This window comes from Macrobrachium rosenbergii, chromosome 16 (genome assembly GCF_040412425.1).
Source record: "Macrobrachium rosenbergii isolate ZJJX-2024 chromosome 16, ASM4041242v1, whole genome shotgun sequence".
NCBI lineage: Eukaryota > Metazoa > Arthropoda > Malacostraca > Decapoda > Palaemonidae > Macrobrachium > Macrobrachium rosenbergii.
Window position 1 is genome coordinate 25,800,398 of NC_089756.1, and position 72,089 is coordinate 25,872,486.

The 72,089-nt window shown below is 36.3% G+C and overlaps 3 protein-coding genes across 5 annotated transcripts in view; 1 reads left to right on the top strand and 2 right to left on the bottom strand.

The window, feature by feature from the left end:
* Positions 1-1,426, bottom strand: part of LOC136847214 (4'-phosphopantetheine phosphatase) — a 45,618-nt gene extending 44,192 nt beyond the window's left edge. The window contains exon 1 of one of the 2 annotated variants that reach the window (XM_067118657.1): positions 970-1,426. In XM_067118657.1, the coding sequence (XP_066974758.1) occupies positions 970-1,066 (97 nt within the window). In that variant the 5' untranslated portion in view covers positions 1,067-1,426. Of the gene's footprint in view, positions 1-836 lie in introns of both variants that reach the window. The other variant, XM_067118660.1, reaches the window with a different exon arrangement.
* Positions 1,427-4,026: 2,600 nt separating this feature from the next.
* Positions 4,027-50,154, top strand: Arc42 (Activator-recruited cofactor subunit 42). 2 transcript variants are annotated; one of them, XM_067118679.1, is made up of 9 exons: positions 4,027-4,460; positions 7,142-7,320; positions 12,442-12,551; positions 28,030-28,181; positions 32,998-33,186; positions 35,814-35,957; positions 39,288-39,415; positions 41,553-41,648; positions 49,659-50,154. In XM_067118679.1, exons 1-9 carry the CDS (start codon positions 4,391-4,393, stop codon positions 49,869-49,871), a joined length of 1,281 nt encoding a protein of 426 aa, XP_066974780.1. In that variant the 5' UTR covers positions 4,027-4,390; the 3' UTR covers positions 49,872-50,154. The 2 variants fall into 2 exon arrangements, with proteins under 2 accessions (XP_066974780.1, XP_066974781.1); XM_067118680.1 differs by lacking the exon at positions 7,142-7,320 and having other exon boundaries at positions 4,343-4,460.
* Positions 50,155-51,121: 967 nt separating this feature from the next.
* LOC136847222 (carboxypeptidase D-like) overlaps positions 51,122-72,089 on the bottom strand; it is a 237,813-nt gene continuing 216,845 nt past the window's right edge. Inside the window, exons 9-15 of the mRNA XM_067118685.1 lie at positions 71,088-71,168; positions 66,484-66,660; positions 63,314-63,432; positions 62,599-62,775; positions 60,788-60,880; positions 57,523-57,582; positions 51,122-52,800 (exon numbers count right to left, since the gene is read on the bottom strand). Coding sequence (XP_066974786.1) covers positions 52,657-52,800; positions 57,523-57,582; positions 60,788-60,880; positions 62,599-62,775; positions 63,314-63,432; positions 66,484-66,660; positions 71,088-71,168 — 851 coding nt within the window. The 3' untranslated portion in view covers positions 51,122-52,656. The remainder of the gene's footprint in view (positions 52,801-57,522; positions 57,583-60,787; positions 60,881-62,598; positions 62,776-63,313; positions 63,433-66,483; positions 66,661-71,087; positions 71,169-72,089) is intronic.

Below are 72,089 nucleotides of genomic sequence, written 5' to 3' on the forward strand. Positions count from 1 at the left end.
CACTGTGAATCAACTGTTAGGAGAGGGTGGAGAATAGGATGGAAGAAAGAGAATATTAACGGAGGTATAGTGAAAGGAACGAAAGGGGTTTCAGCTAAGGGGCGAAGCCAAGACGCAAAGAACCTTAAGTGATGGCTAGTCAAAAAGAGGCCTCTCCCTCTTACAGTATAGCCTATAGGCTAAAGTACACATTATTATCATAATTAGCCTAAATCAGGTGTTACAAAATCTTGACTTATGCTGGTTACTAAGCTAGTTGACCATTTTCCTTCCTCATGATGATGGTTTTGCTCCCAACTCCCCAACTAGGATACCCTATGGCTAGTCAGGCTAGCCTATATTGTTTCTCCTGTTTAACTTGCACTGAATTAGCTTAACCAACTGCTAAACTTTTCTACTATGCCCCAAACCCTACATAGTCTCTACTGGGAATGGGTACATTTGTAAGGGTAGCCTAATCATTGTGACGCCAGGTTTAATAGACATAATCAATCAATCAATGACTAATCATTCTTTCATTTTAAAGGTAATTTAAAAAAAATAAAATATTCGAGTCCATGGTAATGGGCTCTATTGAGTCAACTTTTTTGCTAACGTTTTTGACTACCCATGTGGGTTTATCACCAATCTAGCCGAATCCGGCTGCCCATGTGGGTTTATCACCAATCTAGCCGAATTCGGCTACCCATGTGGGTTTACCACCAACCTAGCCGCATTCGGCTACCCATGAGGTTTTATCACCAACCCAGCCGAATTCGGCTACCCATGTGGGTTCATCAGTCATCACCAATCTAACTTAAATTGGGCCCTAGCTTGACCCACCAACCATAACCTACCCTAAGACAGCGGGTATTGGCTTAGGCTCCGGAATGCACCACCACCTTAGGAACGAAGACTCCACTCGAGCCGAAAGGAACAATCATAATTATCATCACAATAACACGACAGGCGCCCCTAGTGTGGACTCACCAATATCAATGGCAAATCTCTTGGCATTTTTGATGTTCCTGAAGACCACATCTGTGTCCGGAAGTAAAATACTCGCAGCGTATTTCTGCGCGTCCATGTCCCCGAAGGGCCTCCTCGGTCTCACTACTGTTGTTGGCCCCTACCTTGGTGGTCGCCCGTCATTTTCACTATCACTCGGGCCGCGACAGATGACACTCAGAGGTCAAAGGTCAGCCTGTCATCGGACGACTTGTTGTGTTTCAGGTGCTGTCTCCGTGCGCCGCAGCTGCTGCTGGGGGTGGGGGGCATGGTGGCGGGGTGCCTTTCTTCTGGCAGTTGCGTAAACAAAACGTGTTGCCAAATTCACAAGAATATGAAAAACTTGACGTATTTTCGTCGAAAGTTTTGGTGAGGTTTATCTTCACAAAATTTAAGACACTTCTGATTCTGACGATTACAGAATCATCTTCTCCATCCCGTGAGTGTACAACGGGCAAGAGGGGAACCCGTAGAAATATAGGAGTATAATCCTGGTGTGGCACTACTGCTTCAAAATATTTCTCTTTAGGGAAAGGCTCTCTGACAGTATTAATAATTAATTATAAAGCAAGTACGGTTGGATTTGGAGATGGGCACTAAGAATCTAATGATGATGTACTAAAGCACCTGCTGGGTGGCAGAGAAGGAATGCAGTTAGGGAAAATGGCCCAATAGTGCACTAATGCGTAGAACATAGCTTTAATATAAAGGAATGGTGTACCTGTAACAAGAATGGGCTTCGAGACTAACAAGAATAGAAGAGATAAATGAACAACGTGTCCTTTAAAATAATCGAATGAACAAATGAAATACACAGTTGACGAGAAAATGTTAGATGTAGAGATATTGCAGGCAATGGGGAGTGACAAGAGAAATTAAAAATTGGGGAGAATGAGGGTGACAATCCAATCTGTTTGCTGCATATGCAATACTGATCTTTGGTCTTGTATGTGGTACCTTGGCAACAGGAAAGTTTTTATAAAAAAGAGAAAATTAAATACATGTAATGATCTTTCATATATTCCTAAAATGTTAGTATTGCTTTAACTAAAGTGGCCAATATATTTATTTAATTCAGGAGCTTGAAGCGAAGAGACAGAGCTTCAGACTTTAAGGAACAAGGTGCGAGAGAAGCCTATATAAATTATCCTGGTAGCCATACTAGCACAAGACCATGCTTTCTGAGTGTCTCTCTCTGTATCTCGCTATCCTCGTTTGTGCAGATGTACTGTACAATGAGCGCGGCACACCCATGGTGCTTATCGCAACCTAGTAGCATTACATTTCTGGAGTTGTTCTCACCAGGTAGCTTCAAGACGGTTTGGAGGCCTTGATAGCTACCTGTAAGACCTCATCTCGCCGGTGCCATGCACCATCGTACAAGCTCGTGTTACTTTATTAGCAGTAACGGGCAAGCTGATGATCACGGCGCCGTCAACTCCAGATAAATGCAGCGTGAAGCTGCTATGTGGTATGGTGGGCAAACCCCTCACATACTCCCTGTGGCAGTACACTGCCCTACCCCTTTGGAAGTAGAAGTTGGGACGTAGCTGAACTAGGACATAAAAAAGCTTGTCTTTGAGGAAGTTCATACAGATGTGCCAGCTAGGTAGTGTACACAAACAATTGCGATGAGCCTTATGCAGGGACAGGCACACAGCACCCTCACACGGTTATCACCAAGTGAAAATTGGAAGAGGAGAGTCCCTCCCTAACCACCTTTGACACTCAGAATTCCACGAATAGTAACAGCTACAAAAGGCCTAACAAGGCAGAGTGAGGAAGAGGCATTTTGACATACTTTCTCCTCTTTCCTTTTTTTTCCACAAAACATTTTTTATTTTTCATTCCTTTGCTCCTCTTCATTTCAGTTCAGTTAACACTTTATCTTACATTATTTTATCCCATTCACCTTTATTACTTATTCCTCCCTCATATCGTTTACTTTCATCCATTCACCCAATCAACCATTCAGTCCTTTATTGTTTCTTTATTTCCTCTCTCTTTTCCATGGCCATTTTTCTCTCCCCTTTCCCTGCCTCTCCTTTGTTTCCTTCAGTAAGGATGTAAATTACAACTCATCTTGGTAATTACATTTATTAGCTACAGTGACAGAAATGTTTTAAATCTCATAAATATTTTTGTTGATCACTGCAATGTTTATGGACCAGGAGTCTGATATTCAGTGTTATCTATTATTATTTTAGCATAAGAGAATTTCTCAGCGAGATGGTGCCCCTACAATTAAGATACACCTCCTTTATTGGACAGCCTTACAAACGCACAACCATACCTTTGCCAAAGCAGAAACCTTATTCTTTGGGCAATGCGCAGTAGGCACAATTCTGATGGCTATAAATAGCATGCCTTAAAATTATGCATTTATTCTAGTAATATAATATATCGCAACTATGATGAAAACAAACAAAAATAATTTTACTTCTATTATAGTATTCTTTTATATCACATCAACGACGGGAAAAAATGTACTTCCAAACATTATCTAACCACAGAATCGACGCAATTATAGACAAGATTTACAACAGTTGAATTAGAATAAAATAACAAGTCATAAAAGTAAGGTTGCCATAAATGAACAGTCAAAATACACGCCCCCCCCCCGCTCCCTAGTTTAAAAAATCCAGTTTGTATGATCTATCACTGATGTGCACGCGTGTGTGTATGTGTGATAAAATAATAATAAAAAAAACTTACCTTAACATAAGGCTGATTATCTTGAATTTCTAATTAATCTTAATCTAATTACAGTCTCATTTGCTCATTATGTCTGTGGCTGCATATTGTGGCGCGTATGCCCATCCATATTTTTTAGAAGATCTGATACTTTTCAGGACCTTATGTAGTTGTAGAAGTCACTGCATGATGTCTCATGGAAGTTGTACTGTAATGTCAAGAGACCCTCTTCAACCTCGTTTCATGTACTAAGATATATATATATATATATATATATATATATATATATTATTCATTTTTATATATGTTTATTTGTTGTTGTTGTTGTCGTCGTCATTGTTGTTGTTTTTATTTTATTCAATTATTTTTTTTTTATTTGTATAAAAGCTGAAATTCCGGACATTTGCAGAAATTTAAAGATCCACCCCCGGACGAGGATTTTGGCACCCAAATGCAAGACATATCCGGGAAAATCCGAAAGCCTGTGATAAAAAAAAGTCCCTTGAAATACAACATTCTGAAGTAAAGAGATACATACTGTTCAACCAATAAACTTTCACGCGCATGTGTCTGATGAATTGTCAAGGTTAGGGATCTATGAGGTCGCAGTTTAATGTGGATTTAGGTCAGAGTCACATAGGTCTCTTAGTATTAGTCATCACTTACTTGGCAGCCTGCATTCAGTCGGCTGCTCAGTCTTCTTGCGAGGATGAAAACCTGCAATCAGCTGATGGGGGTTTGCTCCCGACTCTCGAGAATTGCGTCTTATGCCCCACTTGGTAACTATAGCTTTTTGTTTCGAGCGTGTTTGTAAATGGAGTTGATATGTTAAAAGGGTGGTATTTTTTACGCCATTAGACCCCGGCTCTTTGATAATACTGGTTGAGTTACCTAAGCCTGTCCCAGTTCAGGGGCCTAGGCCTATGGTGAGCACAGTCAGAGGTAGCCTGCACCAAATTTAGCATGTCAGGCTTACACATGCTTGTATTAGAACCTGCCATGGTAAAGTTTTATGCCTTCAGTAGGTTATTGCAGTTTAAAAAAAACATTTCGTAATAAGGGTAAGACATCTATTTTTTTTTTTATAATTGTTCCCTATCACAACTTTAGGCCTATGTTGGTGATAGATTTGGGGAGGGGCGAAGCCCCTTGTAAGCCAGCACTTTTCTTCAGCCTTTGTCAGGTCACTAGCGTATCCAGAAAAATTTCATGGGGGCCACTAATTTTCATATACATATATATATATATGTATATATATATGTATATATATATATATATATATATATATATTTTCTATAATAATTTATTGTTTATTTTTGTATTTCTCATTTATGTTATCTAAGTCTTATATATTATTTTGTCATTATTTTTCCTGGGGGATGGCAGTTTCCCCCCCCCCGATCTGCTAGTGTGTTGGGTAAGGGTGTGTGCCCCCCCTGCATGACTTTCAGTTGAAACTACTGTATATGGATGGTGTTTTGTTTGTATGTAGTGATGTAAACAAAGAAGTGTAATCTAGTTGTGTCAGGAAGGCAAGAGTTGAGCCCCACTCCCTTATTACCTCTGAATCTTTTTGGCTTCTTACCCCATGACTGCTCCCCCTCCTCCCCCCTCTCTCCTGTTTCCCACCAAGAAACTCAATGCTGTCTGACAACAAATGTTCAACCAGATTGCGATTACCTGTGACTCCATGGTTGTACATCACCTGGGAATGGTTCAAATTTTCAATCTCAGCTGATAGACTGCCCTAGACCCTTCCCACTAAGGAGGGATCTTATCATGCACCCTGGATGCATCACATTTCACCAGAACCTCCCCTTGCTTCAGCTGACCACATGGAGACACTCGATTGTCTCTTGCAAACGAGGTCTTCCCAAGGAGTGTAGAAGATCCGTCACTCCAGAAGACAGTCAACTAATACACTGCACAAGAGACGGTAGTTAGTCTCTAGAGCTTGGCACTGTTCCAAGATGATTTCCTGCACCCATACCTCTATAATAACGTAATGAAGTATTTTACTCTTTTACGCTACACTAAAAGTTTGTCTGTTCATGCAATTAATGGGTACTGTTTCATGTTAGCATCCATAGTAAGGCATTCTGGTCTAGGGGTCTCTGCTAATCTGAACATTAAGGAAGCCTTCAGTTCCTTAATCAGTGATTAAACCACTGGGCAGGGACTTGATGTAATTCTGAAGTATTTAAGTATGCTTCCGTTTAAGGGTTTGAATGGTACCCTTTGCAGTGAGCCACCAGCATCTTTCAGAGGTCCTAACAGCTGAATGAAATAGCTTTCTCTTGGAACAGTACCAGCAGATGGATTCTAATGATTAAGTAAGAAGTGTCGTATTTCTGGTGGAATTTTGTTGTTTCCTTTTGGGTTATAATTATTTGTTCTAGCACCTCTCTCCCACCTCTTCAGTGTGTGAATCAGCTATCATTATAGAGAGGTAAGATTCATTTCAGAAATGAAAATTTCTATCAGATTTATTTTTTAAATACTTACCTCTATTAAGTATCACCTCCCCACTTAGATGAACGGAGAAAAAACTGAATGGTAAACATTAAACGCTTGAATCACCCGAAAGGATGAGTCAGTAGACAGTTAAAACCGAACGATCCTGTAAATATTTTAGTTTTCACACACTATTGTCTTCCTTCCTGATGTGGGAATTACAGCTATCATAAAGGAAAGGTATTTAAAAAACTTATTTTATAAAAAATATCTATTCTACCTAAGCACAAAGGTAGACCATCATGCAAAGGTATATGTACAGGGAGATTGTCCATCTTTCTGTTAGTGTGCAAATGTGTCTTTTGTGCTTACTGTTTCATTGCAGCTCCTCCTACATAATTGAAGGTATTTCACTTAAATTTTATGCAAAAATAAACCACCATGAATAGATGTGCATGAAGAGAGCACATCTGTGTTTGTCCATCAGTATGCTGTCACACTTAGCTTTCCTTGTTATTCTAATTCCTCATACACTGTAGAGAACTTCAGTCACACTAGCACAAAGGTAGGCCATCTGTTAAATTTACCTTGTCATTCCTATATGTCTGTTGCATTTACCCTGTTGCAGTTCACATTACATAGTTTAAGAGATTTCAGTCATATTTGGTAGAAAGGTAGACCATGCTGCTTACAGTAGATTTGCATTAAAGGAGTTAGTCTATTCTTTATCTGCTTGTCTTTCCATATATGTATGCCACACTTTCCACAACATCATAACTTCTACATTGTTAAAGGAATTTCAGTCAAATTCATTACCTGAATAGATTATCATGCATAGTTGTGCGTGAAGTTAGGTAGGCCACCTGTCATCTATTGGACTTCATTATTTGGAATGTTTGTAGAAAAGAGAGCAAGTGGTTAGGGGTTGACAGGTAGCATATTGATCCAGGAATACTCTCAGGATGCTAGTTTGGTAACCAGTGTGACTTTTCTTGGAATTTTTCAGGCCGACGATTAACTGCTCCTTCTTTGGGGAACTTGGATTCACAAGTTCGCTATGCGTCCTTATCTTCACTTTCCGAAACTCATGATATGTTAAAAAAAACATGCAGGGACTTCGCTGAATCAGAGCTTGTGCCCAATGCTGGGAAATTCGATAAGGATGGGAAGTTTCCACTGGAAGTGGTAAGGATGATTTATCAAGAATGATGTATTAATCAGAACTGAAGGAGTTGAAATGTTTTACTTCATAACATATTTTATTGGGCTTCTGCATTTTACCCTGAGGGAAAGGGATTCAGTTGCAAAATTTATATATATCTGTTTAGGACTTGATTATAACCCCTGAGGGAAAGGGATTCACTTGCAAAATTTATATATATCTGTTTAGGACTTGATTATAACAACTTGGTTGCTCAGTAACAAGTTGTATAGGAAATAGTATGACAAATGAATCTCTTGCCAAATTTCTTGCCAGTAAGTAAATTGCTCATGCTTTATAGCTTTATCATCATTTAGAGGTGAATCCCCAGGTTTTGTGTTTTCCCTACCTACGTCTTGGCAGTTGTAGGTGAAGTATCCTCACAATGCAAGAGATTGGCTAAAAAAAAATAATCTTCTGTGTAATCGCAAAAAATCACAAGAAAACAAGATAAAAAGTATTAAAATGTTGCCGTGTAATTAGAGAGAAATCCCATCCTGACCATCATCCTAACATAACCAAGGGTGCCCTGCTGTGCCTGACAGTAGCTTTGGAGCGGAGCAACTGTACAACCTTAACTTTGCTTAATAATTATGCCAGTAATACTTAGAGAGAGAATTCCTAACATATACAGCCTAGCATTTCACCTGACCTTCGACCCCCTGAACCTTCCTTATTAATATTACCTGTGCAGTATTAACCTTTAGATGAGTACAGTATGATCATGTGTCCTTGGAAACCATGAATTGGATGCAGTTTTTTTATGTCGTTGGAAACCATGAATTGAATGCAGTTTTTTTATGTCGTTGGAAACCATGAATTGAATGCAGTTTTTTTGTCGTTGGAAACCATGAATTGAATGCAGTTTTTTATGTCCTTTGAAACCATGAATTGAATGCAGTTTATGTGACTGGGACAAGTTTTATAGAGGAGGCTATGTAATCAACATCACTTTATATTTTAATGAATTGTAGGTTTAAAAAATAATGGATCCATAATACCCATAATTCTAGATGTACAGTGATTTTCGCATACTTTGGAACAGTGAAATTGATGTTTACTGTATCCAGTGGAGGTTACATGTCACACTTGAAAGCCATTTGAAGGAAGATATTAACATATTAAACTTTCTAAACTTAATAGGCATTCAGCTTTCTGGGCCCAGTCATTACCATTACCTGCCCATTTTCATAAATTGCATTTTCCAAAAACTGGGTCAGTAATACACCAAAAAGTTCTGAAAGTGTTTTTACTTTTTTGAAACAGTGAGACCAAGGGTATTTTGCATCCAGTGGAAGTTGTATGTTTTAAGATAAAAGACATTTGAAGAAAAATGCTGAAATAGTAGTTATGAACATGAAAGTTAATTTTCACATTTAATCATTGACAAATGAAAGCCACTCTTGTAGTACTGCAACTATCTCGAAGAAAATGGTAGTAGTCTGAATGTATGAACTCTCTTGGAAGAGAAAAAATAGGTTTCATTGGTTGGAAACACTAATAAGCTATTATACAAGACTTGAAATAATACATTGGATGGAGAAGTAAGTGAGGAAAAGTGATTGCCCTAGCACTATATTTGCCTAAAAATTTAGCAAGACGATTCGAGAGGTGCCTGATAACATTGGAAAGACCAAGTAAGGAATTAGCAAATTTACAAAGTCAGCTTGCAGCAATCATTAATATCAAAGTTGTTACTACTTGCCCTTCATCCTCCATGAGAAAAAAAGCCTAAAATCCTCATCGTTTAACCATTATCACTATAAGATTTGGTCTTCTGAAAAATTAATTTGTCGTTTTGTGTATAGTAATACATTTATTATTGTATATTGCATATTCGAATTTTATGTTTTATATAAGTAACTCACCAAGTAATTGCATAGCTATTGTTTCCTAACCTACGGCAGCTTGAAAATTCAAAATTCACGCAGCGGCGCTTCTGTCGTTTTTGTGTAGGTGGCAAGGTCCTGCCCACTATCCGGGACTTAAAGGAACAACTTAGCAGAGAGCTCAATTCATTTCCTGCCAGCTTCTGATCAACATCAGGAGTTTTTCCGCAGCTGCTTCGTTGCTTTTATGGATATTTATTTGCCCAGTCTTGGTGAAGTATTCAGAATATGTTGTTGTGGCTTTCAATCATTAGTGGATTGTTTTTTGTGGTAAACTTTAGGAATTTCTTTGGTTAACATGTCGGATTCAAGCTCATCTAGTATTTGCTTCTGTTCTGAAGGTTGTAAAATTAGTTAACCAAGTTTTCTTATGATTCTTATACAAATGCACTAAATGTAAGAGCAAAGTACTGCAAGGATAATACTTGCCAGAAGTGTCAGGTTGGGAGGATAAAAAATGGAAGACCCTAAAATCTCATTTAGAGAAACTTGAAGGAAATAGGAGGAGGAAGGCAGCCCTTAAGGCTGAGAATAGGGCTAGTACAGAATCTACTCCTTTTCCTAGTGTAGTGGATGATAGAGCTGTTACTCCTCCAATTCCTCCTGTTTCTCCCATCCTAAGTCCTCCTACTTTACCACTTACTCCTGATCCAGGTTCCCATGATTCTGCTCTCCGCACCATTGCCAGCCTCGAATCAACGTTCGATCAGAAGTTTGGTTTGTTATCCAATACCATTATGAAATGGTGTCAGCTATTAGATCTCTAATGGAGAAAAATGTGCATAGTGATATTGCAGTGAGAAGTGACAGTGTTGTGATTATTGAGGAGGGGGCTGTCCATCCCACCAGTGCTCTTAGATGAAAGTCCCTGTCCCACTCCCCCGCATTGGGGAGAAGACATACAGTACTGGAGGTCCAAGGGAGGCTGGTAGGGTTTGCCCACGGGCTGTCCCCCCCCCCTCCCATTGAGCCTGTCGTTTGCTCCCAGGCTTCGACTAACGCCATTGAAAAGGTGTTTCAGTGCATCAGCTTTCCTCATATGCAGAAGCTTCCATCCTGGACAAGAAAGACCGGTATCGCTACCCTGCTTCGTCACACCCTCTCAAGAGACGTGGAGCTTGGCGATGCCTCTCCTCTGGCTGTTGAGAGGTACAGGGAGGTTAGCCCGCAACCTTCCTGCAGCTTTCAGGATCTGTCTGCTTCTCCACCTTGCCCTCGTCATTCATTGGGAGACAGTCCCGAGTGCTATAAGCACCCAAAGCGCCCGACTTCTGAGCGCCCGGCGCCTGCCGTCTTGTGCCAAACTTCCACTTTTGAGTGCTCAGTGCCAACGGCTGAGCCCCCAGCGACAGCTGCTGGACACCCAGCACCTTCCTCTCATCCACCACCGTCATCATCAGTTCAAGAGGATCAATCATTAGCCCCACTCCAGAGAAAGTTGATGGAGCGTATGGGGTTCTTGAAGAAAACTTCTACAGTTCCCGAAACCTAAGACAATTCTTTGTTGCCTATCTCTTCAGATGAGGAATAAGTTGTCCAGAAAATGGTCCCCTCTTCAGCATACTCGTCTCTTTTGAGATTTCTCCTGGATAGCTTTTCAGATGTCTTCGTTCCTGCTGCTCCAACTCCTCGAGCTTTTACCTTCCTCATGAGGAAGCAGTCTTCTGAGGGTACAGGCAGTCCCCGGTTATCGGCGGGGAATCTGATCTAATGGCGTGACGACAAGCGAAATCAGCAATTTTCAGCACTTATCGGCACTGATAGCCGGAGATTGGCACCTATGTTAGGTATGTATCGGCACCAATACCCGATTATCGGAGCTGATAAGCGGAAATCAGCACATGTCGGCACCGAAAATCGATGATTTTCATGGCTAGACAATCCCCGTAAAACCAAATCTCTGATAACCAAGCCCGCCTAACCGGGGACTGCCTGTACCAAGCTGTCTAAATTAGTTCTTTCCTCTTCCTTGAGGAAGGCTTTCCGAGAGGTACATGACTGGCTGGCCTCTAAGAGAGAACAGGGCAAAGCAACATTTGCTTTTCAGCCCAGCAAACTCATGAAGATGAGGTACTCGTTCTACGCCACCGGGGAAGCTCCTTCCTTGGGAGTCTCTGCCTCCTCCCAGGGGGACTTCTCTGGTCTGGTAAATTGGCTCGTGGAACAGCCTTTCTATGGCCAAGGTGATGTTTTCCTCCCCCGAGCTTGATCACCTTATCAAGAACATTTTTAAGGTTTTCGAGATTTTTAGCTTTCTTGATTGGGCTGTCGGGATTCTAGCGAGAAAGATTGAAGACTGTCCAGATTTCACTGAAGTCTTTGCCTCTGATTGGCTGTGGACTAGGGACCTCAGAAAAATGTTCTAAACCAGATTGATCTCTGAAGAAATAAAAATGCCATTGCTTCTGTTGGAGAGCCTGGTCAAGGAAACACAAACTAGTCTAGACCCCCCTGAAGATTAAGCATCAGGAGGTGAGAGCAGTGGCAACTACCGTCAATTTCCAGCCTTGAGTGTTATCAGTGCAGCCAAGTGGAGATGTATCCATATTTGCCATGCACTATTTACAAGATGTAGAGATTCAGTACAAATCATGAAGAGCTATTTTGCCTCTCGGTATAACAGTAACTCATGTCTTGAATGATTAGCCTTTACTATTCACTTTGGAAATTTTTTTTGTGTTTTACTCAGGTTATGATCTATGATGCAGTATCTTAGTTATGGGAGAACTATGAGTTTCAGAATTTTTTGGTAAGGTTCTTAAAGCAATTTGAAGTATAGTTCTAACTTCAGATCTTTACCTAATTTTAAATACTGATGGTTTCAGTCAGAAGAATATCACAACCTTAGAAGTTGAATGTCTCTGTATTTGCTGTTTGATGTATGTAACTATATTAAAAGTATTGTTTGTGACATAAAAAAAACTTTCAGCAACACAAGCATATTACTGGAGTGCTCTTTCCCTTTCCTTTGATGGGCATAGCCAAAGTAAAGATTTGAGAGCTCACCGATTAATACGTGTTTTGCTGAATACAAGTTCTGTACTGTTGTGGACTGGAATCAGCTGTGCAGTTGATAACATAAGTGTTAGTGAAGAGTATTAAGTTCATTTGTATGAAACAATTATTTTTTTTTTAAATTTTGAATCTCTGATATAGTTACTTGTAAATTAGGCAGTGCCACTTTACTGTTTATTTTATTATTGTATTGTTTTCCAGATAAAAAAAATGGGTGATCTAGGGTTGATGGGTCTGGTTGCTCCTGAAGAGTATGGTGGAACAGGCATGGACTACCTTGCTTATGCTATAGCCATGGAAGAGATCAGTCGGTAAGTTAGAATTGGTAGAAGATACATTTAAGATTATTTTTCAAAATGAACAGTACCTCTCCATTAAATAGCTTTTACTTCCACACCAGCAGGAGTTCAACAGATTGCAAAAGAAAAATGAGAACACTTGGTTTTATATAAGTAACTTACCAAGTAATTACAAAGCTATAGTTTCCTCTTGCACGGCACCTTAAATGCAAAAATTCACGGGTAATGCTTCAAAGTTCAGTGCAGACAATTGGGCCCGCCCACTAACGGGAACACCTAGAAGGACTTAGCAGATGACCTCATTTGGTTTCTGCTGTGCTCGAGTAAATACCAAGTGTCGATGGCAGCTTTGTTCTTAAATTTGCTGGTTGGAAACGGGATTTCGGTGAAGTAGTATCACTGATTTCAGTAGCCTTAAAGTCTACAGCTTTCGGGATCAGTATTTTTATTGTTTTGTTGTTAAGATCTGATTCAAGTTTATCATATTTCGCTACAGTAGCAATTTCGCAATCAAATTGTTTAACTCCGGTAGCGTAGCTACACCAGTACTGGTTAACGTAATAAACGTAAACATTGCGTTTGTTGCTGAACCAATATTTACAGTAATGAATTACTTATCTGCAAGTCTAGATTAGTGTTTGCTAGGATTTGAGATATGTCTATACAGTATGATGATAAGGTACTCTATCTTCAACTATTGTCGGTAAGGGTTAACTTTCCTTTTCCGAATAACGTAATGTGTTCGCTACCGGGCTGACTTTTTTTTTGGTAGTGAATACATATATTATCCGAAAGTCTCTTATTACGGGGGCCCTGAGGTAGAGGGTTGAAAATACAGATGGCTAAATGTTGGCTTCAGTGGTTATAGTGCTTTTGAATCTTGCCACAACTCAATGGGGCTTCCCCAATCCCAAACCACAACAACCCATAATGCACCAGTCATTAGATAGACCCGAGCTTCTACAGAGCTTCAACATGCCCTACATAATATGCAAGACTTAATACATAAGTCTCAATGTCTGATAGGATTTGAGTTATGTCTGTAAGACAGTACTCAGGGCCGGCCCTAGGAGAGCTGTTAATCAGCTCAGTGGTCTGGTAAAACTAAGGTATACTTTAGTGTGCTTCGAACTATGTCTGTAAAGGTTGACTTCTTTTTCTGGGTAGCATAAAAAACATTAGTATTGCGTTCGCTACCTTGTTTACTGTTTAGTGTAATATAATGTAAATTTTTTATTCTATTTTTTGTGATGAATACATATCTGCAGTCTTGAATTATGTTGGTTAGGATTTGAGATATGTTTGTATGATTTACTTCATAACATTTGTTCATATACAATTAACTGAACATCTTGTTATTACACTTTCCTTTGCAGAGAACTGAAAAGTGTAAGGGCAGGAATGCAATAGGAGAGAATTGTGCTTAACGTTTTGGTTACGATGAACTTTAGCAAAAGAAGACGTTCTCGACAGCCGAGAAACGTGCTCTGGTACTTGCTTCACCAGTACATATACTAAACAAGATGACACGAATTGTGAAGAGTTCCACATTTTTTATGTCATACTAAGTCCCCAGTAGTGCTTGCCAGCTCTCAAGCTACTAGCTTGCCTGGCTCCAACTGCAGAGCCTGGTGGCGCCAGTTACTGAGATCCTGGCACCAACTCTCCCCTACTGCTGGCCCTCCTGCCTTTTTTTTAACCTACTTGCTCCCGCGCTTCCTTCCCATGCCACTGCCAGCCTTGTCTAGGTTAACAGACATTAACCTTATAATAATAGTGAAGTATTGTGCAGTGGAGGAGGTGGCTACTCGTCCCTCGATGCTCCTAGACAAAGGGCACTGTCAGACTCCCATGCACCAATGAGGAGGCATACTGGAAGTCCAAGGGAAGTCGGGCGTTTACACATGGGTAGTCACCCCCTCAGTTGAGCCTGTTGCCAGTCCCAGGTATCGGCAGACACCCACTGGAAAGGCGTCTTACTGGATGTGTAGTGAAGGGGTAGCTATCCAGTCCCTCAGATCTCGTAAATCCAGTCCTTGTCAGACTCCCATGCACCAGGGAGGAGGCATACTGAAGTCCATGGGAGTCCAGAGGAGTTTGCCCGGGGGTAGTTGCCCCTCAGTCGAGCCTGCTGTCTGCAGGTGTCAACGGACAGCCACTGGAAAGGCATCCATACTTTTTGAAGTTTTGCTGGCCTTCAGTTAACTCCTCCTCAGCAAAATTCCAATTATACTTTGCTAGCCATCAGACTTCTCCTTCGCTGCAAAGCTACCACTTAAGTAGCAGACTCTCTTGGTTATACTGCCACATCACTACGTGTTAAGTGGAGCCCCAACCAGAGGCATGTGAAACACCAGTATTGGTGCCAAGCAGAACATAATCACCTGAGATGCTTAATAGCGCCAGAGCTCGTAGAGCTTCTAGCACTAGCTCTCATGCGTCTGGTGCCAGCCTACTAGTGGCTGACGCCAGTCTCACTTTAGCTCAGCGCCTGTCTCTTCTAAGAATATACTAATGTTCTTTTTTGAGCGCAATTTCCAATAGAACGCTTAGCTCCGGTCTTCAAGTGGCTGACTCTAGTCTCTGATCATCGGGTGTCCTCGAGTATCGGACTCCCTCCTTTGAGTACCATACAACCGCTCTCAGGCAGTTTTGTCTCTTCTCAGCCTGTTCCACCTTCACCTAGAGTTCCAAACGGGCTGAATTGCTCCCTTTAGTGACATCAGTTAGTGTCTCAAAGCACTGTCCCCTGCAGACAGGGACTTTTGTGTACTAGTTGGGAGTTTGACTTTGGTTTTTAAGGGAACAAGACAAGTGTGTTTTGTCCTTCCCTCGCTCTGATGCTTAGATGGAATTAGTCCTCCTGGTTGAAGTTCTTGTCAAGATTTTGGAGTAAGGGTCTTTCTTGACTGACATCAGGAGCAGGGACTAAAATGGTAGAAGTCTCCCAAGTATTACCAAGAGACACCACTTCACAGCTCAAACGGCATACAGTAAACCCTCCTTATTTGCAGTCTCACAATTCGCGGACTCAACTATTCGCGGATTTCTCTATGGAACATATATACACATTATTCACTGAAAATCTGCCCATGCACGGTATTTTTCACTGAGAAATATTTACTAATTACTGTATTTATATCTAATTTTCATGACTTAAGTGCACTTTTTGTGATAAAACTATTAAAATACTCGGGTAGTGCTTGAGTTATGATAGTTCACCTTGCGATAATTCGATTTTGCAATGGTGTAAGCAGTTAATACCCATATGACAGTATTTATAAAATATTTTAAAATTTCGTGCGAGCACAGGCAGCAGTGTACAATCAGGCAGGGAGAGAGATCAAATTACAGTAGACCAGCTTCTTTTCGTCCAACTCTTTAACCCATCTTCTAGTTAAAAAAATAGCAGAGAATGATAAAAGTGTTGTTAGTAACGTTATACTTTTGCATAAATGCGTAAAGCCATTAACAGCCGACCGAGAAACGTGTTTTGTTTATCACCGAATCGGATAACAACAGCCCTTTTGCTTGTATTTCAACCATTGTGCGGTAATACACAATCACTGTAGGTTATTGTAAAAATGACGTTAATTATAATAGGACTGATATATTTTTACATTATACCCTTATTCGGTATGGATAAAAGATCAGCAAGGAAATATACTGCTGAATTTATGCTGCAAGTTGTAGCTGAAGCTGAAAAAACAATGTTCAAGCTGCTAATGACTATAAATTATCGTGTATTCCCAGCATGGATGAAACTCGACTGTAATTAAAATTGGAGAAAAACTATTTTAATCAAAACTGCTGGGCATGGAAGAACACATTACTGCTATTTTTACACTGATAAACAATAAATACCTAAAGCTCATATTATGAAATCAAGTGAAAATAGCGAATGGAATCTTGATTTTTTTAGACTAAACAAATGCCCCCAAACGGCCAACGTCATCTATTAAAATAAAAAATAGCTAAATTAATTTCACAACAAGACTTATTTAAGTTATATTTTGACTTAACACTTCGTACAGTATAAAGAAAAATAACCTTGACCCATACATAAATAAAGTATCTAGGGATTCATTTACGCTAACTAGAAGCAAGAAAAGTACTCTGAGTTGAGTTAAATACGGCGAAATAAACACCACGTAAACGATTTCCAAACCAAAATGATCGCTATGATGGCAGTTTATAGTACAAAAGTGATATAAGAATATATACAATATTATTGGATACAGTGAATTAAGGCATAACATTTTAAAAGATCCATGGAAAAGATGCATATTTGTTATGTTGATGTTTGTATAATACGATGTGTTAACATAGAGTACAGTATAATATAGGCTACATTACCGTATATGTACAGTAAACCCCCTGTATTCTCGGGGTATGCGTACTGCACCCCCCTGCGAATAGCGAAAATCTGCAAATACATAAAACCCCTCTCAAAACACTTAGAACTGCCTATTTTGATAGTTTAAACACAAAAAAAGCCCTCCAAAAATGCTTATACCTGAATATTTTATTAGTTTTATCACAAAAAGAGCATTTAGTTATGAAAATGATAGGAAAATAAAGTAATTAGTGAATATTTCTCAGTGAATACTGCGAATGGGCGAATTTTCCGCGAATAATGGGTAGATACGTTCCACAGAGAAAACCGCGAATATGTGAGTTCGCGAATATTAAGACTGTGAATACGGGGGGTTTACTGTATACAGTATATTATACTATAGTGTAGGCTAAGCTAATTCTTGTTTGTTATTCAGTTTCTCTTTGTATTGAATTATCATAAGCCACTCTGCATGAACCTCCAGAATTGGCTGATATTAATACAGTAATTACTATACTGTACCGTGTATGTATAGAGTACAGTATACTTTATAGTGTAGGCTAGGCCACCATATATGTATACATGGTACTGAATACCCTAGTGTAGGCTAGGCTATATTCAAGATGTGTTTTTTCCAACAAGCAATGGGTTTTTTTTGGAACCTGACCCCATTGTGAGTAGGATAATACCTGTATAAGCATTTTTAGTTTTTTTTGTGTGTGTTTGAACTATCAAAATAGGAAGTTCTAAGTCTTTTTAGAAGGGTACTAAGTATTCGCAGGTTCTAGCTATTTGCGTGGGGGTGTGGTACACATCCCCCACAAATACGGGGGTTTACTGTATATCCTCGGTCCATTTTCCCTTTGGTACTCCGATATCTTCCTTCCTTAGCATTCTTTTATGGAAAACTTTTCTTGGGCTCCAGGCAGAAGCAAGCGCCGTGATTCCTCTCTCTAGTGGGGCTCCTTCCTGAGTGCCTGATCACCTTCAGAGCTCCTGACTCCAGCTTTATGGCGCCTGGCATTGAATCCTGAGCGCCTGACACCTGTTCCAGAGTGTTCAGCTCTTTCTAGCCATACTTGGTTCCCACGCCTGAATGCGTAGTTCCTTTTCACATTTTTTATTTTAATTTATTTATTTAATTTTTTTAGAGCAGTGTGTTGGACTGCAGCAGAAGTCGTCACTCCTGGTTTTGTTCAAGACTGTTGTTACCCATGGCCAGACTTTTGTGTATCTTATGGACTTTCAAGTTCCTATAAGTGTGTCTGTACGAGGTGTCATTGAGTCCAGGCAAGGCATTATCACGCTAAGAAGTCAATCCTGCCCTGATGGCCATGTGTCTGTGGCTGTCAAGTATCAACAGGGTCAGCAGCTAGTCCATTTAGTTGTCTACGAGTCTGCATGAGGTTCTACAGGTTTGTTTGCGTGCAGAGACCAACCGAACAGTCCTGTCGTCCATCCTCCAGGGCTATTGGGTGGAGTTCCTGGATATGTAGGATACAGTACTTCATTCCATGTCTACTGTACATACAAACTCCGAAAGATATCTCAGACCCGTTCTACGAGACAGGGCCTGCCAGTGCGATAATTTAGGCTTCGACATCTGTGTCATAAGACCTCTCTCGAGTCCTTGCTCTGCTTACTTTTTTCTTTCTTTCTGACCATGAACTTCAGCCCATCCCACAAGACCAATAGGAACAAAGAATCATAACCAGACTCCTCTGTTTTTTTTCCCAAAGACCTGGTTTTCATCGGACTGACGGTGGTATCTGTCTGAATTTAGACCTTCGGAAGAAGTCCCTCATCACGAGACTAGTCTTAAACTGCTTCTCACTCCTTGTTCTAGTAGAGGGAGCCCGCTCAGGGAACCGGGAAATTTGCGGGACGTGTCGCCGGGGGAATGAACCTTCACATGTATGCCAGAGAGCTGAGAGCCATTTGCTTAAGACTTCAGTTCTTCTCAACCCTCGCTTACTCCTAGACTGCGGTATTCCTTTAGACAAGATCACAGTCCTTACTTTTTTACATTAGCTCTTGCCAACAAGTGACAAGAGGTTTTTTTCTGCAGATGATAAATTGAGTTTTTTCTAGTCTAACTGGAACTTCTGGAGGGCCATTCATAACCTATAGTGTTCTGACAAGGACTCTTTTTTCACCCTCTAAGAACGCATTGATCTTCATATATGGACTTGGTGTATGAGACCATTCTTAGTTTCAGGAGAGCATTGGGCCTGCTTTTAAGTGAAAGCTAAGGACGTAGTACCTGGAGCACCCACCACTCTCAGTGGATGGGTCATGGTCTTTATTTCAGTGCAGGTGACAGTGTTATCTGGTTGTTTTATTGGGGTACTGTGCTCATGGCAAGGGCACTTTTTGAAGTTTTGCTAGTTTTCAGTTAACTCCTTCGCTGCAAAACTTCCAATTATGCTTTGCTAGCCATCAGACTTCTCCTCCACTGCAAAGCTCCCACTTAAGTAGCAGGCGCTCCTGGCTATATCGCCATGTACTACAGGTCAAGTCGAGCACCAACCAGGTGCAGTTTTCTACTATAGGCTCTCTTAACTAATAAGGAACAACAAGCATTGTTTTCAATGCTAGCAACTTTTTCTATTTCAAATTCATTAAATGTCTCAAGGTTTTGGAGTAGAGTATGTCCATGTATCCCATCTCTTGTCAATGTGGGAATCAGCTATGTAATTACTTGGTAAGTTACTTATATAAAAATGATATTTTTATGATAAAATAGTTTTATATATACTTACCAAGTAATTACATGATCAGAGCCCTCCTGCCTCCCCTCCGATGGACATATGGCATAAACAGAATGAGGTTGTCTGCTAAGTCGTACCTGGTATTCCGGTTAGTGGGCGGGACCAGTCGTCTGCACTAGACTTTGAAGCGTTACCTGCAAATTTTTTAATTTAAGCTGCTGTGCTATGTAATTACTTGGTAAGTATATATAAAACTTTATTTTATAAAAATGTCATTTTTTATGAATGTCCATTTTCTGTCCATCTACTTTCCCAACCCCCACCAGGTGACCGATAGGTACTAACACTCATTGCTGGTCAGACTGCTTCTGTCACCGGTTGCAATAGGAGGTTAACAGATTGTTAAATGTATGCAGTTTTCTGTTGGACTGTTTTTAGATTTTCTTTGATTTTATTTTAAATAATTGATCAGTAAGAACTTGCAAGGCAAGAATTGCCATAATAGGCATTATTCCAGTTTTATTGACCCTCATGAGATGTGTGTACTGCTGAGGGAAGGATTGTGATTGGAATAACCGATGTGAATCGTAGTTTAACGAAGTCGTGGAAATTAATCACGAGCAAAGAAAGCTTGTTGAATTGTAGAAACAACAAAAGAGGTTAGTTCCTGTAAGACTTGTGTTAAAGGGATGCATGTTTTGTCTGCTTCCCCTCATAGTAACTGGCTAGGTCCTCTGTTGCTTCTCCTTCAGGTAAATTTCCCATCGATCCAGGGCATTAGATTTGATAAGATTGAGTTATTTTTTATGTTCACATAGTGTAAATGTTGTGGGATGTTATTTTTTTTTTCCTCTTCTACCCTCCTGAGATTCTCATTAAATTCGGCATGGAGCAACAGGGAACTGGGGCATGTCAGAAAGTGTTGCGGATCCTGTTCAGTCTGGTGTCGGCAGCGCCAGTTCTGATGGTAGCGGCACCAGTTCCGGCATTAGCGGCGCCAAAACTCCAATAGGATCAATGAGAAAAGAAGAGTCGTCTAACATTATACCCTCTTGATTTTACCGCGTTAGATTGGCTTGATAGGACTGATGCTTCAATTCTTTCTGGTATATTTAAGTGAGGTTTGGTGCTCCCACTGGGTAATAAGCAATCGTCTAAAGCTACTTCATCGAGGAAAGTTTCTTTTTGGTTTTTAGGAGTTTCGCTTGAATCTTTAGCTAAGAATCCCTGGTGGCTTAAGACTAGTATTGAGTAACAGTTAGTTTCTAGTGAGAAGCCTAGACTGTCTTCAGCTTTCCCTTGTATAGTGGCTTTTGTTGGCCGGTGCGATTGTGCACCATGCAGTTTTGACACACTGGTTGCCTGCACCTAGTGCAATTTTGTGCATTTTGCTGCAATGCTGCTTCCCTGTGCACCTCTCTCCTGTGCTTTGTGCCTCTCAGGTTTTCTCTTCAGTCAGTAGGTTCCCCAGTTGCTGCTCTCATGCACCTTTGTGACTATAGCCTGTGTGACTTGCTTGCATGCCTGTCGCCTGTGCACTTATCACCTACACGCCTATCACCCTGTGCACCTATCGCCTGACCCCTTAGGTGTCCAGTAAGAACTTTAAGAATCTCTTGAATTGCACTAAAGTTATTAAAGCTGATGTGAAGGATCTGTGTATGGTGTTTGGAAGCCAGAGCCTCTGATGGGTAAGAATGTGATGTCCTTTTCATTAGGTCTTTGGTTAAGGACTCTCATGCTAAGCCACTTGACATGGGAGCATTGGCTACAGCTTTTATATTTGGTAAGAGCTTATCCTTGGATAAATTGAAGTCCTTCAGTGGCATGGTAATTCTATATTTGCTAAGATTTATCTTCATGGTAAGGAGATTAAGTATATTATGCTTACTGCTTTTTAAACCCAGTTGTGGCTTTTGGGAAGCTTGGAGTTGCTCAGTATTAAGTATTGGAAGTGTACCTTTTTGTATATAGGTACCTGTTAATTATCCATCATTGGTTCTGCAGGGTTTTGGCACAGTAACCCTACCCCTCCTGCTGAAGGGGCCACCCTCCGAAGAGACCTTAGGTATCTTCGTGATGAGAATGTCGTACCTGAGTGACAGTCCTCCTAAGGCGGCAATAATAGCAATGGATTGAATTCACTAGGTAAACAAACACTTCTTTTTTACTAATATTTTGTTACTAAGTAGCCTTTAAAGGGTTGGCTGATTTCCACTTTGCCCACGTTTTTCAGTCATAGGAATCAGCTGTATAATCGAGAGGTAAGGTTCATTTAAAAAATATATAATTTAGTATATATTTTTTAAATACTTATCTCTCCATTATACAATTTGCCTTCCCTACCTTCCCACATTCAAAGTGGATGGAAGTAGATTGACCTGCTACAAGTTTTTATACTTATTGGTCCCCTGGTCAGGGGAGGGGGGGGAGTAGATGAATAGAAAATAGATACTAAATTAAGTAGTTTATGATTTGTAATTTTTTGTTCAAATGGTAGTATCACCTGAATGTAATGGACAGTTTTGGTTTCTGATCTTCCAATAAGTTACAAAGCATAGTAAGTAACAATAATCCAGTAATGTAACCTGAATGACACGTAGAGCCAACTTGCAAAGTAATCACTGCAGTTCAAGTTAAATAGTAGTGTATCTTTATCATATTTTGTATTTATCAGTCAGTTTCAGAATTTTATCTACTTATCATTTATATCGGGAGATCTATCTGCAGAATGAGCTACTTTTAAAAATATACCGTGGTTTCTTTTCTCTTAGGAACCAGTGTTGAATGTATCGTGAAAGAGTAGCGGTCCAGTTCAACAATTTTGGGGAGTAAATCATACAATTGCTACTTAACCTAAGCGTATTTTCTAATAGTTTTATTTACAAGCAATCCACAACTAGCACAAGTTGCTTCTGTATTCCTGTGGACAATAATTTACTGGATCAATCCTTACATAACTACATACTAATCTACAATATACACCTTTTGCTTTTAACATGTAGATATGAAACATTCAGTTACAAGAAAAAAAAAAAAACCATCAATACACTTAAGTCAAACAAATCATTGGAATATTTACTCAGTTTAGCTTTTTCACACAAAGCTGTAAATTTTTTCCTACATACAAATGAGGCGACATAAAAGTCTTTTCTCTCTTTTCAAACTGGTTACCTCAAAATGTCACAGTATGGAAATTTGCCTCATAAAACATTTTTACAGTCCAACCTCTTAAATCCAGAAACCTTGGGACCAGGCCACCGCAGGACCAAAGAAAATCCCGGAATTTAGAATACATCCATAAAAAAATGAAGCCCCTATATAAACATAGTCTTGCGAGTTAATTCCACCTACAAATAGCCTAGTTGCCAACTTAGCTGACTACTTGGCTAAGTTCTGACACTGCTTTTATCATTTATTTCTCAAATATTTTCACTTTATCATTTTATAACTGCATACTGTATAATTTTCTTTAAAATAGTGTACTGTATTTTATTTAACACCCGTAAGTCAACTACTTAACTTTTCTCAGAATCTGCAGAATGTTATCAGGCACTTTTTTCTCCTAAATTTACTATCTTCATAAATATTGCTATTAGTTTCGTCATCATTTATTTTGATTATAGAGAAATTAAATTACAAAAATAACGAGTTTTGGCAATCGCTCAGTTCATTTTGACAATTTGCCATCAGATTGTAATCAAAGCACATCTCCAACTATTGAGGAAAAGGAACACTTAACATTAGCTAATAGGAGAAACATTTTCTAGCATAGATAAAAATTTATGCTTGCGCTTCAACAAACTAATGGCGGCTGATTCAAAATCGAGCCGAACCACAGAATGCCGGTTTTAAGAGGTTCGACTGTATTTCATACTGTACATGTTGTCTCACCCAATTGCAGGAATTATATTGCCCTCACACAAAATAAATTCACAATACAGATTATGAATTACATCTTTCCAGAACACCCGCTGTGCTATTGTAATTCATAAGACCTCCACTCACTCAGATCCAGAGGGCTCCAATCAAAATACACCCTCACAAGGGCAGACCTTTCCCCAACTATTCCTATGGATAAAGAGTTGTTAGCAATGGCTAACAACAACAATAAAAAACCAAACTAATGAACATATTTACAAAACAAACAAAGTTTGTTTTCATAGCTATTAACCATCTTATAACACTGCAATAATGTAGCTGATTCAGTTCTACCTACATATGCTGACAAGGAATGTAGAATACACAAAATTCATATGATACAAAAGATTTAATGTGTTACTTTTTTAACATACAAGTCTTGTAACACAGCGATCAATATGAAATATTGTTGAGAGAGGGAGAGAGAGTTTCATAGTTAAAGCATAAGTGTATAGATATGCAAAGATTAAAAAACAAAGAGAGAGAGAGAGAGAAATAGTGTTTCATGCCTAAATTTGATACATATGCACAGACTAAAAGAAACAAAGTGCAATACTGTATTAATGTGTTAAATGCATGCAAATAAAAGTACCAAAACTGTTTTAAATGTTGCACAGTAATTTGTATTTGTAATATTGCTATGATGACACCATGCTAGCAAGATAAACAAAAAAAGATGCAATCACTAAATAAGTAAAAAATTCTTCACATAATGGTTTTGATGTTTAACAATTATTACCTGTTCTGCAACACACACACAAATGCAATTACACTTGTTAACTACAAATCATGGAATTTCAGAGCAATTGCCCACAAGATGAGCGAAATAGGATGCAGTCACTTTTAAGGAAAAGTTCTTTTGACTTTATTAATTTTGGAGTCCAGTTAAGACTTAACATAGTGTGTACATATTCTCACAGTATGAACCAGGTATGGTGATTTCTCTTTAACAAAGATTATTTTTTAAGAGTACAGTAAATTTAACAAACTTATAAAATGACGAAAAATCACAACACACACAGTACTTGGAAAAGCGCAGACATAAAAGATCTTGTTTTGATGTTAAGCTCAGTTCTTTACAAGGCAAACAATACATGCCAGAGAACTTGGGCATGACGGGCATTTGGGGCATTTACCTTGGGACAAAGAACCCATGCTTGCAGGTTTAGACATGCAAGCTTAGTTCACATTTATACCATCATCCACTGTGTCAAGCTCACTTCCCTAATTGTCTTATTAGGTACAAAATATATTTTTTCCAGACTCAGACACCTAGGATAAGTAACAAATTTTGATATACTGTACATGTATAAGTCCATTGAGCTGACTTAGACTCAGACACCCCTGATGAGTAATGGAATCTGATAAGCTGACTTAAACTCAGACATCCCTGATAAATAATGAAATCTGGTAAGTCTATTGAGCTGAGGTTCAGTAGTGAACTGAATTATTAAAAAAATAGTGGTGCAGTATAAATAGGAAAATGCTGCTCCTTATGAAATCTAATGAAAGGTTACTTCATCACCATCATTAATGTTTCTACAGTACATCAGATTTTTACTCTACGAGGCTCAATGTGAAAACAGTTCTCTCTGTTGTCATATGATATGCTGCCTGTCTGAATTTCTATCTGGTTTAGGCCTTTGTGTATGCCTTTCTTCATAATTTTCAGGGCTATGTATTTGCCATGCATTCTTCTACTTTTATATTTACTACTTTCATGACTGACTAATCCTCACTTTGTCTTATCACATGCCTAAAATAATTCAACTGAAACGTGAACAGAAAACAGGACTGAAGTCTTCCTCATTAGGCCCGTTAATGAAAAGGTTTTAATATGGCTTTACAGCATGGGGCTAAAGAATTAATAGTTATGCTGACAGAGTGACGGTTATTGTTAAATATAGTCTACACTGTCTTTTATGAAACACTGTTAGTTAAGTATGAGTGTTTTGTCCATGATAGGTGGCCATTAAGGGTTTTGTTGAAACGTGTATCCTCTAAGTTTGTATCTTGTCCTTTCCAAAGCTTTAAAAAAAATTTCATGCACAATATTACACATGATTATAACCTGAGCACTTAATACTTGTTTTGGATAAAGTCAAACCACTGTTATCCATGTATATTAACCCCTTTCTTTTCAGGTTTTTTGCAAATATGTGCAAAAAATAAGGGGATTTATAGTTTCTTTTCCATATGACTTTTACTTGATAATATGCAGTGCATAGTTTTAAAAAAAAAATCATCTCTACCTTGAAATTGACATTTTTTTGTTCCCAAACTATATACCTCTGCAGTCATCTTCTGAACTGTAACTTTTGATTCATGTCTTACTTTTGAGAAACATTTAATGAAAGTTTCAACAAATAATGCATGGAGGTTAAGTATTGTTTGTAAGGCCTCATATATTTATAACAGTGATAAAATCAGTGCAACCTGTTTTAGGTCATTTGTCCCTCTTTTACTAGAATACTATTCTTCTGTGTGGAGATCTGCTTCTGCCAGAGCTTTATCTCTTTTAGATAGAGTGGTTCGTGGTGGTAGGTTTCTGTTTCCTAATAGTAGCAATCATGACTTGGACCATCAACGGATGGTCTCTTGTTTGTCAATTTTTCGTAATTTGTATTTTAGTAGAGATCTTCCACATTGACAATTGATCCCTAATCCCATTATCCTGTCGAGAGCAACCGGATTCGCTGAACAGCAGCACCAATGTGCAGTAAATGTGCCTCACTGTCGAACTTCTCAGTTGCAGAGGTCCTTTATTCCTCACACTGTTGGACTTTGGAACAGCCTCCCAGAGGATGTCATGCAATTGGAACTTCAGAAGTTCAAGCAAAGATGCAATGTATTACTCTCCTAATACTATTCTCTTTGCATTTTAATGCATTTTATCTATTTATTAATTTATTTTTTATTTTAATAAGTGAGATCTCTTCCATCCGTACTGCCTTTTACCTCCTCTTACTTCGTACTAATGAACACCATTTTCTTTGGAAGCTTGAATTTCAAGTCAGTGGCCCCCCTTGTTCCGTGTGAATATATTTAATTTTCTTATACAGTATTATTAATAATACGTTAATAGTATATGATCAGAGTCTGAATATGAATATTTGCTGTAACTGTATTTTCATTTCCTGGATTCTTTAGGGCTTCATAGTTATCACTACTAATTTCTTTGCCATTCATTTTGATTGTGGAGGATAATGAGATGGAAAAAGAAGTATGGATTATGGAAGGAGCTTGGGATATTTGACACTAGAAGCTCTCTCATAAAAGTAAACAAGACACACTTTTATCTGGTAAGGAAAATGCACATTAAAATCCTTTTAATGGAAGAGGAATGATAGACAGTGGGAATGCTTAAAAGAAAAAGTAAATTGAGGCTCATAACAACAGGTAGGGACATTTAAGGGTTACGAATGAGTGTTCTTGTGATTTTAAAAAAAAGTACATGTTCATGGTTCACAAGTATACTTGTGATAAAAATTTATTGATGACATGGAATGAATTATTCAACACCATGTTCCAGATCATCATAAGTACAGTATGTTGTTATTTTTTTTAGTGTAACCACATCAGCTATTCTTGCATTTTTCTCTTTTACCTTCATGGATTTTCATGTAATTCTGTCAAATAACTCGTACTGTCAGTTCTCCTTTACTGATTGTCACCACTTAATATCTGATGGCACAAGTACCTTAATTCTCTTTGAAGTCCCAAATGTATGAAATGATGATACTTATTACTACTTCTTATGAGCAACAAGTGAAATCAGTAGTCAGTTACCAGTTGGAATAAAAATTAACATTTGTATGGACATTTTTTCCTTAAGTCAAACAGCAGAGTTTTAGGTGTCATCTTTGACACCGCACCTAAACTGGAAGGTGCATATAACCTGTATAAGAGCCTAATACACAAATAGCTTGAATTTGATGAAGTTATCCCACTCACATGTTGGGAAGCTGGCAGACCAACTTGAACAGCCTCTTTCTTAATTGGTCTTGTAGATGTTTTTTTTTTTTTTTTTTTTTTTTTTTTTTTTTTGCACCTATGCCCTCCCTGACTCCAACCCTACCTATTCATGTGGGCCTGGGACTAGTACCTGTTTGGCAGGGTTACCCCTCCACTGACCTTAAGGCACAGGTGGTCAGATTAAACTACTAAATATAATAATAATAATAATAATTAATAATAATAATAATAATAATAATAATAATAATAATAATAATAATAATAATAATAATAATAATAAATTATAAGTGAGATGAACAAAGTGTACCTAATAAATCCTCTAATGTTAAGACCTCAGGTTTCTTAGCTATGAAAAATACAAATTAATTAAAAATTTATCATTTTTTATTGTCTCTTAACATGTCTGAAACCAATTAAGGCAGTAAAGAATGCAGTTAGACTTTAGTGACCTTATTTTATTTATATGCTTGTGTATGCTGGTGGAATGAATTAGTTTTCAATACTTCATAAGTTCTTACTGTGAGGTAAAAACATTTCTTCATTGCAGGGGATGTGCAACAGCTGGAGTAATTATGAGTGTCAATAATTCATTGTACTTTGGCCCATTGTTAGGATTTGCCAACGAAAAGCAAAAGGAACAGTGGATTGTTCCTTTTACCACTGGTGAACGTGTTGGATGTTTTGCCTTATCAGAGCCAGGTAAGACCAAAGTATGTACAGTATTTGAAAATAGTTGCAAAATAGTATAGCACTTCAGAAATAGTTTAGACAGATTGTTGAGATACTGTAGACTTGTTTATCTAGTGTAAAGGTTTTTTCTAACAAAGTTAAGCAAGACAGAACTATGAAGTTGGGTGTCCAGATGAGAGACTAATGGGAATGAATGAAAAGTAAAGTTAGAAAGCAAAGCAGTTAGGGGCTAACAGGATTCTGCACAGAACAAATAGTAATGCCCACAGTTTACTATGTAATTCACATATAGGTTTTACCACCTTTCAGTAACCTAACTGTAACTGCTATTTATTGGTTTAAACACAAAGGGTAATATCATAGTTGCTAATGCATACAATATATTCTCCTCTCACTCTACTGGTTAGTTATTCATGTATACTCTTGAATTTTGTTCATTGCAAGCCCTACAACATTTTAGATTAATAAAGGCTTGTAATTGCAAGCTAGCATGCACATTCGGTTTTAAGAAACTTTGAACTATCTTCTGTACCTATGTGAAATTTACAGTATTGGTAGTAAGATCGAAATTTCTGTTTGCTTATCTGTCAAGTCATTTTTAGCCCATATATAGTTGTCTTGGATGTGGACTCACCTGTATTGAAAATAAATTCATGAGGTTTGAGTTCTTTCGTTTTCTCTGGCTGACTGTCATTCTTTTAGCTGGAACTTGGAAATTCTATGTTAGTGTCAGTAAGTTCTACAGAGTTGCAGAACTCAAATGTAACTCAAAGATACTTCGATATTTTTTCACTGGAACTCATATTCACCGAGGCCATGTACTATCAGTGGGAAGTTTTCCATTTAATGATCAACATAGTTTCATTGTTCTTGATCCTCTTGGTACTGAGTCAGTGGTGTCTACAGATTCCATCACATGCTTGCCTAAGTTCTATATGCTCATGGCCCTCCAGATGCCTTTTAGAAGGTTACAGTTCTTTTGCCCATTGTCTTGAAACCTCCATCATTCCTGCCTTTTAAGGCCTGATAAGGAAGGTCTATATCGGGTATTTTTGCTGTTGAAAACACTTGTTTTTTCTTACAAACCAGTTAATCATAAAGAACATGACTGTGAAATGGACCTAGTGTTTTGTTCAGTTATTAGGGTGAGTCATTCATTTCTTTTCATTCTTTCATAAATAATTTTCATCACTGTAGGGTGTATGCTCAGCATTTAAAGAGCTTCTTCTATTTTAAACCCTTTTTACCTTTCAGTCGTCAACTCACTGCATTGCTGATGTGTTGTTGTGAGTACTTATCAGTTTTGAGTCATTTCTTAGTTCATGTACAGTAATTCCATTCATTATGTGATTCTCTCTTGGGTTTAAGATGAGCTGCATAGATTAACTGTTTGCCCTTTCTTGTTCCTTTGTATGGTTGGTGTTTATTCATTGTGTAAATATTTATCCTTTGCTCTAGTTACAGCAATGGTTATATTTGATTCTCTATTCGTCTCATTTGTGTATTACTGTTGATTTTACTTTTTGATTGGTTAATATTAGGTAATTTTTTAATATTTTTTAAGGAATAGTGTCTGGCATACTTGTGTGGGCAGAGTGGGTAAGTTCTGTTGTTCTTTTATGTCATCCTTGGACAAGTTTCTCTGCTGGGGATTGTGGAGTCCATTTGGAGATCACTTGCAAAGGGGTCTTCTTTGCTTCATATTCCAATCCACCCCCTCTCCAGAAGGTTTCTTCTCTTTATATGGTAGGGCAGTGTTCCACCGCTGGGTCCTTTGCTTCAATCTGTGTGTAGCTACTTAAGTCTTCACCAAAACTATAGCCTATGTGACCACTTGGGCCCATCATAAGGTTCTGTATCTTTAATATCTGGACCTCTGGCTGGTCTTTCCATCTTTCAGGTAGGAGTTGGTGGAGCACAGGCAGTGGATTATGTACTTGTGTTGGTCCTGGGGCCTGCAAGTCGGCTTTCAGAAGTCTGACCTGACCCCTTGCACGTATGTGATCTACTTGGAGATGCATATTGATACCATCTCATAGTTGGTCCACCCTTTCAGGGATAGGATCATTTCCTTCTGGAGAACATCTCGGAGTTCTTCATTACCCTTTCTCAGTCAGTGTGAGCGTAGGCAGTGTTACCATCATTTTCTTGAGTCTGTGCAACATTGCCAACCATTAGAGGGTGGATTTTTAAAAATTTTAAAAATTCATATGTATCATCTTTAGGGCCTGATTCCTGGTGTGTTGAATACTGTATTGCTGAGTTCCGGATAATTGAAGGGTTACTTGTTGAATAAAGCATCATTTGGATATACAACTTGTACATTTTTTGTAAATTATCAAAGGTGGGCTAAAATGGCAGCTTACCCTTATTTATAAATGCAGTAAATTTTAAATTAAGTCAAGGGGTGATTTCATCAATTCTGAACGTTGCTTTTGCTTATTCCAAAATGATTTGTACATCATTCATTTTTCTCAGCTACAGCTTATGTTTAGTGCTGTAATTTCTTAAGACCTTTATTGTTGCTTTGGAAGTCAAGATTGAGACTTAGCAAATTTTTAAGTCAATAACTATAATGCAACTCTTAATAAACATATGATAGTTATGGTAACTAACATCGACAAAATGCTGTTTCTCAGTTCAGGTGTTTTTATCAGTCCTTGCTGCTGTTTATGTCAGTGTTTTATATGACATAGTACACAAGTGGTTTTTAATTATATAAAAATAGTAATTAAATATTAGACAAGCCATAAGTTTAGCAAACCTGTTTAAATATACGACAGTTTGTATTTTGTCTACCGAACGTTTGCTTATAGGCTTATTAATTAGTCAAACACTAACTTAGATGCAACATGCATTATCAGTGGAACAGATTGAAAATGTAACGGGCAGAATAAACCTAGCCTAGAGTATTCTGCTAAAAATGAAACCCAAAAAAATGGAAAACAGGTAAGAATGGACTGAGAAGCATTCTGCACTTATTGAGAGCCACTCTGTGACTAACACTGAGCTCCTTGTTGGCCATGGAAGAGGTAATGCGTCATGTCATCTCGAGACAAAACACTGTATTAGGTTGTACGTCGAGTGCCAAGCAAATGACGAGTACCAAGGCAATTTTTTCTTGTCACAATGCATTGAGTACTGAATTCGACAAGTTTTGTAGCCGACAAGTACCAAGGTATCACTTTATTTGAACAATCTCTTAAACTGGCTGCAATCTGGCAGGTTTTGAAGCTTTGATCACGAAAATTCCATTTTAAAGGAATTTTCATTACATTTGTTTTTAATTATTCCTATACCCCCAGTATTGAGATGGAAAGTTTTAGTGACATTAGATATGGACTTTTTGCCTTAATATTTTTTTATTTTATTGAAAATCATCACAATACACAAGTTAAGTTTTTACATTGAAAATCATCACAGTACTTGAGTTAACTTTTGTTTACATAAGTAGGCAATATCACCTGAAGGTAGATACTAACATTAAGCTCCTGCTCCTGTATTGGGACTGCAGCCACTGATTCATCAGACAAGTGCTTTATCCACTCAACTTCGTAGGAATTAAAAGAGGAATTAGCTATGTAATTGCGTATGTTTGGAATCTTGTGGCTATCACAATGGCTATACCTCCTTGCCACACTACCAGGTTGAGGTATGTACAGTATACATTATAAGCAAACAAATTTTACCTTAAAATAGATGTTAAAAGTAACTTCCTCCTCAGGAACTTGAATTACTGAGAGTGTAAATATAAAGCTTGGTGCTTTAGGGTTTGGCATTTTAAATCCCTAAGAAGGAAGAGGAATATATTGTTAACATCTATTTACAGATTATCTTTTTAATGTTTACATCACTTTATGTGTGTCATAGAGGGTGTGAAACAATTTAAGAGGGAAATGGTACCTACTGTGATTCCAAGCATGTGAAGTTATATATCTGGTTCCTCTCCTAGCTGTGGATAAAGTATTAGCCAGATACTTTTGAAACCAGCAGTTCCAGTCCCCAAGGATGTCATTCTTCATAAGTTTGGCACACATGGAGACGTGTGTTCTGGGAATGCTCACCCTTCACACCTCTTTGTTGAGTGTACTGGCTTGGGCAGCATATTCCATTTCAAATCCATTACTCATGAAAGCTCCCAAGATTTCAGAAGTTATAGCTAGTTTTACTGTCTGTCCTTTTAATAGGATTGGGCTAATTTCATCTGGGTCCACTCTTCTCTTCAGAGGCTCATCTGTTTCATCATCCCTCTTAAATTTTGATTCAGGCTATTAAGAACGGTGCTTTTACAGTAAAGCATATTTTTTGTATGAACCCATTAATCATAACCTTTAGGTGCCTTCCTACCTTCCCATCAGTCTTCCAGATGGAGGTTACCACTGAGGAATGAAGCATCACCTTGTGGGACAGTAGAGTCTGACTCAGACATGCAGGGTAATGCTCTTTATCTGTTTTAACATTTATCAAGTTGGTGTTACCGGTTTTATTTCCAAGTAAGGCTGCTGAAGGTCAGTGGGTTTTATTAAGATTGGTTTATTTTAAAAACAATTTTTTGCTGGATGCTATAAATATTTTCTATTGTATATTGATAATTCTATGATTAGTAAATGTATGTGCTGGGCATTCGATGTATATTTAGTGTCAAATCCAACTTTATGAATGTGATCTAGCCAAGGGACGTACTATAAAATTTATTATTGATTTGTAAAATAAAAATAACCTAAAATTAAAAGCATGGTTGAAAAAATTGATCTAGGAAGAGGGTCAACATTTCTTTCAATTTTATTTTTCTAATGTGCAGTGTTCTTTCCTTTGTTCTTTCAAGGTAATGGCAGTGATGCAGGAGCAGCTTCAACAGTGGCCAAAGCAATTGGGGATACTTATGTGCTGAATGGAACTAAAGCCTGGATAACTAATGGATATGAGTCAGAAGCAACTATAGTATTTGCCACTACAGACAAGGCTAAAAAGCACAGAGGCATTTCTGCTTTTGCTGTACCAAAACCTACAAAAGGTAAGTGTGAGTGCTTTGGATTGAATGTTTCTTGCTTTAATGAGAAAGAGCGCTTCAGGTTTAGGTTGAGTATATAAATTTAAATGAATCTTACCTCTCTATTATGATAGCTGTATTTCCTGCATGAGGCAGGAGGACAGTAGGTTGTGAAAAGTAAAAAATTAATAGGATCATTTAGTTAGAACCACCTACTGACCCATCCCTTTCGGGTGGTTTGAGCGTTTATATCTCGGACGTGTCGATTTTAAAGAGATAAAAGCTTTTACAGTGTTTTGGTAAGTATAATGAAACATCATTTTATCATAAAAATGTCATTTTTCCATTCAGTGTTTTCTCTGTTGTCGGCCTGCAAGGACACATTGGAGGATGTTTATTTGTTTCGTTGATGATTAGATAATTATCTGGATACCTAGGCAGTTGCTGAATTAGGTTTGACTTTTCTTGTTTTTTTTATTATATAGGATGTCATCCAAAGAACAAATGCAGAAACAAGGATTGTTCTTTTACTGATTGCAGTGATCAGTGTATTGGTTGGTCAGTCAAAATAATAAATGTTTATTTAAAGTATAAGCAGATGCGAGAAGCTGCTTTATCAGCCCAGTTTAGTTGTCATTTTGCGGGTCCCCCCCCTCCCTGCAGCAGGGGAAGTGCCAACGCCCTCCCTCCCTCCCTGTTAGCCATGCTTTAGCCATGCCCTGTAACACTTGGAGGTACAGAAAAGCAGGGTATGTTTGAGAGTGGAAGCGGTTTGTGCCTGTTGTCTTCTTCCTGAGGCCAACCCGGCACTTGTCCCACACAGGTTGGCACTTGGTCACCGAAAGATAAGCATGGCAAGATCAAGTGAAGTTTGTGTAGGCAGGAGGTAGATATGCTAGGTAATGATAAGCGCACTCACTCGATATCTGATTCTGCATACCTTAGGTCTTGCTGCAGGCCATGTACGCCTTACAATCCCTGTCCGCGATCTTCCTGCAGTCTTCCTTTGAAATACAGTTACAGCAAATATTCATATTCAGATTCTGATCATATACTATTAATGTATTATTAATACTACTATAAGAAGATGAAATATATTAATTTGGAACAAGCCTACAGGGGCCATTGACTTGAAATTCAAGCTTCCAAAGAAAATGGTGTTCATTAGAAAGAAGTAAGAATAAAGGAAAATACAGATAGAAGAGATCTCACATATTAAAAAATAAAAAATAAATTAATAAACAGATAAAAATGTATTAAAATGCAAGGCAAATAGTATTAGGGTAGTAATGCATTGCATCTTTGCTTGATCTTTCGAAGTTCCGATTGCACCACATCCTCTGGGAGACTGTTCCACTGTCCAATGGTGTGAGGAATAAAGGACTTATGGAACTAAGAAGTTTGATAGCGAGGCACATTTACTGCGTATTGGTGAATGTGAAAAATCTCTTAAAATACGACTTATGCAAAATTGACAAACGAGACCATCTGTCGATGGTCCAAGTCATAACTGCTAATGTTGGGAAACAGAAACCTACCACCATGAACCACTCTGTCTAAAAGAGGTAATTCTCTCACAGAAGCAGACATCCACACAGGACAACAGTATTTTAGTAAAGGTAGGACAAACAACCTAAAACAGGTTGCATTGATTTAACCACAGGTAAATATAAGGTCATGTATATCACTGTTTTATATAAGGCCTTTCATACAATACCTAACTTTCATGAGGCGTTTGCTGACACATTCATTGGATGTTTTTCAAAAGTAAGATGTGAGTCAAAATTACACCAAGAACAGTTAAAGCTTCAGACTCATTCAGCAGAGTTCCATCCACCTGAAGGGGAGGATGGGGAGGAAAATTTGTACTAGATCTGCTAATCAATAATGTTTTCATTTTACTGGAGTTCAGCCTCATACCCCACCAACTACACCATTCACTAATCCTCTTCATGTCAAGATTTAGACAGAGGGGAGCGTCATTCCTCATGAATGGAGACCTTAATACACTCACAAGAGTTGCATCATCAGCATACTGAACTATCTTGTTTTCCAGGCCAGTGACCATATCACTTGTATACTGGTACACTGAAAATAACGGCAGGCTAAGAACACTACCCCGTGCAACTCCAGACACATTAGGCCTTGGTTCGCTAAAGATCCCATTAATAGCAGCTCACTGGTGCCTACCTTTAAGAAAACCTTGAAATAATCCTAAAACATACCCACCCATTCCACTGAGGTTTATAAATAAGTACCTTGTGATTTACTAGATTGAAAGCAGCACTAAAATCTTCTGTTAATCTGCCAGTATTATTGTGATTTATATACTAATGATAATGTATGCAGGAATGCTATGTCTCACTGAACAGAAATTTAGAAATATACACTATAAAAGAAATGAAAGTGGACTCTGTTAAAAAAAGATTTTGCTGTGATCATGATATGCAAAGGAAGTAACATGTCTTATATGCTATATTTAGCAGCAAGCACATATGTTAGTTCCCGTTTACTTCTGCGTGGATTTTGTTTTAGTATCTGTAGTGGAGGGCCTTGTTACTACAACAGCCTTATGTAAGTATTGCTTTATTACTAATATGCATAATTTTAAGTCACTAACTGTAATTAACTAATTTATATTGCATTCTCAGGATTATCTCTTGGAAAGAGGGAAGATAAGTTGGGAATTAGAGCATCATCAACTTGTAATTTAATATTTGAGGACTGTGAGATTCCAGCAGAGAATATTGTTGGTGCTCCTGGTATGGGTTTCAAGATTGCAATGATGACTCTGGGTAAGTTAAGCCTCATGTAATGTATATTTTCAGTAGATTTTGCTTGAATTCTTATTTCTGCCCAAGAAATCTGTTAAGTGACTATTTTTCATTTTTGCTCCTTTCAGTGTAAAACAATTTCAGATGCCAACTCCCCTTTTATTATTGCTCATGAATAGAATACCGTTTGTTTATGAAAATTTTTGTTTAATTTTCTTTCATCACCAAAAAAACAGTTGCCAAAATATGATCCTTCCTTACATAAACACAAACATCTTATGTTGTGTGTTGACTGCTGAGCGACACAGTCTGAAGCTTTAAGAATATTGATTGAAAAATGATGTAAGAATAAATTTTGATTTATCCAAATTATGTTTTGGGATATGATTGTCAAGAGTTGGAGCAGCCTGACTGATGACTGATGTCACGTCATTTCTCGGATAAAGGTTTTAAGGTTACAGAGATATGCTTTGGTGTTGCTGTATAGTATCATTGAGGAAAACGTGCTTTTAGTCAATTGTGATGGTACTTTCACAGTAAAATTTATTGCGATGTATTGGGACAAACAGTATACTGTACTGACCAAATATAAATCATATGCTCCAGTTTGGCTGTTGGGTAAGGAAAATCCCCCATATCTGTGAAACTTTAGCAAATGGTGATATATTATTGATCAAGTTACCATGTGCCATGGCAGCTATAGAAAAAATTCAACATTTTTAATTATTTGTGATGAATGGTGAAAGTTAGCTTACATCTTTACCCATTATATGCAGTCAGCATTGAAACAAACAAAAGCATAATGCCTGGCTGACTTAGTTGGACTGTATATAATCACTAGTTTCCCACTGGGTGGTGTTGGAATGTTTATGTTCTTGATAAAGTTCTTTACCCTGGCTACTTATTCATACATTGTGAATTGGCTGGGCAATTTTGACTTTTCTATTGGCTGATTCCTCCAATATGGTAGTATGCTCGTATTGTATTTTGCATTTTGTCATCTACAGCAAGCAGAGATAATTTTTTTAGGTTTTGTAGGAACGAGTTTGTGTAAACTGAATGTACTTGGTCGGATATCATGGTCACTTGATGTGTGTAACCTTTAGAGGTAACAAGTGTTATTTTTTTCTCATGAAAATGTAAGGAATTAGGGTCTAATGAGAAAATTAATAATTTTGTGAAGTATCAGAAGATGAGAGAGACTGATAGGTTAAGTAGGCAATTATTTAAGTCTAGCCATAAGTCTACTCAGTTTATTCCTTTTTCTCCTTCCTATCCTCATTTGCTTGCCCAATAGGTCTGATTCCTCTGTTATTCCTTCTGCTGTGTCTTCTAATGCACCCCATGTGGTTCATGAGAAAGGGATAGGTAAACTTGAGGAAGATATGAGTTATGAGTTTACTTCTATCGTCATTTAGGCACTTGACCGAGCATTTTATGGGCAAGGATTGCAGTTCCCTCCATAGTGATGGCTCATTGTCAGTCACCTGCTGCCTCACCATCTCAGTCCTCAGATTTACTGGTTTCTGCCACCCAAGTTCTTCCTTTAGACTTGGCGGATTTCTATCCTGATTCGTATGATTCTCCAACAGTTTTTTATGGCTTGATAGATCATGCTGCTTCACTTCACCCTCACCTTTATACTGAGGATGAACCTGTTGATCAGCACTCTCCTTTGTCTGTGTCTACTATAGCTCCTGTTTAGATGATTAAGAAGTTAAGTTATCTGATGTTGTTAAGGTATGCTTTGAGGCGATCTCGAAAATGTAAACCCTTAAAATGGGTTCTGGGAATGTGACTGCTGTGGTTGCCATGTAGAGCTGCATGTTATGACAGGTACAGTGCAAGATATCCATCCCTCTTAAAACCGCTAAGGTACTCTAGTACAATAGTGAAGCAGAAACGCTTATGAAGTTGGCATAGCATTCTAATGAAGCAATTTCTTTTGTGTAACTCGCTCTTAGCTTGACTGTTCATTTACTTTGCCAGGTGAACAACATGTTAGTCCTGAAAGGGTGACAGTTCTAGTTGAGGCATTGTAGAAATGTCTAATTTTTTTACCAATCTGTTTTAAAGAAATGGAAACAGTTGTCATCCTTATTTAGCTTATGTTATGAATATGAACAGTCAGTAGCTGTTTTTGGTGCCATGAGCAGAATGCAGTGATATGCTAGAAATCACAGTTTACTATCTCTTCTGAGAGAATTTCAGTCCTTAGAATGCCTGCAAGAGGAGGGATCCCACATATTTCATTTTACGCTGGCTTCATGTAATTTGTGGAAAAAACTTGATGTTTTGGACAAAGGACTTAAACAGAACTAATACTGAAGGGCTTCTAAAACACTTCTAGAATAACTGAAAAATACAAATTTGTGTGATGGCATGTTTGTAATAATCATACTTGCTGATCATATAACAGGAAGTTTGCTGTGTAAATTAAAGATGTTATTCATACTCATGAGTGCTTTTACATCAGCTTTTTCGTTGTTACATTACATGTGAAACTGGACACAAATCTCTCTGCCACTTTCTTATTGGTAGTATAATCACACTGCTCTCTTGCAGTGGCCATGTATACTGATTTTTTATTATTTAATGATACTTTTGTTTAATTAATTTTTTTACAATGTACAGTTTCTATAATAAACTTTATTTAGAGGTCATGTACAGGAGTTCAGATTACTTTACTGTATAATACAGATTACCTTCCTCTGAGGTTATGATTGGCTTTTGAAAACAGCTTTTGATCTATAGGATGCAGGGTAAGTTTTCAAGACATGTTTTGGGAAAAGAAATTGCTTTTTTGATACTAGAAAATCAGAAACTATTCCCCTTAGTTATTTTACTGTCTCCAAAAGCCATCATCTTAACTGTTGGCAGGATTTGTGGAGTGATAAATCTGACAACGACAAATTAAATGCAGATTAAATCCACTCTGATTGTGGTGCTCATTTCAAAAAGATCTCACTGAAATAGTTTTATCCCATCTACCAAATGGTCATACTAGTCTGGCCCATGGGTAATTGATGAATAACCCACATTGACCTAATCTCAGAATGCATAACATCTTACAGTTTAACATTTTTTGTGTGTACGTCTAGTTGAAATGAATATCAAGTCGTGGAAACAAGTCCATTAAAGACTGTATTAATATTTTTACTTTATCTAATCATTGAATTTTCAAGCTGTGGTTTATTGAATAAGGTCAATAATGTGTTTATTGAGAGCAAACTCCTCAGGCCATATCTATGAGAATTAAGAATGCTAATGCAGTTTTGGGTAAATTACTTTAATTGTTAAGGAGAATTTTGTTAATTTTATCAGTATTTACCCATACATTTCATCATATAGATGGAGGACGAATTGGAATTGCTGGTCAAGCTCTTGGAATAGCTCAAGCAGCAATTGATTGTGCAATTGACTATGCCAGCAAGAGAATAGCTTTCAGTGCCCCAATTCTGAAGATGCAAAGTATTCAGGTAAGTCAAGAAAGGTTTGCAGAGCTGAAAATTGTTTGATACCCTATTGTTATGTTACACCATTGTGCTAATGGTTAATTTTGATAAGATTAGTTGGTAAGGTCTGTAATCTGCTTGAAAAAATTTGTGTCAAGACAGAATCTTAGGTACATAGTATGGTATTTAAAATGATATGGAGAAGATCAAACCTTAAACTGTCATTAAGCTTATGAGTAGCCTTTCCAGAATTGAAACTACTGCTGATTTGGAATCATAGGGATGGCAGTAAGAAGGTAGTGTGTGATTCTCTGAAACATATGTGCATTTAAGTGATTATCAGAATATGGTGGAGATAGCATTCCATGCAATACAGAGTACCCTCCAAAGTAGCCACTTAACTGGAAGGAAGGATAGTCAAAGAGGGAGATAAAGAAAAGATAAGGATTAGGGAACCACTGGTTACAACACTAGGCATCCTCAGCCCTTCTATGAAGCTTTTCCAACATATCATTGCAGACCATCAAGCAAGAGAATTCTAATCCAAGGCACTGGAAAGCCATGATACAGTGTCTGTGGCACTGTCCAAAACTAGGGAGCATTGATTTGTTTTTGGAGTGACTTTCTCCTAGAAAAGCTGCCTACCATAGCTACAGTCATCTATCCTAAATGTAATGAAAATGTAAGGTGCAGTATCAAAGTTTTCATATGTATGAAGAATGAAAATGTGTAAAAAAATATGCCCAATGATTCAGCGTATGTAAGCAAAAGAATAGGAATGTAACTAGAGTGGAAATTAACAGCATACTGACTGGCCAATCCTTGAAGGATTGTATAATCTTAAGTTCTAGTATTTTAATGGTGGTTAGTACCTTAGTCACCTTACTATCAGCTCATCTTGAGTTTAAAAAATAAACAAAACAAGCAGTATGATTTTTTTACAGGGGAGTAAAGCAAGTAACTTGATTTACTACAGAGAAATCTTAAATATATCTGCTGAAATACACAAAAAGTTAGAAGTCAGTGATTTTTATAAATATCTAGATATTTCCAAACCAGTGGGAGTAATACATTATTTATTTGTACACAATGGTACTTACCAGGAAACATAAATTTACCCAAATGAAGAAAGTTTACTTAAAATACCAAATGTACCCAATATTCAAAATGTATCTTATGAACTAAATGTAGCCAGTCAACAAAATTTAGTGAATGGTCAAAACAATTTCCAACGTACACTTTGGACAGAATTTGCCTAATAGTTAAAATGGACCAAATTTAACTAAAATACTAATTGTACCCAGCAAACAAATTTTATACCAAGAACAAAATATACCCAATAGGCAGAATGTACTTTCTGGTACACTCAGTATATTTTGTCCATACTATGTTTGGGACACTGTATATTGTTATATTTTGTATGTTTGGTAAATTTTATTCATTCAGCACATTTTGTATATGATTGTATAGTTTGTTCATTGTGTTTCTGAGCAGGGTCCATTGCCCAAATAAAAAGTATGAAAATATGACAGATAAACTAATGTATTTTTGACTGAGATGCTGACATGCCAGCAGATACATTTGTGCTTTCACTTTAGCAAGCTGTGTAACTTGCTTCATTTATTTGTTTACATTCATGGGTTGACGTCATGCTTCAAAATGGTTGGTGGCGTGCATTTCTTGGAAGAAACAGGTGATCGTGTGGAGAATTGAAAATTTAGTAAAAATCATGATAAAAGATATAAGGGGTTTAGAAGGTGGGTATATACTGTATGCTGTATTTCTAAAGTACAACAATCCTGAAAATGCAAAGTACCCCAGGTACCTTGTGCTTTCCCTTAAAAACAGCATCTAGCCAGGCTGAAGTTTCATGTGTGCAAAATGACTGGTATTGTACTGTAAGTGGTAGTTCGTCAATTTTGAATGGCTAAGCTGCACTAATGCCAATTTGATAAGAATGAACTATTCTTTTTACATGCTGAATAAGCCATTTGACCAAGTAATTTTTGTTCGGTACTGTGTATTTCATTTAAGGCACAAATTCATCTTTTTAACTTGATTAAAGTTTGTCCTAACACTCTCTTACACAGTATCTTCATATATGTTTTAGTTATAACTCTGTGCTGAATTGCTAGAAATCTGATGCCATTATGTTTTTCAGCAAAAGCTTGCTGACATGGAGTTGCGCACTGAATCTGCTCGTCTCCTAACGCATAAGGCAGCAGCATTGAAGGATGAGGGTAAAGCATTTAGTAAGGTAAGGTTTTTGTCCAGTTCTGTAATAAGAACATTATAGTAAACTTGCTTCAGCCAAGCTTTAGCATCCTAAATGTTTAATTGCCCTTAATGGAGTCATTATATTTCTTTTATTTAATATTACTTACTTTTATAGTTTGTTACTTTTCTGGACACTGATATACATATAATACTGGAGTAAATATGCTGGCAGAATATACAGTTGGGCCATATTATTTTCATAGATTTTCATCATTGTAAAATATATTACGGTGTTGTTAAATATAGGTGTATGCTGTGATTATAAATATTAATTCCACATGAAATGAACAATACGGCAACAATACTTTACGATACCTTGCTACAAAACCTGTAAGTGAAGTAACGAAGAATTTATATACCATACACATTCAGAAAAAAAAAATTATACAGTACTCACCTCAAGCACCATGGAGTCTTTGCAAAGCGTAGCAACAGGACTGACATAGGCAGCCATATTTAGACCTTCCAAACTTTATTAAGCTTAGTGACATCTATTTGTCATCTGAACCACCATCTGGGAGTACACTCGGCAAGGAAAGTGAGGATACAGTTTTTTTAATCTTCGGACATATATTGCTAATTAATGCGACATCTGGCAACTTTAGACGGGGGAGAGCTTCAGTCTTGATGTGTTTGCTTTTGCAGACTCGATAACTTTCAATCATATTCTACGGTTCTGAAATCATTGATAATGCAAATGCAGTGGTAAGTTTTACAGTATTCGTTCAAGTTGTAATTTGCAGCGACAGTTCTGAGCAAAATAAACATTTTTCGACATAACCTACCAACGAACCTTACAAAATGAATTTATGACACCACAATGAACGGAATGCTTGCGTAATCGGAAACGCGATCTTCCATAATGAAATCAAGAGTTAAATTTGAGCAACGTCCAACGAAAAACATGGGGGAACAATAAAGGAACGAATGCAATGTTATGACGAGAGAGAGAGAGAGAGAGAGAGAGAGAGAGAGAGAGAGAGTTGCTGTGTGTGCCTAGGCCTATATGTAGAGCTACCATTTCATTATTTTTTTTTCATTTAGAGATTGAGCAGATACTTATACTTGTATAGTATGTTTTATCAATGAGAGAGAGAGAGAGAGAGAGAGAGAGAGAGAGAGAGAGAGAGAGAGAGAGAGAGAGAGAGAGAGAGAGAGAGAGAGTTGCTGTTGTGTGTTTAGCCTATATGTAGAGCTACTCATTTTATTATTTTTTCTTTTAGAGAGTGAGCTAGATACTATATTTGTATAATATGTTTTAGCAATGGAGAGAGAGAGAGAGAGAGAGAGAGAGAGAGAGAGAGAGAGAGAGAGAGAGAAACTATGGCAACGTCAAGAAACATCAAGTTACTTGTGTTTTCCCGCCATCCCACATCATAGAGAACGCCTTTGTGGATTTAAATAGATTTGGTCAACCTACCCTAGCTGTCACATCATTTGCTGCCATTAATTCCAGCTGACCTTTAACACCGGAAATATAAATATGAATGTGTAAAATTAAATAAATTATCATTACTCGTATGATGATGCAATAATAAGCCTGTTCATAACGGAAAACGAGTAAATATTGCCGTTCTGATAAACAGTACTACACCGAGATATCCATACACTATCTTTAGATCTCTATGAATGAAGTCATCTGAGAAATTTGATTACTGACATCCATGGTGGTTTTAAGTATCTAAACGTTTTTGTTTTGCAGATTTAATATATATGATATAATTTGCATTGTATTTCATATTCTAGAGTAAATTTACCGAGATTATGTGTTTTCTGTAAGAAAAAAATTAAAATTCGATGAACGAAATCTAATGAAAACTGTATCTTCACTTTTCTTGCCGAGTGTACATTAGATAGCTCTGGTACTCCAAGTGTGGAGGATTTGTAGTGGAGGTAGAAGGACTGATGCACTTACCTGATTTCACTTTCTGGAGCAGAGTTGAATGCTAAAACACTGATACACGAACACGTAACATAATGTAATGTCATTTACAACATCCAGTTAGATGCACAAAAACATTGATTGTGTGCCTCATTAGTGGTATAATAACTGATGCCTCACATAGCATCAGAGCAACTTATATGTGAGGAGCATTTAGTGAATGGTTTTCTGATTTAAGACCAAAAACATCCAGGAAAAGGTTTTTTCCCCAAATTCCCACACTTATCTGAATATAAGGAATGAAAGTGCAAGTAGGCTTAAAAATAATCTTGCAGCTCAGTAATCTTAATTGTACAGTGAGAAAGTTGCTGCTGGAGTTATTTCAAATGTACAAAGACTTGATTAGAAAATGTGACTTTCAAATACAAATACTGTAGCTCCCATTTTGTCATTAGGTGTTCCTAGACGAAAATTCTCTGAAAGAAGAGGAAGAAGAGTTATAGCAAGAGAGGGAAGTGTTGCCACTACTTTGTAGATGAGTAGTGCTTATGCTAGTGAGATCCATCTGGTCTTAGCTAACAAGTCTGTTTATTCTTTGTTTACCCATTTTACAGTTAACACATTCCCTGACTGCTCTGACAGTAGCAACAGCAAGTTTTGATATTTGTTATTTCCTTTCTCTGAGTTCTCCAATATCATTTCTTATTTTAGATAAGTAATGAGTGTGTTTAATCAGTGACAGCAGGTCATGTGCTTTGAATTCCAATCCAGTGTTTGTGTTCAAAAGTGCAAGTACCATTATTCATAGAGAAGATCATGTGGTAATTTTCCTGTTTTTCCTGAAGTTTGTAAGTTTTAGGTGCACATCATCTAGATTTGGTTAAGCCTGATGTGTTAGTAGGTAAATACTTTGTTGGCTGTAGCTTCTAGTATTATTTTAGTATGTATGTGCAACTTGACCGATAACAAATCTCGTTGGTTGTTTTCGTGGATATCATATTCTTATTTTGTTCTCCCATGTCTATGGACGTAGGTTTGGAGCTTCTACTTAGGTGGTTGCTCTGTAAGGAAAGAGAATGTGGCTGCATTTGAGCGACATTTATTATTTTAATGGCCTTAGCAGTTAATATTTTCACTAGACTTGAGATGTGGAACATTCTACATAAGTGATTTTCACAGGTGTTGTAGGGTGTGCTGATTTATGCTCGTATCAGTGTCAAAAGAATGACTTATGTCTTGAACTATTTTTCATTTGTCCAAATTTTTTGTATTTAGAAAGCATCCCCATTAGTTTATGTATGGAGTTCATGTCCCCTCTTAGCCTTACTCTTTTGTCAAGAGTAGGGCTTTTGAGTGGCATTTTATTATTTTAATGGCCATAGCAGTTAATTAGCATTTTCACTAACTATGAGTAATGCTGGATCTATGTAACTGATTTTCTGTTATTGTAGGGCGTGCTAACATGCTTTTATTAGTGTTGAATGGAATGGCTTACATATTTTGAAAAGTATTTTTATTTGTCCAAAAGTTGTGTATTTGGAATGTATTTCTTTAGTTTGTCATGTATGATTTAGTATTAATATCCCTTGTTAGCCATATTTTTTTTTTTATGTAGTACCCACATATACTCCAGTCCTGCATTCTTTGCGTGATTGTTTGCAATTTTTCTTTTACTCTTGGATATCATGGCAAGTTATTTAACCCTTTAACGCCGACTGGACATATTTTACGTCGACAAAAGTTGTCTGTCGGGTGCCAAATGGACGTAAAATATGTCGACTACAAAAAGTTTTTTTAAATATTCGCGGAAAAATACTTATAGGCCTCGCTTAAAAATTTTAAGTCGCGCCTTTGAGGGATGCTGAGTTCACGGATCACGCTGTTGTTTTGTTTACAAGCGACCTAACTGCGCATGCGCGAATTTCTTTCTTACCCCAAAAGAAAGCATCAGCTAACTCGGCTGAAAATCTCAGAAATTCTTTAGTCACTTTTTCGTAGTTTTTGCGCTGTTTTCTATTAGCCTTTACATAAAGTTTTATATATGAAAATGTGTGCAATTTCATGTAGAATACAACAAAAAATAACTCATGTCGAAAAATGCAATTGTAAGCTAGAACTCTTACATTCTAGTAATATTCAAGCATTTACCTTCATTTTGCAAAATGAGAAGTCTCTAGCACAATATTTCAATTTATGGTGAATTTTTGAAAAAAACTTTTTCCTTACATCTGCGCTAACTCTGCTGAAAATCTTGTAAGAGCCTGACGCCGCCTCTTCCAAACACGTGAGTGTTCATGTGTCACACCATCGAGGGGATAAGACAACAAGAGCATCTTGTTTTCTTTCTAAACGAACGCAATTTCAACCATACAATATTTCCGCCTGTTTCTCCCAACCATTGTTGTCTTGATGTATGTACAATCACCACTACTTGCATTGCCATGCAAGCATTCTAATCATGTACTCATAATGTTCCAACGAATCTTCTGTATCAAACTGTGTATGTTTCTGTTTGTGAAGACGCCAAACATCTCGCCACTCTGATGGACGACAAACACACACGCAGCCTGGAAGAGACGGCCAGGCTCTACAATCTCAGAAATTCTTTAGTCACCGCTGTAATTTTTGCACAGTTTTCTATTAGCCGTTACATAAAGTTTTATATATGAAAATGTGTGCAATTTCATGTAAGATACAGCAAAAAATAACTCACGGTTGTAGCTTTTATCAATTTTGACATATTTTCATATACATCACGATAAGTGCCAAAATTTCAACCTTCGGTCAACTTTGACTCTACCGAAATGGTAGAAAAATGCAATTGTAAGCTAAAACTCTTACATTCTAGTAATATTCAATCATTTGCCTTCATTTTGCAAGAAACGAGGAGTCTCTAGCACAATATTTCGATTTATGGTGAATTTTTGAAAAAAACTTTTTCCTTACGTCCGCGCTCGCTAACTCTGCTGAAAATCTCGGAAATTCTTTAGTCACATTGTCGTAATTTTTGCACCGTTTTATATTAGCCGTTACATAACGTTTTATATATGAAAATGTGCACAATTTCATGTAGAATACAATAAAAATAACTCATGGTTGTAGCTTTTATCAGTTTTGAAATATTTTCACATAAATCATGGTAAGTGCCAAAATTTCAACCTTCGGTCAACTTTGACTTGACCGAAATGATCGAAAATGCAGTTATAAGCTAAAACTCTTACAGTCTAGTAATATTCAATCATTTACATTCATTTTGAAAAAAACTTTTTCCTTACCTCCGCGCGCGCTAATCTTTACTGAAATTCTCAGAATTTCTTTAGTCACTTTGTCGTAATTTTTGCACCATTTTATATTAGCCATTACATAAAGTTTTATATATGAAAATGTGCGCAATTTCATGCAGAATACAACAAAAAATAACTCATGGTTGTAGCTTTTATCAGTTTTGAAATATTTTCACATAAATCACGATAAGTGCTGAAATTTCAACCTATGGTCAAATTTGACTCGACCAAAATGGTCGAAAAATGCAATTGTAAGCTAAAACTCTTACATTCTAGTAATATTCAATCATTTGCCTTCATTCTAGTAATATTCAATCATTTACCTTCATTTTGCAACAAACGGGAAATCTCTAGCACAATATTTCGATTTATGGTGAATTTTTGAAAAACCTTTTACGTCCGCTGCTACTAATTCATGCATCATTTTGTGATAATATTTTCTGTGTTGCTTTGATCGTTTTACAATTTGTTATATACCAAAATCATCGCAATTTAGTGTACAGTACAACGAAAAAAATAGCTCATTAGCTTTAACTGCTTTGCTCACAGCGATTGTATACAATTATATATGAAATTTTTTTTTTCACTTGTCATATATTCCAATATTTATATATGATAATGATATTTTTTTCATTTCTGATGGTTGCATACTAAACTTCAGGCAATGAGAAAAAGGAGCCAAAATGAACTCTAATCTTGAAAACTGTTGCTGTGAGTTTTTGAAAAACTTTTTCCGCTTTCGGCGCTAACTCCCAAACCCCGCCGGCATACGGCAGACACTTTTGTAAATAGAGGCTCGGCGTTTGAGGGTTAATGTGCAGTGACTAGTGTTGTCAGAAATCTTCACAATATGATTTTAGCTTTTTGGGTATGTATTTTCATTGTTTTTCACTTGGTCTACATGCAGAAAGCTAGAGTTCCATTCAGGGTTGGTTGAAGCTATGGCCAGAAGTTAACTAAATAAAGATTGCACAGACAGCTGAGAGCTAATGAACATCAATGTGTCTGTGCACTACTCATCTGTAAATTACTGCTGCTCCTCTTCCTATTCTTCCTTTGGAGAATTTGTATCTGAAAACATTGTGACTGAAGAAATGGCTACTAAGCAATGGGTTTGTATTGGAAAAATTAAATTTGTTTTGTTAAGAAATTGTTGTACAAAAAATACAGTCCATTGCCTTTAAACTTAGCATTTTAATTTGATGTTCAGAGGACATAATTTACAGAATTTCAAAGAATTAAGCAGACGCCATTCCCAGTGGCAAAAAAAAAATATATATATATATTGTAGGTTGGGAAGACATCATGCCTAGATACTTTCAAAAATTACTTGTATGTACCTGCATTTTCAGCATTCTTTTTTCACCTTCATTCCTTGTGTTTATCTGAATCTGGTGTTTTCTCCATGTGTTATATCAAGTTGGTGTGTGTATGTATTGCTTATTTTTTTTTTTATTTCCCCATAGCTTTTCTCTTATCTTCCTCCATAGCTTTTCCCTTATCATCTCCTCAGACTTCTAGCACCTTGCCATTAGTGTTGGGCTTCAGAGACCAACTACCTAGAATCAACTCGCACCTCTGCCCTTGGTAGTTACTCTAAACTAAATCAGCTTGGTTTTCCTACCTCATGCATGCTCTTTTTCCTCCTCTCCCTATCTTGCTTGATCTTTGCCAGATAACCCATGCGTAGCTTTGACCACATTGAAAAATGGCTAATAACCCTTGCACAGCTTTGAATGCATTAAAAAATGCTCGACTATTTTCTAATAATTGTTTGCAAGGTCCTGTGGTAGATGGATGTCTACTGTAAGGTAGTTCTTTAACTTTTCTGCTTTTTATTCAAGAAGGTGGGTAGCCACAGAAGTCTCAGTGTAGCTAGAAATTTGTTGAAAAACCCTTGTTATTGTACTTTTCAGAAAAAATTAACACAATAGAAACGAGTCTTAGAATCAACTTTTAAAGCTATGAAAAGTTTACTTTAAGGATTTGTAGTCTTTGCCTTTGTTTCACCGTTTCATAGTTTTTATTAATCATTTTTATTAACCAGTTTGATTCTAAGGATAATAATCAGTAAGAAAAAAAAGTAGTTAGGTATTACAGTATAAAACTTACGGAATTGTTTTTTGATTTTTCTCTTGGACCACCTATAACCTAGTTTAAAAATTGTCCCATTATATGATTCACGCGGTGGAAAGGTTACTTTTCCTTGCAGTCATCAAACTCCTATTTCATTGGGCTACTTTGGTGCCAGTTAAATTATTAGAAATAACCACCTTTGTCATATATCTCATTGAGTACTTCTCTAAGCTTCTTGTAAAGTGAATATCTTGAAATGGCTATATTCTTAAGGCTGTTTGAGGGGAATAAAAAAATGCTGGGACTTTAATCTTTTGAGATAACATGGTGAGTAGTGGTTATTCAAGGAATGGCTGCCACGGTGTTTCAAAGTTACCCAAGTGTCCTTGAGGTTCCTGCTGTACAACTTTTGCATTACAATAGTTAGGCAATAACATAGAAATGGTTGTATTTTTGTAAGGCAAGTGCATTGAATGTGTTATAAACTGTTTATAACAGTTCCTAGGTCTACTCTAAGTCATTATTGCTTAAGGACTTATCTAACCATCTCTTTGCCAACTGACTTCAGAACTTCATTTAGTTTTGTGGATGAAAATGCAGATTAAGAGTTCTGCCTGATTTTCTAATTAATGCAGTTGGTATTCAGGAACTGTTCTAGGCCACCAGAAAAAATTGGCATTAAGCATTTTACTATGAAAATATAATTTTAATTTTGATAGTTGCTCTAAAGTTTTCTTTGTTTTCATAGCATGCTGCCATGGCAAAACTTGCTGCTTCAGAAGCAGCCACCTTTTGTGCCCATCAGTGCATCCAGATTTTGGGAGGCATGGGCTATGTAAGCGACATGCCAGCTGAGCGATTCTACAGAGATGCAAGGATTACAGAAATATACGAGGGGACATCAGAAATACAACGTCTAGTAATTGCTGGAAGTCTTATTAAAGAATATCAGGTCCTTTAACATCAGCAGGGAATAATTTTTCTATGGATTTCATTTAAGTATGTATTTAGGGCCGAAGCCTGCTTCATTTAGGTGAGAGAAGTTGCAACTACCTCTTCCAAAATAGAAGTCCTCTAAATTTAGAATTATATAAGTCCTACATTTATGTGAAATCTATTTTCATATGCCATTCTCCCTTTACCACCATTAAAATATGGATATCCTTGTAAATGCAACTTATCAATGCAATTATTTTAATGTAAATAAGATTTATAATAAAAATATTTATAGGTTTCTTAAAAAATGTCTTATTTACTCTTAGCATTATCGAAGAAAGAAAGGAAAAGAAGTGAGCATTATAGAGAAAGGGAAGGAGAATGAAAGGTGGATCAAGAAGTTACACAGCTGTTGTGGTATATAGTGCCAAATGTGTTTCTGTGTAAACATGTACTGTATATAAGAAGTAAAGTGTGCTTTAATGTATTGAATATTTCTGTGAAGAAGTTAATTCAAGTAGACATTAGTTGAGACTGAATGATTGCAGGCTTATAAAACATTTTATATTTTTATATTTATTGATTTTACAAAATCATAAATACTTTATCCTAATTACTTAAAGGGAATGTAAGAAGTAAATGTCTCAAATTGCAGGTACTTTATAATCGTCTATATAATCTAATGGTACGTCAACATGGTTAACTTACACATTCTTGCAATCCCTTGTTATGTGTATTTAGGCAAGATTTTATTTTATGGAAGTAATTTAAAACATGAAGCATAATATACTATAATTGATTGTATATTTTTTTTGCTTTTGACATTATAGGATTCTGTTATTGTAACACATTTATGCTGGGAAATATGGCATCATTAGAATCAATGTTTGCAGACGAAGATCACAAATAACAAGGGATGACTCATAGCTGTAACTACTTTTTAAGGTGCATACTTGTATGCATTATTACTGAACTTTTGAAGGCAGTCCAATCTCTACTTAGTCAAGCTCTTGAAGTATATTGGATCCTATTTAGGGTTAGAAGTTATATAATCAAATATACATTTAAACTTGCTATTCCAGCCCAGCCCACTAAATATATTTAATTTTTCAGGTAATTCATGGCACTGATTATTTAACATCTGAATTAAACCCAATAATGTACATGTATCTCATGGGAACAAGGAATCTAATTAACAAAGTACACTTCTCCTGCAGACTGTAAGGAATTGCAAATTCTTACTTTCATAGTCAGGATAATGAGCTGTTCTCATTATTTTCAATGGAAAATATTCTTTATTGTCTTAAATATTAATCAATAGCTTACTTTTTACAGACTTGGAAATATTAAACAATATAATACATGTTTCCCAAAGGTAAAATAATTGCATATTTTCATCCCATATGGATTATCATATATAAAAGTTTGTCACTAACAAATCTGAATGACACCTTTTCCTATTACATTATTGCTGCGAGTGAATGAATCTTGATGAAACTTGTCAGTCATCAATGCAAACGCTAATGCACCTTGGAACACGTGTTTCTAAGGGCGTGGAATGCCATTTCTAATGCTACAGAAACTCGTCAATGGAAGGCAGGCCTAGTTTGTGGTTAAGGTAGTCAAAATAATGGTGTGCCAGGACCTTGCTAATAAGAATGGACTAGTGGGAGTCATTTAGTTGTGTGACTGGCTGCAAGTACTGTCAACATGGAAAAATTGCATCTTCAGTGATGTTCTTATAAATGCAAATACATTATCTGCAACAGAAATACTAAGCTAAAACTGAATTTTATTACCAAGTGTGCATGCAGTAGCTTAACTTGCTACATCTAAGAAGATACCAAGATTTTGAACATGTTACTCACTTTCAATGGCATTCAAACTTTTTCGCACCAGATGATAAACATACCTTCAGTTAATGTGTGTGTTAGCAACACTTTCATTGTTGAAAATTCAGTTCATATATACCTCGTTACAAGCTGTCGTCCTATTTGTACCAAAATCCAACACAACAAATTTCCGCATTATTTCAACCCTGTTTCGCCCTGGTCTCAACATTTTCCCAGCTAAATGCTAGTCCCATTACATGCATTGAAGCTCTAGTGTTCCCAGTCTATTTTTGTTCTGTTCTAAACCTAGTAATCATTAGACTCCTAACAATGTGTGCATAGCAGACAAGGTATTGGGAAACCATGAGTAGTATCATGGACAAGTAAGAATATTTCCATAACAAGGTTGGAGTGGTTTCATGAGGTAAGTTCATGATAAAAACAACTCTTACTTATCCAGCTGTGTAAAATTGTGCATACAATTGTCTTAAGAATTCATTCTTACTACTATACTCCAACTAAGTTCATGAAAATTGTTAAGCTTAATATTAAAATAAATAACAAAACTCTAAAACATACCTGTATTTAATCTATCAGGTAACTACATACATGAAGGCTTCTCAGATAGGATTTTACTTGTAAAATCTTAACATCTCGGATACCTACATAAAATTCCAGCCTAATGCCACAAATTTCTACTTTATACTGTACTGTACCTACTAACATCACGGCATAGTTTTTCCCAGTTGGGAAGTTAGTTATCTAAAGTACTGTAACTTATTTTACTGTACTGAATTACTGTATACTATACAATCCTCCTAAAAAAATTTTGTGCAAAGGGGTTCTTCTGCTTTTGTTTCACATGACTGTTCTATGACTACTGGACTATTTTTAAAATACTCAAAAGAGCTGGTTTACATAAGTGAATTAGCTTATAAATAAATTTCACAGATTTCAGTATAAGGGCCCTTAGAAATGTCAACCAAATATATTAAAGACACCAGATATTCTGTCTGTCAGAGAGGAGAGGAATCCTGTGATGCCTCCTTGGCTGTTGGGTGCTGCTCCCTGTTGTTGATTTGGTCCACCAATATATGGTCGTGGGATGAAGTCATTTCGATTCTGTGGAGATTATATTAAGTCAGATCACTTCATATTTCAGGTTTTTGATGCAATGCTACTAGGCAAGTCTTAATATCTTTAATCTGTAAAGTTTGTGATAACTTCACTGATGTTCATACATTTTCTATGATTAAGAGCTTAATTTTAAAAGTTTCACAGTACAATTAAAAAATAATTAGTTGTGATATTTTGTCTGTTTACTGACAATAGTGTGTTACAACAGAAAACACCAAAGTTTTTGCCAGAGTATTACTGATTGCAAGGCATTTAGAACACTCTTAGGGGTGGGAGGTAAGAGTGAGTTTGAATATATATTTTTTTCTTGGGCTAATCTTACTAAAGGTTTTCATGGAGGCTGGGCAACATTACCAGATTTAAATTTTATAACCCTAAACTATACAAAAAACTGAAATAAGAAGGATTCCCAGAGTATACTGTTAAACACAATCACACCAAGATGACAGCATCAATGGAGCACTTCCTGCAGGAATATAAAATGTAACTGGGTTTCTATAGTGCCAGCTGCATTTGAGTGGAGAAGTGATAGCTATTTTTTTTTTTTTCTCAAGAATTTAACACTGAATCAACTAACTGTAGTCTCCATAACTGTCAAATATCTGCATCTACTAGAAAAGAAATTTAAATTTCTAAAAACTTGGCACTGGACCCCTAATACGCCCACCAGCATAAGCAGAGATCATTTTCTTCATCTCTGTTACAGGTGTTACTTGACAATGGTTTATAGCATCCCAAACTCTGGCAAAAGCAGCATTATTATGGTTCCAATATGATGTAATCCAGGTATTTCCAAGGTTAAGCCACATGGAGAGTGATAGCCTGTTGTGTGAAAAACCTTCAATGCTCTCATTATTTTCATTACGAATTTAGAAAAGGGTAATTCAAGGGAAGTGCATCTTATAAAACTTCCATAATTCTGTCAATACCTCTACCCAAAGGCCTAGTGTACTATACCAGCTAATAAACGGTGTTCCCTAAACTTTGGTTAAAGATGACTCTGGCTTTAAAAAGCCCTCTGCCCAAAAGATAGTATATAATCCTCTTCTGTTCACCAGTTCAAGAATTGGACTCTGTTGTTATGTAGTAAATTAATGAGCCGGGAGAGTTACTGATATAGAGTTATTGATATCCTTTCTTGGGTCTTTCCCAAATTATTTACTTATTAAATTCACTGTGACACTGATGCAGTAAAGATACAGAAATTGGATAGCTACTTGGCAAGAGATCAAAAGGAAAGGATAAAAATATTAGAAAGGAAGCACTGCAGTCTGGGCTGAAGAAAAACAAAATCATTATTTCCTCTGCAATGAAACTCGCTCTGACAGCACAAAAAATGATCCAGTTTGCCAGAAGACGACCTGTGGAACCAGTTGTACATGCACTGAACACCAGTAGCTAATAGGACTGCTGCTCCATCTTTCATACTAGCATGCAGTGTCTGGGGTTAATGCACACACACAAAAGTAAGTATGTAAAAGTAACTGGTGAATGATTTTAAAAAATCATGTAAATAAGACTGCTTAACATGGTACCATTTAGTGTCGCTCCGTATTTCCTTATTTATATACCTTATTTTTTATTGTGGATAGATGACTAACATTCATAAGGATAAACCAAATTATTCCTCTAAAGGAAATTGTGGGCCTTTTCAATGGCACTTTTACTTCACGCTTAGATGTCAATCCCATCCCTAAATTAACACGAGAGATATATTTGTACTCTTTTCCTGGTTGATGACTGATGTGCCCTTGTCAACAATGCTAAGATAGCATAAACATACAGGTATACATATGTGGCGCAAGTAAACATAAAACACACACTACAGTATTACTATACTGTACACAAAAATATAACCTTGCTAACGAACTGAAATATCCATGCCAGGGTATTAAACAAATGTACCTACCATAATTTTGAAACTGAAGTTTAATAAATCTCAAAGGAATGGCTGAGGATACCTCGCTATTAGCCACTAAAATAAATTAGGCATAAAATTTAAATGGAAGTAGAATGAATGAATGCATATCTACAATAGACAACCTATTATATCATACAAATCCTTCTAGCATATTTGATACTTTGTACGCAGAGTAATTTTTAAGTGGTTAATATTTAAGCACAATACAACATGCAGCAAACTAACAGGAGAAAAGTGAAGCCATATTCACATATGCTTTGCAACTGATAATACTGTATTGTCACTGTTACAAAATTGATATAAAAGTGTTCTATAGTTACAAGAAAAGTGTTCTATAGTTACAAGCATTTGTAAAATTACTGATTACAATCCTTATGTGAGTATGTCTGACTAAAGCATGCTGAAAAAGTATAAGACTCCTGTGTTATTATAACCAGCTTTTTAACCATTTACCATTCTACTGAAGAACAACTTTTTCCAGCCCATTGCCATGCATGAATTTCCATATTCATCTCACACCAGTAGTCTCAATTCTTTGTGCATCCATTGCTTTTCCTCTTGAGCAACCCATTAATCACTACACATCATGACTAGCTTTCCTACTGTTTTCTGAATTTTATGTACTGTATCTCAAGCTTGCTTAGAGCATATTCTCTCAAGTCTTTTTTTTTACAAAAACTAAAAAAAAAAAAAAAACTTCTGTAACTGATTCTCTAAGTTTTCTTTTGGCACTTGTGTTTGTTAGGTACAGCAGACCAAAGTAAATCACTGATATGAATGCATCCTGGCAAACAAGTTGCTAATGAAAATAAAATCCCATGATAGTCTACTGTATGTGAAAGAATGAATGTACAAGGCTTCATGTACACCAGGATTAATATATGTAACAAGAAAACACTAATGGAAATGTCCATTCATAAGGTCTCGATGGAATATCACAGACTAGAATGTGAAAACATTACCACAAAATTATGTAAACATTTAAGTTCAGAAAGTACGGTAGTATCACACAGTTGAATATCACTATACTGTATTGTATCTCATTTGTAAAGTCTCTACAAACTGAAAAGGCAAAATGAAGCTCATCTTCAGATATAATTAGCATCTTGTAAAAAAGCTATATAGAAATGAATGATCTACAACAAAGAGCAATATTTCTATCAAAACATTAAATAAAAGAACTTCTAATATTATCATGGGAACATAATTCATTTAATTTTTAAATGTTTGTTTTATAATACTTGATTAGATAGTTTTTTAACACTTGATTAGTCTGTTCTGAATTACGGTTGTGTTTCTACAAGTATAATTTAAAGAGTGATTAGTAAAAATCAGTTTAACAGGTATTATTTATGTTGAATGTTTATTTATAGTGAATGTTTAAACTTAGGCACTTGTGTGTAACATGAAATAATTAAAACTTTTGTATTTTCATACCACTTCATAGATTAGTTAACCAGAAAAATTTGTACATACAACTGTACTATACTGTATTGGTCTTCCTTAAATCTTTTAACTTGTATTCATTTTAATAACTGGTACCCACTGTTAGTGGTCCTGAAGAAAGCTTTTCTTTTTGAGGGAGAGAATGATATAAATTGTCTTGAATACATGTAACTACAAGTCTTAAAAAAACCAATATCTAAAACGTGTTAAGGCGTAAATGGTTATACAACAAGGTATTTCACCCCTATATGTAATACTAGTACTGTAGCATGGAAAATTAACTGAATATCTTAAAACAAGCCTGATCTGACTGATATGATTAACTGATCAACAAGGCATTTGTAATGATAAAAACAGCAGCTAGCCATAGTGCTGGGTTGCTCAATGACACCTGAATTAGGGAGAAAGAGAAACAAATTAATGAGAACTTGTCATTATGAAAGTGTTGTAAGCCATAGAATGAAAATATTCCCTTACCTAAGGAATTATTACCTACTGAATTTTATAAGCATAGAATCAAAACTAAGAGGCCATCTTCTAAGCGTTGTACAACATTACTAATAACCTTTGCATGAAACACCAATTTTACAAAAGAGACAGTAATCAGCTGCAACAAATGCATTGATAATTTATTATTTTACAGAAACTAAATACTATATACTGTAGAATTCAATCAATAGCCTAATTTTTAAATTGCACAAATCTATCCTGTCCTTATTACACAATAATGCAAGATTTAATAATTTTTCTTTGTTAGCAGTAAGCTACCTTTACCTATGTCTACCAAGTTTTAAAAACTTTGGTCTCTATGGTCCACAATATAATATTCAAGAAGAAACACTGCATCAAAATGTGTTACACATTCATATGGTAAAATAAAACTTGAAAAACCTGAAAAATATATCTTACACAAGCAATTCCAAATACTAATAAAATGAAGAAAAAATTATCCTATATTTTCCCCTGCAGCTCCAATGAAGCTGGAAGTTGCAAGTGGTTTTATTTACAAAACTAATCCTATATATGGTAACATCAATTAAAACCCTATTCTGTTTGTCATTACAATAACAGCCTACAAAAAGTGAATTTTGCCTAATGATTGAAATCCCCAAAAGGCAACACAAACCTAAAAATTAGAACAAAACATAGGTCATCAATGTTATTTTGCAAGATACCAAGTATCAAAATATGCAGCATCAGTGGGCATATGAATATGTACCCGATGGTTTCTCTAATGCTATCAAAGAAAAGTAGTAAGATATTCTAGAAATAAACTTTTGGGAACTTTTTAAATGAATAAAGGAAAAACAACAGAGAAGACTTATGAAAATATGTCCTACCCCTGCTGCAGAAGGAGGAGGCCGCTGCTGATTGCGTGAAGGTAGTACATCTGGTCCCAGCTAAAATAAAAGAAATTAACTAAACTCATTCATTGCTCTTAGTTATTTCTCTAGCCCTTAGGGAGTAAATTAGTTACAACAAACAACTTTATATTTACATAAATCAGATAGAAAAACACTTTGAGAAATCCAGGTATTTAATTAACACGTGACAACACCATCCATCTGAAACTACAAAAACTGACTGACATATTGATAAATTTTAGTAGGTATATTCATTCCAACGTGCTATATGACTGTACACTCTACATTAAATATCTTCTGTCAGCACTGAATAGCCTTCTTGGTCCGATTGCTTGGACTACATCCATCCATCAAAATTTCTTTGAGTAAAATGAGAACATATATTGTAAAATAACCAATGGCTACCTTTAATTGGTTCGGCAGATAGCTGAATCAAATTAAACGGCTATATTAGCAACAAGGACAAAGTATGAGATGTTGAATTCTTACAATTAATTAGCAAGATGCTTACAGTATTACACTACAGAGCCTACTCTCCTGTGTTGTTTCTTTCACATAATTACCGCATTGGGGGATCACTCGGTACATTTACTGTTACACATCTCTATATAATTAACGCTACATGCTTCAGACCCTTAATTCTACCAATAGTGGAACAATGTTCTTTTATTTTCTAGGTAATATTCCTCCAATTGGTGCATTCCTTTTGTCAATGGTAATTATGATTTAAACAAAACCCAATTTTTAATAGGGCACTTTGATTATTGCTTTTAATATAAGCACACTTAGAACTAGGTGTATAGTCACCTTGTAGTTTTAGCATATACAGTCTGTGGATAAGCCACATTGTCCAGCTGCTCACTACTGAAAATCTCTCATTCTCTTTACTTTAAACTTTGGAACAAGCTTCCAGGCAGCATAACTGGTGCTCATATGTTTAAGAAAATACAATATTGCTTTAAAGAGTTAGGCATTATTGTCTTAATTTTTCTGATCTAACTGTAATTTCTCTTACATATGGAAACTTGCTTGCTTTTCAAGTTTGTTCATGTGACATATGTGAAATGGATTTTGCTGTTACAGCAGTACTATGACATTACAGTAAAACATGCCCCAAAATTTTATTTATTCAAACATTCTGCATTACAGTATATTTTTATGAGATTTTATCATTTATCACCTCAATTCTCAGTTCTTTGTTTCTATCATTTGTCACTGTCATCATTTTAAACTTTCCATTTACAGGTACAGTACATAGTTAAGACATGAAGAGAGTTCTCCCTACTTTCCTTTTACGACTGAACACCCATCAGCCTAGCTCTCCAACTATCCCCTTTTTCCATGATGTCCTGGGCCTACCTACAGATCTCCCTCCTACCACTTCCATGTCCACTGCTTTTCTGACAAAATATTCATCATCCATTCTCAATACAAATCAAAACCATCTCAGTCTTTTTTCTCTATTGCTAGACACTATATCTCTCCACCACTTCCTCATCCCATTGTACTCTAGCTTTGAATCTTTAACATTTTATCATCACAACTTTCTAAAATCTCCTCCATTTTCATTTTTAAGTGCCAATGTTTCTACTTCAAACAAGTACAGGCTTCTTGTAACAATCGTGTCTTGTCTTTGCTGTTTCTACTAAAGGGATATTTTAATAGTCTAGATACTTCCTATTACCCTCTCAATTCCTGCACCACAGTACATTGTGCCTCAAAGATAGAAATTCTACTTGCTTTTGTACATTTCTCTACGCTTTTGAGACCATTTGTTACATTCGTATTTCTTTTTCAATCACCAAAAAGCTCATTTTCGGTCCTCTCTTTATTATGCCCTTCCCATTTTCGAATATTTTTGTAACCAATTGCTAAGATTCTGTTGTAAACACAAGGTAACCTACATACAGAAGCTCCTTTAATATGACACCAACATTTTATCTCAAATTCTCTTCATGTCATTTCACCTCACACTTTTATATCAATAGTGGTTCCTCTGTGGCCATACCAATATTCCATAGCTTTAAAACAATGACATAAACTGAGTTATATAAAAACCACAGCAAAGTTTAGTAACATAATGAATTGTCTTCAAAAGCAGCATAACTAAAGAGCTTTAGGGATTTTCTTTATAATGCAACATTTGTTACTGTAAAATTTATACCTGGCATTCTTTTCACATTTGTTACAAAACTCTACCTTCTGCATTAAATAACATCCTCAAACTGTACCGTATACTCATTATCATACAAATTCCTCAATTTACATTAACTCCAGGTGTTCAACACACTGGTTATCTTTTTACCCAATAGGTCTTTTTAATTACCATGATCCCAAAAACACTGGAAGTAGGTCTCATCCAGTGACAAGAAGATGCTAACCTAGCCCACATTAAACGAACATCATTTCATGGATATTTCAATTACTTACAGTGTTACTGGTTTCAGCACAATTAAATATCTAACCTGTGACATACTAAGCTGAGGTGAATCCTATTTACCATCTTCAACAGGCAGTATTGCAATCTATATCAAAGCTGTTTTCAAAATTTGATTTTTAGTGAGTTTAGGTTGCCCATCGCTGTTCATATACATTCACAATAAGGGCATCAAATTACAAATCACTGACCACGTACACTGAACCTTCATCACAAATTTTTATATTAAAATAAATTCTCTTAGTACTATTCTAGCTATTTCATGCGATCTGGTGTTCTGAATTTATTAGTGAAGATGAATATTGAACTCATCTTCAGTGAGAGGTCCAAGTTATTGCCCAATATTATCAGGAACTGTAAATTCCCATGACCATTAGTGTGTGCATTACTCAGAAGACAGAGAGAGGTCTCTTTCATGCAGTAGATATTTAAGGTTCTTTAAGATCAAGCAATGAATAAAATCACGCAAACACCTACTTCCCAACCAAACACTGCTTAGAATTGCACAGTAATTCTGCTAAATCTCTAATGTAACAATGAAAGGTAGAATAAATCACTTCTAGTACACTCTTTAGTCTATGCTTAATCCTTGGTATTAATGGCTCTTGGATTATTTACCACAGCATTAAGAGGATGAATTCTCATTTCATTATAAGTCACAGATAAAAGTATTGAACTAGGTTATAAACATGGATAAAAGGAGATGATAATCATAACTGCAATTACTAATAAATTATGGTGTAATTACCATAACTTATACAAGTGGTAAAAAGAGAAAATTTAAAGTAGGAAAGGAATACTTACAGGCGTACGGTAAAGTGTAAGGTTCAACAAAGTAGGATTGGATTCTACCACAACAAACTCTTCTTCACGAGGCTGGAAGCCTTCTGCATATATCTGAAATACAGAATGGAAATAACATCATAAAGGTTGCTAAATGAGCAAAAGCTCATGCTAACACAAGGTCAGCATAACATATAAAAAATGACAAGAAGTTATCTTGTATCATATGGTAAACTTGTAAACTCAAGTAATACTGGTAAAACACTCTACTGTAATTTCAAAACAAGTACAGCATACAGTATAATATTTAGTTGCCCTGCCAACTGTTTATACAATTCATCAATAAAAAAAAAAAAAAAAAAATATATATATATATATATATATATATATATATATATATATATATATATATATATATATATATATATATATATATATATATATATATATATATATATATATATATATATATATATATATATATATATATATATATATATATATATCTGTGGTATAAATGACATCTCAAATGATGTTTCATGTTTAACAGTACCTTTGAGAATATTTTAGTAGAATTGAAAATGACATTGCTTTGAATGTTGTTAGTACTGAAGTATAAATCGAAGACTAAAAGAAAAGTTTTTTAAGAAAGATTACGAATTAAACTTACTGAATTGAGTAACATTAACTGGTTTATAAATCATTTATCTTAAATTTCTAGTTAAAATTAAATAATTAAGTTAATGTAATTTGTTGTCATGTAAGAGTGTTTTAAGGAAAAATTATATATATATATATATATATATATATATATATATATATATATATATATATATATTATATATAATTTTTTTCCATAAAACACTCTTACATGACAGCAAATTACATTAACTTAATTATTTAATTTTTAACTAGAATGCTAAGTTAAATTGATTTTATAAAGCCAGTTGAAATGTCACTTCAATTCCGTAGCAAAGTTTAATTCGTTAATCTTTCTTAAAGAAACTTTTCTTTTAGTCTTCGATTTAAATACAGTACTAACAACATTCAAAGCAATGTCATTTTCAAGTTGCATTCACTAAAATATTCTCAAGGTACTGTTAAACATGAAAACATCGACACACTCGAGATGTCATTCGTACCACAGAAACCAGCTGTACTGATAAAAATTAATTCCGGTGAAGCCAGGAGAGAAAGTCACATGACAACACCTCAATTTTCAAAGAAGGAAAGTGAAAAATGACACAGGCATTGAGATCTAATACTGAAGTCTATTTTAGCTTATGCTATAAAATCAAATTATGCAAAATGAGATGCCTATCATCCTTTAGCTATAGTTCAAGATATTCATGATACAATTTATTAATGCTAATTTCACCTCAACAATACTTTGCTCAAAATGCTCCAACATACTGAAGATGAAAGGTTTGTTTTCAAAGTTGACAGCTAAATGTTAATTTAGTTAGTTCCTCTCATAATTCTTTAAACAGTATCCTAATGCAGGCATGATTTCAAATAAATTAGGCAATGTATTTACTACAATTTATCATTGCCTTCATAATGCAAATTATACACCAATTAAAATTTCCCTCAGTTAGAATCCCAAGTCTAAAATTTCTGCATTCATTAACTGATGAACAATTATAATGGGTCACTGAACCTTTCATTACAGAGAAAATCCCAAAAACACAAACAGTATAACAACGACTCTTTTTGAAACTGCATCTGAATTACATACATGTATTCCTTGAACCAAGAACTCATATGACTAACAGAATTTTGTAAGCAGAATTCTCCTGTTTTAGGATGTTTAAATAAAAGAAATGACTAACCTCTACTGTATAAACTCCTGGCAGAAGAATACGCCAGTATTCTCCATATTTGGTTGTCTGGAAGCCAACGTCTCTGTTCTTTATTTTAATAGACGCACCTTCAATAGGGTGGTTTTCCTCGTCTTTTACAAAGCCGCGAACACCACGGTGGACTTCACCCAAGTACCGAACCAGTGCCTGTTCACATGATCATTTATAAATATCGAGTAGAATGCATTACTGTAAAGAGTGTATATCAATAATTTCACAAGCCTACCTACGGAAGCTAGAATCTTGCAAAAATTTTGGGTTTCTTTGTAAAAGCTTACTGTTTAAATATTCTTTTCAAGTGATTAGCTTATCCACTGAGTATAACAATGAAGTTAAAATGTAGCTGCAAATATATACTGTACTCTTGTATTCACTAAATACCTAACAAATTAGCATAAAAATTAATGCATGGAAACTTAGCGCTATCAAGCAAATGAAAAATGATGTAATACGAACTAACCATCACGGACACTTTGGTTAAGATTAACTGCAAAAAATACTAAGCCTTATATTATATTTCCAGAATACTACAATTAACAGCTGGTATTTCCTTTCAAAATTATGACGATTAACAAACAGTGAAACAAATAAAAGCATGAAAAACTTAACCTTTGAACAATCTCCCAAAGTGCTACTGCACCTGTAATAATAAACTAGTGACCTAAGGGCCATCAAGAAGACTAACCTTTTTGTTATCTTCCCAGAATTTGGAAAGCTCATCTGCTGGTGGATACTTGCAGCAAGAAAGTTCAATTGTTATATCCATGCAACCATGCCAGACATAATTGTAATCCTGCATTCCACCTGGTAGAAAATGAATGTACAGTTTATAGTAGTATAGTACACATTAGAAGCTATTCTTCTCAATATATTAAGTAATAAGTTCTACTTAAATAGTGAGAATTTTATCAACCCAATTATCATAACTGTCTCCTAACAAACTAATACACAATTGTAGTCATACATTGAGACAAAAACTATATAAAAACTGGAGCCAGACATCTCTCGTAATACTCTCTTCGGTCTCATAGCTAATTATCATTTGCCCCTTTATGAAATTTTAACAAATATTTTGCCAAAAGTCCATGAGAATGATAAACAAACACTGGTTAATTCATAACCTTAATCAAACCTCACTGGTGGAAGTAATTAAAACAAAGAAATCAAACTGGCAATCTGAAACCCACAGTAACAAACAGTAACAAACTAGGAAGGAGAATAGTACTCAAAATGTAACTGAACCAGTGTGAAAGACAACAGGGTTAAAATGAAAAATTTGAGCCTACCTGTTACAAAATTGAAAAATGCCACTGGCTAACCTAACATGAGGGTCATAATATTTAAGGAATGCATTTTCTTTAAATTACCATTACCCTACAAAGCCATCCATTCTAAATACTGTAATCATTTCCCTAAGAAGGCTATCCATTCTACTCAGCCACCCAACGTATACAAAAGACATGTTTGGTCGTCATCATCATAATCGCAGTATTAGTAGAAATGTGAAAATATTAACAAGGAACATGCCTTCAAAGGCCATTAAGTAGCTGGCAAACCTTCCAAAAATCAGAATGCACAAAAGGAATTAAAAAACAGAGGAAATAAGAAAATATAAATCAATTACTGCAATAAAACAACAGGGAAGTGAGGGGGGAGTGTTACCAGAGGTTTCTGGCTCTTGTAGAAAGATAGAAAATACTGAGCTGAGGCAACATTGCTTTAACAATGGAAAATTTAGGGAATAAATGATATCAGCGATGTAACAGAACTATTTGAGAAAAATGATATCACTAGATTGTTAGAAATAATTCTGAAGGCTAGTTAAAGAAAATTTTGTAAAAAACAATTACTTATAAGCCAAATTAAAAAAAGGTAAAGGGTCTTCGAAACCTAAAATCAGTTTAACAAATCTGACATTTATTTCTTTTGGAAATGATTGGTTAAACCATTTAATCCAGTAAGTCTAACAGTAATAGGGTAATTCAGGGAGAAACCTGAGTTTTTGATTGGGGGAATCAATGCAAAAAGTAGTGAAATACCTGGCTGCATGACAACCTACTTTCAACTAACCTAACTGGGGTTCTAGGTCCTAAAACAACCTAGGGTCATAAACGAACTGGGTGCTTGCTTGCATAGACTACATTGAATATTTTTTGGTAATTTTTGTTGCTATCTGCAATGGGAATGTTGGGACACAGGTCTTCCCCCAAACCTACCCTAACCCTAAGGCTAAGGTCTCCCCAATGTGATCAGTAATATTGTTAAACATGCGGTGGGGAGGTTACCCCAACATTTACAGAGAAAATTATTAAATTCATTAAATAAAAACCCTGTTTCACATTTAAAATCAATTATGGTACTTACAAAGTAATTATCACTTTCACAACCTACACAGACAAATGCAATGTCCCTTCCTGGTCAACTTTGCTGAAATCCTGCCCATACTTATCAGAAACCGCATGAGATAGCCTATTTGACATTTAACATCTATTACCTCATAAGTAATTTCTTTCAAATACACTATTTTCAGCATTTAGGGCAGTTCGCGGCTAAATAACATATGATTTAAAAATCGCTACGTTTACTCGGAAATTGTTCTTTAACTTGCTAAAGAACAACCTCTACAAAACAGACCAAGATGACAAGGCCATGACGGAACATGAAGTGGGAAAACCTGTAAATTAGCGTAATTCCTCTCGATATGATAAGTAAATGCAAATTGGTCAGTTCAGCAAATGACATCAACATAATCATGCACCACGTGTTCTCCCATCAATGCACACAGCTGGAAATTGTTGTAGGAGGATATGAAGGAGAAATATAATACTAAACAACACTGTAAATTAAGAAACACAACCACTTCAAAACAAACCAGAACCATTAACTTGGTTAGGAAACATATGCCACAATTACGATAACAAGAAAAATTACTTCAAGTCACTAAAATGGATACTAAACATATCACCTTGGTTGTATTTGACATACATAGTTTTAATATAATACCAAAAAACACCATATTCTCACCTAACCTGATCTAGAGGACAGTATTATGTAAAATACAATACAGGAGGGATGCAACCTATCCACATTAATAAAAATATAATTCTGAATGATGGAATATTTCATAACTACCTATGTTCCACTTATATGGTAAAAACCAAATCCTTACTGTTCGAAATATCATGATCATGTCGCACTTTTAACAAACTTTTAATTCATTTTCAACATCTTGCCTTCATGTCAGCAGTATGAATTTCTCGTACAACATTCACCTTGTCAGTTAAATACAAAAACCATTGAAAATGCATATCCCTGTGGCATGAATGTGACATTTATTGTAATGTCACTCTGATAAATACTAAATTCCAAAGTTAGCCGGGTATTACTTTCCTTCCGTTAATTTTACTTTAATACCACAACTACTCCTATATGCGCCATGCTGAATACCAGTCCCACGGGCATGGATGCTAAACATAAATAAAAGACAGTAAACATCTCGGTAACAGCGAATTTGCGATATATTTTAGTGTGATTTTCGTATTAAGCATATTAGGGCGATTTAAAGGACAACATAAAAACTCCAACATCGAGTTGTATTAAGTATAATAACACCTAACATCCTTCCACTCTTTCCTTGGGCCTGGGCTAGACAACAGCAATGGGTTGCTGCCCAGTGGTCTCTGCATTACTTGTAAACTGTAAGCAACGAAGTTCATGCATTTTCGCAGTCAAGACTTGAATCCTGACATAAGACTATTTGCAATTATTCGTGCTAATACTGGGAAGTGCCCGTGCACTTCCCAATTTACCATAAAAAACAAGCGTATCGCATAACTAAACAACACAATATCCCACCTGTTAGAGGATACCAGGCAGCTCCATTGGTCGTCCCGTTCTGGAAGGTAGGCGCTCCAGGCTTGCACGGGAGTCCCAGGTGCATAGTGGCATGATTGAAAGCATACATTCCGGCCAGGTGTTTGAAGACGTCGTCGTCAGGAGTGAGCGAGGGCGTGGACGTGAACTGCTGGAAGACTGACAAGTTGACACGGATTAGTACGATCAGGTCCGTTTTCTCAAGCCGAGAAAGAGAAGAAGAAAGTCCTTACGAAGAGGGATTTTTTTCTCTTAGCCACATCAAGAAGTCTACGTTTCGTCAGGGAGTACGTCCTCGTGGATAAAGCTTTGAAAAATGTGTCAAGGGGAAAGACAAGTGAAACAAGGAAACGAACCGGTTACAGCAAAGGCTCAAGTCTAATCAATTTTAGCCAGCACGATCACAGGTAGATTTTACATTCGTTGTACTCAAATATATGTCAAATGATTCTTGTCCATCTACAATACGCTGGGCACATGCCAGAACTGGCAGCCCATACACTCCAGGATTAACTGCCAAGGGGCGAAAATCTCTCGTGTAACTTACTACACGCGTTTTTTAATGCTGGCACGATTCCAAACGTTTATACAATCTTACGGAGGCTTTTCACTACGCTCATAGAGTTAAAGCACCAGTGCACTCCACAAAAAGATCTCTTAGAGGACCTAGATTATAACTGACTTGTTTCCCCAAATAATTCCTTGTCTCTACAGAAAAGAACGAAAGAAGCTGAAGGCCCATAAAGCTGATGGTATTTAAATCGTCATTACGGAGCACGCGCAAAGATAGATCAAGAATACAGTTGTGTAAATGCACCCGGAAAAAAATAATATAAAATACTTGTAAATCTATATAAAAGGAAATTAATAAGCAATTTATAAATTTATATGCCAAGTAGTGTTAAATAACCTCAAAATAAATAACTTATTGGGAACTGACAATTAATTGTTGCGTTCATGTTACGTCCAGCTGAACTGACTTCGTTGTTACATTAGGCTACATTTTTATTAAACACATACTTGCTCTCAATACATATGTATTAAACACATATTTGCTCTCAAAGCAACCGGTAAAATACTGAATGTTTCTGAGGTTATTTTTCCCCGGAGGAAAGACATTTCAAGTTCATGATTACTCACACAGACAATCCTCAATCGAAAGTCTTCAAAGTTAAGAAGAATAATCTTAATAAGGAAGATGTATAGATATAACACACTCTTGTACTGTCGAATGGAAAAAGAAACGCAGGCAATCGATGTCAAAAAAAGAAAGAAAAAGAAAATAAATACATAATCGACACGCCGTCCTGAATACATAGCAAGCAATCCAGCTCATTTAGGGAGACAGAGATTCAATTATTTTACTTTTATAAACGTCTGAAATTGTGGCTATTACATCCCTGCTGAGCAAGTGATGGCTACTACATATTGATAAATGAAAATTCAAGGTCGAGAATTATTAGAATATAACTCACAGACGGTTTCGAGACAACAGTAGACTTTTCTTCAGTATGGGATCACCCGCACTGACAAGAAGTGGCACGAAATTGAGTTAAAATCTAGTCTTCGACGTTGCTATTTTTATTATTATAATAATTATTATTATGACTATTACTCTAATATTCGATGCTGAACTGCCAATATGCAGCTAGAACTTGATGGCCCCACAGGTGTTCAAAGGATTTTGTTTCAGTGATGTAACTATAAATCCAACAATAGCCATTTTGCATGGCTATGTATTTTTTTTCCTTGTTGTACGTGGGCACGACATACATAAAACGTTGATAGAAATTTGTATGTATATGCAAGTGTGTACATGCGAAAACTACAATACTTCCTGACTTACAAATGGCTACCTGAAGAACAATGCTGACAGTTTTTAAAGAAGAAGAATTTTTATCAAATATTGTTGAGTTGTCAACTTGTCTTGTCTTAAGTGATGTGTTGCTGGAGTCAAAAACCATTCTTTAAACAGAATGTACAGAACATCTATTGCTACCTACTTATAGGAGGCATTTAAACGCCACTAATACAGGTTATTACAACATTAATACAATGACTGATACGTACTCGATGTGAAGACCTTCCAAAGTCTATGTTTGAAAAGCAAGATAAAACGGTGCCAATGAAGAAATAAAATATGTCAAATCAAAAACACTTTGCAATTTCGCAAAAAATGAAAGCAAACAAACAAAAGACAAAACTGAAATTAAGCATCTGCTCAGCATAACAATAAAAATTCAACATAAGCAAGTTCATGCAGGTGGGTTTCAATAAACGGGGCCAATACAATGATTTGAAAAAAAAATGTATGCGTGTCTGAAAATTCAAACGCTTGTGCATACTTACTGACACGTGCACACACACACACACACACGCGCGCGCGCGTTTGTATATATATATATATATATATATATATATATATATATATATATATATATATATATATATATGTTGTATATATATATTCAATTTTGTATTCGTTCAGTAATGCAATTTAAATTTCACAAAATATATAAGGCATTTTACTATACTTATACCCTCACATTACCCAATACTCGTTTCAAGCAAATTCACACTTAAATGTCCTAAAACATCTGGAGTAAAAACTGATATAGATACAATGAAGTCAAAAGCCAATCTTATTCAACTTCCAATACTACTGGAATGAAAATATTGCATTTATGTTCATTACTGTCAACAATTAAATAAATATTCATGAAGAACTTGGTTATTGTCAGCCATCTGTTTATTTTGGATACAAGCTTAGTCGTACCCAATTAGGCTATGAATGATGCAAGTTCTTGACGACAAATTTATGCATACGGACTTGAAAGAGTGGTTCTGCCAGTCCTGAAATTTATATTGTTCTTAACAATGCTTAGAAGAAACATCTGCAGTTTGACCTACTACTTTTTCCTTGAATCATATGCAATCTTTTTTGGGACATCATTTCCCAAATACTCAAAGTTCTGAATGTCAATGTGGTGTGAATACCTATCCATGCATCCACAGAAAAACGTACATAATTCATACAATCAGACACGCCAATGTTCAAGTATATAAAATGGAAACAAAAAGCCATGCTAGGTAAAAAAACAATCAACAAACTGACAAACCAAAGATCGACTCAAGGTCTTCATGCTTTACATCACATTTGTCATTAACGGCAAGTTTTTGGTTTAAAACTCCATTTAATTTTTGTTTTTATATCTGAGAGGAAGTCATTAATTTGATGTTCTGAATGAATTAATGTTGTTGTGTTTATTTCTCACATTTACCTGCGAGTGTGAATTACCCACGGAACAATTTTAATCACTTGCAATTTACTTATTGAAAGCGGTGTCCCACGAGCAATTTTCTGGCACCTCTCAATCATTTTGCTGTCAAATTTTGCTCCAAGTGGCCAATATTGTTCCATACTGGTATGAATGTCAGTGACCTGAATTTTGCCACCGCCATTGGCTATTTGGTGCCAAGTTTGTTAGCAAATTGCTAAAAGGTGTTAGAAAAGGTGCCTGTCCGACGCTGCCTACAGAGAAGTACAACTGACGATAGAAACACCATAGCTAGAGACACGTTTCAAACATTTTCCTCAGAAGGGACACTACAGGTGTGCATATCAACACATCTCGCTGATATTATAGCCTCAGGCATAATCTACAAGGCAATATCCACGCATTTCCAAACGAACGCTATTGGGACGTTATCAAATACTGACATGGCAAGTCTCAATGAAGAAAATAGGCAATGGTGGGTGGTTGTACAGCAGACACAAAGCAATCGCCTCTGAGCACGCAGAAGTTTCTGGTCATGACGTCACCATACGCTGGGCCAATCACAGGCTTGGGATCAGAATGATTCTCTTGGCTTGTTGGTATCAGTCAAGGTTTTGTTACCTTGAAAAACTTTTAAAATAATTTATTAATACTGTGCTACAAAAATTAAGAATGACCTCGGACAATGTCACGTTACGGAATTTTGTTTCAATTTCTTCTCTAAAGAGCCTCTGGTAATTTTTTTTTTAACAAAATGATATAGTACATGGTTGCACAGTAATGTTTTCAATATTCGGTATCATACTGTTTAGAGGATAGTGTATTAAAAACAGCAAATTAGAGCAATGAATAACAATTATTTCTACTTTTTTAATACCACAAAAAGTTTTCTGAATGAATAACAATGCTCTAAATAATGGACGAATAGGTAAAACATGAACCATGTACTTAGTACAAGAAAATTTCCTCTTCTTAGTCATTCCGTGCTTGGGGTTAGATCTGACTTTATAACAACAGTCTGTATCGAAGTGGTAGGACTTTATAAAGACCTATGCAAAGCACAGAAAGAAAACAAAATCATTAATAAAAGCAGAGTATAACACAACACGGTAGTCCTCGGAAGTGCTCTTAGAGCCAATGACGGACCAATCGTAGCACATGACGTCAGAACCTGCAGAAACCATTGTAAAGCATGGAAGGCATCACAGGACCTGCTAACCAAAAGCAGCCACGCAGGATAGGCTCCAAGAGACAGAGGAGGAGGAGGAGAAATGAGTTGGAAAATATAACTTCATAAATCTAACTCACCAGCCGCATAATTAATCTCTTCCCTATCGGTGTCCGTGGTAGTCGCATTTAAAACACATAGGAGGCGGCTCCAATCGATAGCTGTAAACCAGGCCAACCCAAATCTCATTCATCTGATCAAAGGGACAATATTTTTCTCTTTCTCTGGACTTTTGATAGACTGTGAGAAAAAATAGGCCTAATAAAGCAGCTTCTCACATGCTCTCTCTCTCTCTCTCTCTCTCTCTCTCTCTCTTTACTCTCAAACTCATCAAGTCTCCAGATACAGCTGGGCAAATAGTAGGTGAGCTGGAAAGCAGAAATGGGGCATGCGCACATAGTTGCTCAGTATTTAAAACTCGCACACGTTGCTTTCTTTCAGGTTTACTTGTAGAATGATGATCAAACGCTGCTTAAAGGATCATTTTAAGTATTCATAAAATCCAAGTGGGAAGGTGTGGTAGAGACTAATAATACTACAGGTATTTTGTAGTTTTCTATCTCGACTAAGACACAAGCCACGCCCCCCTCGACACAGTAGTCTTTGTCGATAGTCCTGCGAGACTACCGACAAACATTTTATTCATGGCACTGAGGCCAGTTAACAGTTGAATTAGATCAATTAACTTTCCTTCGTGGTATTTTAACACTAAAAATTTGTGGATCTTTCCTAGATGGTGACCCCAAGGGTTTTCGGGGGTCATTATCTAGGACTAATATCTCTTGGGGGTCATCATCTTTATGATATTTGCAGTCTTTTGCTTATGTTTTTACGGCCATCCCCAACGGGCTTGAACTAAAGACGCCACGAAGGTGGATACATACCGGGTTGAAACCCTTGGGGTCACTATCCAGGAAAGATCCCAACTTGTAACTACTGTCCCTGGGTTTTGTCTTCATTCATTATTCATTCATTATCAAAATAGTAACACACAAGGGTATTTTTTGCTTATTAGGATAATTTCAACTTACCCTGGGGTCTACATATTTATCATTATTGCCATCATAACAACAAAACTTACT

What these genes read in the sequence shown, in the direction of transcription:
- Arc42 (XM_067118679.1), top strand. Translation starts at nt 4,391, where the DNA reads ATGAAAACCTGCAATCAGCTGATGGGGGTTTGCTCCCGACTCTCGAGA. An exon ending in GCCATGGAAGAGATCAGTCG is followed by an intron (nt 12,552 to 28,029) that starts GTAAGTTAGAAT and finishes TCTTCATTGCAG; the next exon opens with GGGATGTGCAACAGCTGGAG. An exon ending in TTTTGCCTTATCAGAGCCAG is followed by an intron (nt 28,182 to 32,997) that starts GTAAGACCAAAG and finishes TGTTCTTTCAAG; the next exon opens with GTAATGGCAGTGATGCAGGA.